The 72,089-nt window shown below is 46.0% G+C and overlaps 1 protein-coding gene across 2 annotated transcripts; it reads right to left on the reverse strand.

Moving 5' to 3' along the window:
• Window positions 1–2,417: 2,417 nt before the first annotated feature.
• LOC130298404 (uncharacterized) lies at window positions 2,418–41,722 on the reverse strand. 2 transcript variants are annotated; one of them, XM_056551323.1, is made up of 2 exons: window positions 38,528–41,722; window positions 2,418–3,132 (listed from the first exon to the last, which is right to left on the reverse strand). In XM_056551323.1, exons 1-2 carry the CDS (start codon window positions 38,650–38,652, stop codon window positions 2,532–2,534), a joined length of 726 nt encoding a protein of 241 aa, XP_056407298.1. In that variant the 5' UTR covers window positions 38,653–41,722; the 3' UTR covers window positions 2,418–2,531. The 2 variants fall into 2 exon arrangements, 1 of the variants encoding a protein (XP_056407298.1); XR_008849782.1 differs by lacking the exon at window positions 2,418–3,132 and adding an exon at window positions 37,989–38,441.
• Window positions 41,723–72,089: the final 30,367 nt, after the last annotated feature.

Below are 72,089 nucleotides of genomic sequence, written 5' to 3' on the forward strand. Positions count from 1 at the left end.
CTATACTGTACCTAATGTGGGGAACTATACTGCACCTAATGTGGGGGCACTATACTGCACCTAATGAGGGGGGGGGGACTATATACTGCACCTAATGTGGGGAGAACTATACTGCACCTAATGTGGGGGAACTATACTGTACCTAATATGGGGAGAACTATACTGCACCTGAAGTGGGGGAACTATACAGCCAACCTAATGTGGGGGAACTATACTGCACCTAATGTGGGGGACTGTACTGCACCCAATGTGGGGGACTATACTGCACCTAATGTGGGGGACTGTACTGCACCCAATGTGGGGGACTATACTGCACCTAATGTGGGGAGAACTATACTGCAACTAATGTGAAGAGCTATACTGCACCTAATGTGGGGGAACTATACTGCACCTAATGTGGGGAGAACTATACTGCACCTAATGTGGGGAGAACTATACTGCACCTAATGTGGGGAGAACTATACTGCACCTAATGTGGGGAGAACTATACTGCACCTAATGTGGGGAGAACTATACTGCACCTAATGTGGGGAGAACTATACTGCACCTAATGTGGGGGAACTATACTGTATCTAATGTGGGGAGAACTATACTGCACGTGAAGTGGGGGAACTATACTGCACCTAATGTGGGGAGAACTATACTGCACCTAATGTGGGGAACTATACTGCACCTAATGTGGAGAGCTATACTGCACCTAATGTGGGGAGAACTATACTGCACCTAATGTGGGGGAACTATACTGCACCTAATGTGGGGAGAACTATACTGCACCTAATGTGGGGTGAACTATACTGCACCTAATGTGGCGGACTATACTGCACCTAATGTGGGGGAACTATACTGTACCTAATGTGGTTAGAACTATACTGCACCTAAAGTGGGGGAACTATACAGCACCTGAAGTGGGGGAACTATACTGCACCTTATGTGGGGGACTATACTGCACCTAATGTGGGGGACTATACTGCACCTAATGTGGGGGACTATACTGCACCTAATGTGGGGGACTATACTGCACCTAATGTGGGGGAACTATACTGTACCTAATGTGGGGAGAACTATACTGCACCTGAAGTGGGGGAACTATACTGCACCTAATGTGGGGAGAACTATACTGCACCTAATGAGGGGGACTATACTGCACCTAATGTGGGGGAACTATACTGCACCTAATGTGGGGGAACTATACTGCACACCTAATGTGGGGGAGCTATACTCTTTACCTAATGTGGGGGGAACTATACAAAAATATAAAATTGTACTATTTTGATCCCTATAACTCTTATTTTTCTGTATATGGGGATGTGAGGGTCATTTTTTGCACTGTGATTTGTAGTTTTTATCGGTACCATTTTTGTTTTGATGGGACTTTTCAATAGCTTTTTAGATATTTTTTTTATAGTATTTGAAGTGACCAAAATTGTTCAAATCTAGTTAGTGCACTACTATGACTTTTGGGGCCCCACTTTTGATTTTGCCTAAGGCCACGCTAAGCCTAAAACCAGCCCTGATTATAAGGGAGTGTTGTGCCATTTTACTTTTTGAATTTGTGGTGGACTATGATCAGGTCTTGGTCGCTGACACCACTTTATTGAAAAATTTGGCAAAGTACTGGTGTATTCGTTCTGTGATATATATATATATGTATAGCCACGCAAAGTGATACGCCTGTGCTCGGTGGCTGTTTGCCGGCACAATGACACAATGCTGTGGGGCTGGTATACAGTAATTTCCAGGGCTGGATTTCATCCCCAGTCCGGCCCTGTCCCAAGGATAGGGGATAAGTTTCAGATTGCGGGGGTCCGACCGCTGGGGGGCCCCGTGATCTCCTGTACGGGGCCCTGGCTCGCTGGCCAGATAGCGCAGGTTGACCGCCAGATGAAGGGGCAGCCGACACGCCCCCTCAAAAAAAGCGCTATAGCAGAGCCAGAAATTGCCAAAGGCAGCGCTGCATCAGTCCCCCAAAAAATGTGAGTTCCTGGATTTAAATATCTATATTCAGGATGGCTGTTCGCATACTGCCAACTATTTTAAGGAGGTGAATGCAAACAGATACCTCGACTTTAACAGTTGCCATCTTAAATAATGGAAGAAGAACATTCCATTCGGTCAAATGAAAAGAATCCGAAGGAATTGTTCTTCCACACAAAAATACCTACAACAACTAGAGAACCTGGAGGATCGTTTTAAACAAAAAGGGTATCCCAAACCCCTTATACAAGGAGCACGCCAGAGAGTGGACGAATTAGAACAAAGTGCTTGCTTGAAAAATAATAAACAGGGTAATGCAGAGGGGGGTTATAATGATGAATTTGATTCTGTTTTTCTAACTAGGTATTACACTTCACACACCAATATTTTTTTATAATTTTTTTTATTTTTTTTTGTATAGGTAATATCACCAGCTCATATTATTGTGTCATGATTACTGGCACCATATGTAGTCCCCCAGTTATTCTTCTTTAGATGTTTTCCGTGTCCTGTGCAGTATCTCTCCCAGAAGTCCACTTGATGGCCCCCGTGGTGGTCTACACCCCGAAGTCATCAATTTTTACTCTAAGAGAGAGTGTGCAGCTGTTTCTGGAGACGGTCAACAATAACCTCTGCATGGTGGAATAATAGGTCACGATGTTTATCAGGATCAGTAGAAGCATCACCCACTCGATGATTATGATGGGGATTTCACGGATCTCGTCCCAGTCTTCATCATTATGGAATAATTCCTTTAATGTTTCATATCCAAAATAGAAAACTACACAGACAAAAGTCAGGCCACAGCAGGTGCATCTACTATGGTGGATGACTTTTTTTGCTCCTGGTAATTTATACATCTGGATGGACTGCCCAAGGTAGTATAAGGCTTCACATGTAATGGAAATTATCGTGCTGACAAAGTGTATCCTGGGATATTCTTCGGGGGACAATACATGCATAACAGCTGTGGAAAAACAGGAGGCCCACACAATGGCCAGCAGGATCCTCTGGATCAGGACCTGATGACCCCTGAACTCTTCAGTATGCATAACCATATACTTATAAATAAGAAAGGTTAGTACCAAAGTGCCAATGGACGTCCCTATAAATCCAATTCTGAATAATATGCTTTCGGGAAAGACATTTCCCACGTCACTGTGAAGGAAAAGAAACCAATGTTATTATGGATATTTCCTCACTCCCAACCCATGAAATAAGAATCATTTGCTTGTTTATCTTACCTGATGCTCATCAGTGGCGAGGCTGCATGGCCGAGGACGACCGTCATGATGTAGCTGGTGGCAAGCCAGGCCGCACACCAAAACGCCAACAGGAGGGGGACGAACCCCAGTCCTTTTAGCTCCATTTCAGACAAGTAGAAAAAGAAGACGCTAATCTCACTATTCTCACTAATCGCACTGGAACAGACTGAAGGCTCGGGCGGCTGTCAGTGGGATGTCAGGCCTCCAGCTGTCTATGACATCACATGTGACATGTCAGAATGACTGCTTGTTTCTTTGAGCTGCCATGATTTAGTATCTGCTATAGACAGAACCTGATGTTTTTACTATGGACCTTACAGACCTCAGAACCCAAGTAATTAGTGCAGGGGCTCCATTTTGATCATCTCATATTTCACATTATTTGAGTTCCAGGGCTCAGATACATTTGCACCCTCTATAGCAGTGGTCTTCAAGCTGTGAACCCCCAACCGCTGCAGAACCACAACTCCCAGCATGCCCAGACAGCAACTTTGCATAAGGAAATAGTCTAATTAAACTTTTCTTATATATAGAATCCCTGAAATCTCCAATCTCTCCTTTTATTGCTTTATGATCTGTGTTACTTATTTGTAAAAAACAATGTTTGTGATTGTCTTCCCCCCACACACTTATGGGCTATCTCTTCAAACGACTTTATTTGACCTAAAGCGTATAATTGATTTACATAAATAAGCCCCTTTTCATCCAAAAGAGTGAATCTTTAATTTTAAGGAACTCTTTAAGTGCTTTATTCGACCATAATGAAGTAAAGTCAAAACTCCATGTGATTTAAAAAATAAATTTAAGTTCCCCCCATACTTAATTATCTAGATATGCATGGGTGTAGTGAGTATCCCAGCTTCCAAAATCTCAAAAATATCCTTCATTTTTCAGAGGCTTTTTCAAAAATGAAAGAAGCGATCTGATTGGTTGCTATGGGCAACTCAGAAACTTTCCCTCTGGGCAGGTTTTGATAAATCTCCCTCTATGGGGGAGATTCATTAAGACCAGTGTAGAGGAAGAGTTGTGCAGTTGCCCATAGCAACCAGATTGCTTCTTTCATTTTTCACAATGCCTTTGCAAAATGAAAGAAGCGATCTGATTGGTTGCTATGGGCAACTCAGCATATTTTCCTGGAAAAGTTTCTGAGTTGCCCATAGCAACCAATCAGATTACTTCCTTCATTTTTCAGAGACTTTTTCAAAAATGAAAGAAGCGATCTGATTGGTTGCTATGGGCAACTCAGCAGCTTTCCCCATAGACCACAATGGGCCTACTGGTTTCAATGGGCAAAAAATCAGAGTTAATGCACTAGACACAGTTCTCTATACCATTAACCCCTTCCCGACCTATGACATACCTGTACGTCATGGGTGGCAAGGTGTTCCCGACCCATGACATACAGGTACGTCATGAACATTTTTGCCGCTACTCGCGGCATCCCGCAGCGCCCGGTAAGATGGTGGCTATCACTGATAGCCAGCCATCTTACCATGCGACCACGGGGGGTTTCATCCCCCCCCCCCCCCCCCCCCAGCGATCGCTGCTATCAGCTGGTCAACTCTGACTAGCTAATAGCAGCGTTTCGCTATCAGAATATTTAGCAGCGCGGTGTGTAAGTCCCGATCACGGGGATCGGGACACACACCGCTCTGCTAAGTGTCCCTTACCCATCCCCCGGCATCACTTACCCGACCATGCGGTGTCCCGAGTGGTCCCGTTGCGAGCGACGTCCTCCAGGCGGTCCCGGCGGCGCTGCGTCCCGGAGGTGAGTTTCCGGCAGCAGTGCGGCATCTTCATTGGCAGCAGTGAGATCGCCGTAAAGCGATCTCACTGCTGCCTCTGGGAGTTTCAAAACGGCAACTCCCAGCATGCCCAGACAGCCTTTGGCTTTCTGGGCATGCTGGGAGTTGTAGTTTTGTAACATCTGGAGGTCCACAGTTTGGAGACCACTGTATAATGGTCTCCAATCTGTGCTGTTCCAGATGTTGCAAAACTACAACTCCCAGCATGCTCAGTCTGTTCAGGCATGCTGGGAGTTGTAGTTCTCTAACATCTGGAAGAGCATAGATTGGAGACCATTATACAGTGGTCTCCAAACTGTGGACCTCCAGATATTGCAAAACTACAACTCCCAGCATGCCCAGACTGCCCAAGCATGCTGGAAGTTGTAGTTCGGCAACATCTGATCCTTCAGATATTGCCGAACTACAACTTCCAGCATGCTTGGGCAGTCTGGGCATGCTGGGAGTTGTAGTTTTGCAACAACTGGAGGCACACTAGTTGGGAAACATTGTCCGTTTGCTACCTCAGTGCCTCCAGCTGTTTCAATTGTTGCAAAACTATAACTCCCAGCATGCACTGACAGACCATGCATGCTGGGAGTTGTAGTTTTTCAACAGCTGGAGGCACACTGGTTTGGAAACGCTAAGTTTGGTTGCAAAACACTTGAAAGTTTATTACTTAACTTAGTGTTTCCAAACCAGTGTGCCTCCAGCTGTTGCAAAACTACAACTCCCAGCATGCACGGACAGCCAAAGGGCATGCTCGGAGTTTGCAACAGCTGGATGTTTGCCCCCTCCCCCCAATGTGAATGTACAGGGTACACTCACATGGGCGGAGGTTTACAGTGAGTGCTGCAAGTTTGAGATGGCGCAAAATTTGCGCTGCAGCTCAAACTCCCAGCGGCAAACTTGCTGTGAACCTCTGCCCATGTGACTGTACCCTAAAAACACTACACTAACACTAACCTAAAATAAAAAGTAAAAAACACTACATATACACATTATCCCTACACAGCCCCCAAAAAAATGAAAAACGTCTGGTACGCTACTGTTTCCAAAACGGAGCCTCCAGCTGTTGCAAAATAATAACTCCCAGTATTGCCGGACAGCCATTGACTGTCCAGGCATGCTGGGAGTTTTGCAACAGCTGGAGGCACCCTGTTTGGGAATCATTGGCATAGAATACCCCTATGTCCACCCCTATGCAAATCCCTAATTCAGGCCTCAAATGCGCATGGCGCTCTCTCACTTTGGAGCCCTGTTGTATTTCAGGGCAACAGTTTTGGGACACATATGGGGTATTGCCGTACTCGGGAGAAATTGCCTTACAAATTTTGGGGGGCTTTTTCTTCTTTAACCCCTTATGAAAAGGTGAAGTTGGGGTCTACACCAGCATGTTAGTGTAAAAAAATAATTTTTTTACTCTGACATGCTGGTGTTGCCCTATACTTTTCATTTTCACAAGAGGTAAAAGGGGAAAAAAGATCCTCTAAATTTGTAATGCAATTTCTCCCGAGTATGGAGATACCCCATATGTGGGCGCAAAGTGCTCTGGGGGCGCACAACAAGGCTCAGAAGGGAGAGTGCACCATGTACATTTGAGGCGATTTGCACAGGGGTGGCTGATTGTTACAGCAGTTCTCGGAATCAGAATGATAAGTAAAAGCATTCCAGAGTTATTAATGTTTAAAGTGACAGTGGTCAGATTTTCAAAAAATGCCCAGGACCTGAAGGTGAAAATGGGCTGGGTCATGAAGGGGTTAAAGGGGTACTCCGGTGAAAACCTTTTTTTTCTTTTAAATCAACTGGCTCCGGAAAGTTAAACAGATTTGTAAATGACTTCTATTAAAAAATCGTAATCTTTCCTGTACTTATTAGCTGCTGAATACTACAGAGGAAATTATTTTCTTTTTGGAATGCTCTCTGATGACATCACGAGCACAGTGCTCTCTGCTGACGTTATTATAATAATAATAATGTCTTTATTTATTGTTGTCCTTAGTGGGATTTGAACCCTCTCCAGCTCCACTATATCTTTCTTGTACACTGGTGCTCAGTACTGTACACAGTACTCTATGTGAGGACTGACTAGTGATTTGTACAGCGGTAGCATTATTTCCTTGTCGTCGGCATCTATGCCCCTATTGATGTACCCCATGATTTTATTAGCCTTGGCAGCAGCTGCCCGACACTGGTCACTACAGCTAAGTTTACTGTTACCTAAGGCTCCTAAGTCCTTTTCCATGTCAGTCGTCCTAAGTGTTCTTCCATTTAATACATAATCCCAGCTCGGATTTTTGCATTACCTTACATTTATCAGTGTTGAACCTCATCTGCCACTTCCCAGCCCAAACCTCCAACCTATCCAGATCCATTTGTAACAGTGCACTGTCCTCTATAGTGTTTACCACTTTACAGAGTTTGGTGTCATCTGCAAAGATTGCTACTTTACTATTCAACCCCTCTGCAAGGTCATTCATGAATATATTAAATAGGACAGGACCCAAGACGGACCCCTGTGGTACCCCACTAGTAACAGTCACCCAATCAGAATAAGTACCATTAATAAACACCCTCTGTTTCCTATCATTGAGCCAGTTACTTACCCACTTGCGCACATTCTCACCCAGCCCAAACCTTCTCATTTTATGCACCAACCTTTTATGTGGAACCGTATCAAATGCTTTGGAAAAATCCAGATATACGACATCCAGCGATTGCCCCTGGTCCAGTCTTGTGCTCACCTCCTCATAAAAGCTGATCAGGTTAGTTTGACAGGATCAATCCCTCATAAATCCATGCTGATACAGGGTCATACATTTATTTTTATCAAGATATTCCAAAATAGCATCTCTTAGGAAACCCTCAAACAATTTACCGAGGTTAAACTAACAGGTCTATAATTCCCGGGGTCACCTTTTGACCCCTTCTTAAATATTGGCACCACATTTGCCATGCGCCAGTCCTGGGGAACAGTCCCTGTCACTATAGAGTCCCTGAATATTAAAAATTGGGGTCTGTCTATTACATTACTTTTTTTTTATATTTTTTTTATTTTAATATTAAACAATTACAAAAATACATTGTACAAATCCGATAAAACAACATCACCAATCGGAAGAAAAGCAAAAGCCATAGAAGCCAAATCCATACTTGTTTACATCCAAGAGTATGTCTAATCAAATTTGCCCATCTTACCAATAGCTCCCAGCAGTATAAACTCTATCGTACGAGGTACCTTCACAGGGATTTTACTTTCTACCTCTTTTATTACAGATTCCCAGAAAACAGATATCTTCTCACACGACCAAAAACTATGTAAAAATTCCGCCTCTTCCAAACCACATTTAACACACTGTGAAGTGATTCTCACCCCTATCCTATGTAAATGAAGCGCGGAATAGTGGGTCTTGTGTAATATCTTAAATTGTGTAATTTTATGTTCCATATTACGAGAAACCTTGCTTATATTTTGGGCCATAATGTCCCAATCTTCCTCAGACACAGTACCCACTATTCCGGACCATTTGTCTTTAATTCTGTCGATCCCCCTTACTCCAATAATCTTATTTAATTTCTTATACAAAATTGATATTCCTTTTTTTTTTTAAAGTGCTCTATTTGAGTTAGTGCTTCTATGAAATTGTGTTTCTGTGCTACATATATCTCCTTATCTATCGTGTTATGGACTGCATGACTAACTTGCCAATAGTACAGCCAATCGTTATCACTAATATCATACCCCCTTTTTATGTGCTCAAATGAAAAGAGTTGTCCTTTATCAAATAATTGTTCCAGTCGTTTTATACCCTTACTATCCCAAAAAGTTGACTCACACTTCACCAATTCTTTAAATTTATTGTTACCCCATAGGGGTGTGAACCCAAAACTATTTCCTACATGTAATTCTCCCTTTAATCTTTCCCATACTTTCCTATATTTATACAATAACATCGTGTTATTTGACCCACTCTCCTCATAATCATCTCATTCCAACACCTCATATATGTTCACTTTCTCCTTATCTACTACAATCTTCTCCAGATATCTAAAATTTCTCCAATTCACGATTCGTACCAACTGCGCGGCCATGTAATAAACAAAGAAATTGGGCATATCCAATCCCCCCCTATCTCCAGGGGCCATAAAATATCTGTACTTCAGACGAACCCTTTTTCTTCCCCATAACAATCTACCCAGTATCACTTCTATCTTCCGGAACCAGCATTTGCCGATCCACACTGGCGAGGTAGCAAGAAAAAAAAGGATCTGTGGGAGGACCACCATTTTTATTATCGCCATCCTTTCTGACATAGAGAAGGGCATTTTAATCCATACTTCTACTCTCTTCGCTAAACTATTCAAAAGGGGCAGTATATTGTTAATCACAAACCTATCATTCGTGGCTGCTATTTTTACTCCCAGATAATGGAGACATTCATTTTTTTTTAACACGGATAGTCTTCCCACCGTCTCCCCCATATCTTCATCCAGGGGGAGCATAGTAGATTTACTCCAATTTATGTCCAACCCAGATAGAGGGGCAAATGCCTCGAACATCTTAATGATACGATGTATTTTTTCTTGTGGGTTAGTTACAAAAAGGAGGATATCATCTACAAATAACAAGATCTTACTCTTCTCTCCATTTACTCCAAATCCCTCATAAACATCATTATCTCTTATCCAAGCCGCTAAGGGTTCAATATAAATTAAAAATAAAAAGGGTGAGAGGGGGCAGCCCTGCCTTGTTCCTCTACTTAGTTTGAATGGGTAGGAGGGGGTTCCATCTACCACCACACTCGCCTCGGGGTTAGTGTATAGTAGCTGAATATAACTCAAAAACCTCGGGCCCACCCTAACCCTTTTCAAAACTTCCCAGAGGTATTCCCACTCCACCCTGTCAAAAGCTTTAGTAGCATCCAATGACAGAATGGAGCGGGGGCCACGGGATCCACTCTGGATTGCTTCATACACCTGGTGGATATTGTCATGAACCGTTCTTCCTGACCTAAACCCTCCCTGGTCACCGCCCACCACTACCTCCACTACTTTATCCAATCTCCTTGCCAGTGCTTTCGCTATTATCTTTATATCTGTATTAAGCAAGGAGATATGAGCCCAAATCCAAGGGATCCTTATCTTTTTTCCTAATGAGTCTAATATTAGCCTCACACATAGATTTAGGGAGAACCCCCCCCCCCCCCCTCCAGGATTCATTAATGATACCCAGCAGTTTTGGAAGCAGCAGGATTGAGTATATTCTATATATCTAGAAAGGAATGCCGTCAGACCCAGGGGATGTATTCCCTTGGATTGATGCCAATGCCTCCTCCAATTCCTGGAGGGAGATTGGGTCATCCAGGGAGTCCCTGACATCCTCTGTCAAACTCGGAATATTAATTCCCCTCAAGAATTCCGCTACCTCCGCCCTATTAATATAGCTGCCCATATAGAGATTGGAGAAAAAAGAGCCAACCATTTGGGCTATTTCTTCTCTATCTGTGGTTATGCTGTCATCCTCCCTCCTCAGAGCCATAATACCACGTTCGTCGCCTTGATTTTTAAGTAATCTTGACAGTGTCTTATTTGGTTTCCCTTTCTCAAAGAAATTAAATTGCCCACTGAAGAATAGTTTATTTTGTGCCTTTTTAAGTAGATATTCTTTATATTCCTCTTGAGCTGCCTTCAGTTCTAACAGCTGTTCCCCCCACTATCCTCTTCTATCCCTGCTTCTAATGTTGCCACTTTACTATTCAGTACTGATTCTTCCTGTGAGAATTCCTTTTTTTTTTTAATTGATTCGCCCTATATATAGACCCCTCAAGTATGCCTTCATAGTATCCCATACCACCTGAGGGTTTGCGGACTTATGATTAATCTCCCAGAATGCCTCTATTTCCTGTCTAAACCAGTCCTGGTCGCCCACTAATTCAATCCAGTGGGGGTTGAGCCGAAAGCCCAACCTTTTCCCACCCATTACCTTACCTCCAATTTCCACCACCACTGGGCAATGGTCCGATAGGGTTTTAGCTTTATACTGCACCCTGCTGGTCCAGGTCATTGCATTCTTATCACACAGGCATAAGTCAATTCGGGAAGCGGTGTTATATGAGGTACTAAAACATGAGTACTGTCTTACTCCTGGGTTTAGTTTCCGCCACCCATCAACCCAATTCATCTCTCCACAGTATCTCGCCAATGCTGTTTCGTTCCCCCCTACATTCCTACCTAATTTGTATCTGTCCATACTAGGGTCTATTACATTGTTCAAATCTCCAACTATCCATAATGCCGAATGTGTCTTACTTTCGCTATAGCTCACGAGGTCCCTCAGAACATCCACTCTAAAAGATGGAGGAATATAAACAAAAGCCAAGATGACTGCCCTATCTTCCCATATTCCATAAAGAAATACATATCGACCATACTTATCTACCTTTGCATTCTTAGTCTCGAATGGTACCCTCCTGTGAACATATACTGATACTCCCATGGAGTAGGAAGAGAGTCTGGAGTGGTATTCTTCTTTGGCCCACTTCCTTGGAAGTATCTGCTCATCTCTTGACCTATGGGTCTCAACTAAACATATGATCGCAGGAAGGCACCTCCGAATATAATCGAAGACTGCACACTTTTTAATTCTATCCGACATACCTCGTATGTTCCAGGCTAATAATTTAAGCATAGATATATTTGCCTAAGAGAAAAAAGAAAAGAGAGAAGAAGAAGAGAGAGAAAAAAAAAAAACAAAACACTCTTTTGATCATCCCGTGCCATCCCTCCCTCCTTTCCCTTATCCTTCCCCCCCCCCCGCACCCCCCCTCTCCCCATAATGCACCGTACTTCTACTATGCACTCCTATCCTAGTGACACCCCAGAGAACCCCCCAACCCCTCCCCCCTCCCCCCCGAGACGTAACATTATTACTCAACTAATACTTCCAACCCCTAATGCCACAGTAGTGCCTTATATTAGATGCCTTATTTATCCATCCAATCTGAGACTTCTTGTGGGGTTCCAAATATTGTTACCTTTCCCTTATGCTCAACCCGGAGTCTCGTTGGAAACAGCAGAGAGAAGGGCACCCCTGCGTTCTTTAGCCGCCTTTTTATCTCCCGAAAGGATGCCCTTTTCCTCTGGGTCTCCCAAGAGAAATCCGGATATAGAAAAATATTCTGTCCATTATACTGTAGGTCCCTCATCTCTCTTGCCCTCCTAAGGATAGTATCCCTGTCCTGGGAGGTATATAACTTAATTAGGATTGTCCTAGGGGGACCCCCCGGAGGGGGAATACGCCTTGGCACTGATGAGCTCGTTCAATCCCAAACATTGGAGTAAGATGCCCTTCCCCTATCCCCTCCTTCAACCACCTACTAAGAAACTGTATGGCAGAGTCCCCCCCCCCCTCCACCCCCTCAGGAAACCCCACCATCCCATCAGGAAACCCCACCATCCTTATATTACAACGTCTGGATCTATCCTCAAGGTCAGTGAGCTTATCTTTAACAGATGTCCTCTCCTTTTTCAAGTCATTAACCTCCTCCTCCAAAACCGTAATCCTATTTTCTGTTTTAGGGGCTTCTTCCTCCAGTCTGGAAATCCTCTCTCTCATTTTAGTCATATCGTGTCTTATCAGAGATACCTCGGTAGATACCACACCTAATTGTTTATTTATCTCCTCAATTGCACAATTAGATTTTTTCACCCCTCCCAAGATCTCCTCCAACATCTGTGTTCCCACAGGGGGCACAGACTGCCCTTCCTCAGTTTCTTCCACCGCCAAGACCGAGTACCTAGAGCCTGTTTTACTAGGGGAGAGATCCTTCTGGGTTCTAGTTTTTATACCCACAGCTGGAGACTTCCATATTTTATCCAATTTACCCATAGCCCCCTTATCTTTTTGTGGCGAGCTACCCCCTGATCTTCTGGGGTTCACCTTAGGGGCCATTTCACCCACTATTTCTCTTCACTTTATATTTGTGGGGTGTATGTATCACTATGGGGATATCACGGACCAACTTAGCAACTTTATACACCATAGGCCCCTCCCACTCGAGAATTTAAATCCCGTTATTTACAGCATACAAAAGTAAGAATTCACAGTCCCATATGGCTCTGGGGAGCGCTTAAAACCTAGGGTATCACACCCTGATCCAGAAATATCCACCACCAAATATAGCATACTAATATGCAACTACGGAATCATTAGCGTATTCACGCTCCCCCTGGTAGACAGTGCAATCACCCCCCAGAGTCACTGATCTTATTGGGTCCAGGGAGGGGTCCAATTTCATGAGAGAGGAATTCTGCTAAGACCAAGTTGTTCAATTTAGTCCATGAGTCCCGGTTTCTCCAAATCGCTAGGAGGAGTGACCAGGCAGAGAGTCAGGCATCCAATATTGTCCATTCCACATGGGGCCAGTGCAAGAGGCTGCTTCTGTTCAGAATATTGCCGGGGTATTAATCAATGGTTTCACCGGCTTCTGCACTGTTAGATATTCATCACATGTAAAGTCTGATCGTTTTACTCAGCTCCACTCTCCATCCACAAGAAAGGGTCTGGGCCAGTCTATTCAAATCCCAGCAAGGAGTAGCGGAGTTCCACACATGCCCCTCAACACCTCCGCGTCTGTCTATTACATTACTTAATTCCTTTAGAACATGGGGGTGAATGCCATCTGGACCTGGTGATTTGTCTATTTTGATTTTTTGTAGGTGGCACTGTACTTCTTCCTGGGTTAGACAGGTGACCTGTACTGGGGAGCTTACCTTATCACACTGTATTTCACCTGGCATTTCATTTTCCTCAGTGAATACAGTGGAGAAGAATTTTAGTATATTTGCTTTTTCCTGATCCCCGTTTATAATTTCTTCCTCATCATTTTTTAAAGGGCCAACACTTTCATTTTTGACCTTTTTGCTATTTATATAATTAAAGAACATTTTGGTGTTAGTCATACTCTCTTTGGCAATGAGTCTTTCTGTCTCTATTTTTGCGGCTTTTATCTGTTTTTTACATATTTCACATTTTTCTCTATAGCTTTTTAATGCTTCTTCACTGCTGTCCTGTTTTAGTAACTGAAATGCTTTATTTTAGTCATTTATTGCCCCCTTAACATTTTTATTCATCCATATTGGTTTTCTTTTATTTCTGACCCTTTTATTCCTATAAAGTATATACATCTTACAGTGAAAATTTAAGATATTTTTAAAAGTCTCCCATTTAGTGTCAGTATTGTTATTTTTGAGGACATTATCCCATTTTATATTGTTATGGGCTTCTCTGAGTTGATCGAACTTTGCTTTTCGAAAGTTCATTGTTTTTGTGGCCCCTCGAGAGATTCCCTTATTGAAGAACAAGTTATAATGTATTACATTATGATCACTATTTCCTCGGTGTCCATCTACTTGCACATTAATTACTCTGCCAGTTTCAGTACGTTGGTAAATATTAAGTCTAGTAGGGCGCCCCCTCTGGTCAGGCCCTGCACCATTTGGGACAGATAATGGTCTTTAGCTATAGTCAGAAATCTGTTTCCTTTAAAGTCGAAGTCTGCCCAGTTCTCCATGAACCCAAACCCCTCCTTTCTACACCAGCTTCTGAGCCACTTGTTTACCTCCCTTATCTCCCGCAGCCTCTCTGGTACGGCTCGTGGTACAGGTAATATTTCAGAAAATACTACCTTGGAGGTCCTTGCCTTAAGCTTGCAGCCTAAGTCCCTGAAATCATTTTTAAGGACACTCCATCTACCTCTTACTTTGTCATTGGTGCCAATATGTACCATGACTGCTGGGTCTTCTCCAGCCCCACCCAGCAACCTGTCAACCCGATCCGCGATGTGCCGAACTCGAGCGCCAGGAAGACAACACACTGTTCGGCTATCCCGGTCTTTGTGACAGATCACCCTGTCTGTCCCCCTAATAATTGAGTCCCCCACTACCAGTACCTGTCTGGCCTGCCCTGCTCTCCTCCCTCCCTCCTTACTGGAGCAGACACCCCCCTGGCGGTCAGAGGCAGAGTCCTGCTGCAGTACCGCTAGCTCTGAAATGACATCCCCCTCATCTGCCAACTGGGCAAACTTGTTGGGGTGTGCCAGTTCAGGACTAGCCTCCCTGACACTTTTCCCTCTACCCCGTTTTCTAACTGTAACCCAGCTAACTGCCTGACTGTCCTGCCCCTCCGTCCCACTATCCATCCCCACCTCGACCCCAGAGAGTACCTGCTCAGTGAGCAGGAGACTATTCTGCGGGTTGTCAATGCATCTCAGTGTTGCCAGTTGCTCCTCTAGATCCAGGATCTGGGCTTCTAAATGAGCAACTCGCACACATCTCGCACAACAATATGCACCCTCAAACTGTTGTTCAAGGATTGCATACATTGCGCAAGATGCACACTGGACTGCCTTTTCCAACATGGAGGTCATACTAGATTTGGGGATTGCAAAAATTAACAGAAAAGAAAAAAAAATCAAATATTTCAATTTAAACTTCCTGAATTTAAAGTCCCTTAATTTTAAGTCCCCTCACTTTTATACTCACTCACTTGTATGCTTCACACTCTTGTATACAGACAAACAATCGCTAGCTCAACATAGTGTATTTGCTTTATATTTATCACAACCACAACCACCTCTCTTCCACTGCCTGGAAGTGAAACTTTTTTTTTTTTTTTTTTCATTTACACATCCAAATTTAACGAAAAGTCGTAAAAGACCTGTGGGGTGTTAAGGCTCACTGGACCCCTTGGTACGTGGCTTGAGGGGTGTAGTTTCCAAAATGGTATGCCATGTGGGGGTTTTCTGCTCTTCTGGCACCATAGGGGCTTCCAAAATGTGACATGCCCCCCAAAAACCATTTCAGCAAAAATTCACTCTCCAAAATCCCATTGTTGCTCCTTCCCTTCTGAGCCCTCTACTGCACCAGCCGAACACTTTACATACACATATGAGGTATTTCCTTACTCTAGAGAAATTGGGTTACAAATTTTGGGGGGCTTTTTCTCCTATTACCCCTTGTAAAAATTCAAAAACTGGGTCTACAAGAACATGCGAGTGTAAAAAATGGAGATTTTGAATTTCCTCCTTCACTTTGCTGCTATTCCTGTGAAACACCTAAAGGGTTAACACACTTACCCAAATGTCATTTTGGATACTTTGAGGGGTGCAGTTTTTATAATGTGGTCATTTGTGGGGTATTTCTAGTATGAAGGCCCTTCAAATCCACTTCAAAACTGAACTGGTCCCTGAAAAATTCCAATTTAGAAAATGTTGTGAAAAATTGGAAAAGTGCTGCTGAACTTTGAAGCCCTCTGATATCTTCTAAAAGTTAAAACCTGTCAACTTTATGATGAAAATATAAAGTAGACATATTGTATCTGTGAATCAATATATTATTTATTTGGAATGTCTGTTTTTGTTACAAGCAGAGAGCTTCAAAGTTAGAAAAATGCTAAATTTTCAATTTTTTCATCAAATTTTTGAATTTTTCACCAAGAAATGATGCAAGCCTCGACAAAAATTTACCACTAACATGAAGTAGAATATGTCACGAAAAAACAATGTCAGAATCAGAATGAAAAGTAAAAGTATCCCAGAGTTATTAATGCTTAAAATGACAATGGTCAGATGTGCAAAAATGGCTGGGTCCTTAAGGTGAAAATGGGCTGGTTCCTTAAGGGGTTAAACCCCACTGACATTTGACAGATCTTTGGAACAGTGGGCTGTGCAAATGAAAAATTTTCATTTTTCTTTTGGCAGACCACTGCTCAAAAAAATCTATCAGACACCTGTGAGATGTAAATGCTCACTGCACTTCTTATTAGGGGTGTAGTTTCCAAAATGGGGTCACATGTGGGGGGGGGGGGGTTCACTGTTCTGGCACCATGGAGGCCTAAATGCACATGGCCTTCAATTTCAGCCAGATTCTCTCTCCAAAAGCCCAATGGTGCTCCTTCTCTTCTGAGCCCTGTAGTTCACCCGCAGAGCACTTTACATCCACATGTGGGGTATTTTCTGACTCAGAAGAGATGGGGTTACAAATTTTGCTGGGCTTTTTTTCCTATTACCCCTTGTGAAAATGATAAAATTGGGGTAACAATAGCATTTTAGGGAAAAAAATATAAATTTTTTTATTTTCACCTCCAACTTTAACAAAAATTTGTCAAACACCTGTGGGATGTTAAGGCTCACTATACCCCTTGTTACTTTACGTGAGGGGTGTAGTTTTCTAAATGGGGGTCACATATGGGTGTTTTTTATGTTTATGTCAGAACTGCTGTAACTACCAGCCACCCCTGTGCAAATCACCAATTTAGGCCTCAAATGTATATGGTACACTCTGTTTACACTAACATGCTGGTGTAGACCCAAAATTTACCTTTTCTTAAGGGGTAAAAGAAGAGAAAAAAAATTTGTAACCAAAAACTGTTGCCTTGAAATATGAGAGGGCTCCAAAGTGAAAGAGCACCATGTGCATTTGAGGCCTAAATTAGGGATTTGCATCCACCACCAAATTACCCTACAGCAGTGCTTTCCAAATAGGGTGTCTCCAGCTGTTGCACTACTTCCTGTTCAGGGTGTGGTTGTGTGATCGTCAGCTCCAGGAGAACCAGAGAACCAGAGAGCAGCAGGATTTTCACCAGCCCTCCCCCCCCCCCCCCCCCCAGGTTTGTGGCAGCCTTCGGGGAAGGGTTTCCCTGCATGAACCCCAACGTCCCCATCTCCCTTACCAGGCCGGCGGGAGGTGGAGGTGACATTGCAACGGCCAACTCCCAGGATGGGGTACGGAGATCCTCCAGGATCCGCAGAAATGCAGAACCAACTCCACCGTCCATATCTGGAAGCAGCAAGGCTGCAAGGAAGGCTACAAGCAAGGCTGCAGGTAAAGACCTGCATGAAGGTGAGGAGTTGAGGAGAAACATGGGGAGGCAAGGTACCTCTGAACCCCAGCAATGGGGGGCATTGGGTCCCAGGGAGTCTTTGGCCAATTTTGGGTCCCGAATCCAAGCAAAAATGGCGGAGTATGAGTGTCTTGGCAAAATGCTTCGTGGGCTAAGAGAGGACTTAAAATTTGCCCGTTACCAGGCTGATTACACCTCAAAAAATCGAAGGCCAGTGTATTCGGCTAAAGTGCGCACCCTGAAAAAAGAGGTTGAGGAGGTAGAAAGGGTGAGGATGGAGATCATGGAAGGGGCTGGTATCTTCAGAGAAAAACTCTGCAATGAAAGTCGGTTCAGAGGCCAGCAGAACCCAGAAAGAGAGGAGGAGGTCAGTCACAGCGAAAGCAGTGCAGAGGAGGATGGTGTGGAGGTGGATGGTGGAGGAGAAAGAGAGAACAGTGCTGAGGAGGACAGTGTGGAGGAAGATGGTGGTGGAGAAAGAGAGGACAGTGCTGAGGAAGGTGCTAAAGAGAAGCAAGATGGTGGTGCAGAGGAGAGTGAAATGGAGGAGGACACAACCCAGAGTTCATACATAAATCCTGCTCAGGTAGCCCTGCCTGTAACGTCAGATGACAGCAGTGACGACAGCGGCAGCAGCAATGGGTTAATTGGTGGTGGATTGCTGAAGGCGATTGTGCTCCAAGAGTCACCTACCCATTTTGAGAACTTATCATTTGGAAATGACTTAGGCCCAGATACTGAGGTGAAGGGCAAGAGGAAGAGGAGAAATAAAAGGAAAAAAGGAGAGGTCACCAGACTTGTTTATTCTTCTCTCCAGCAGTCTGGGCCATCTGAAAAGGTGGTTCAGGCTGGTGGGCCCCCCAGTCTGCCCGACCCCGCTTTTGCTGTAAAGCGGGGCCAGAATGGGGGGTACATGGTGGATAAGGTTTCTAAGATGGCTGCAGACGCCAAGGAGCCGCCTGTCCAGTCGGTAGGGAAGGGCAGGACAGGCTTAAGGTGGGCGACTCCAATGCTGCAGGACCACCCCAGGTGGGCAGGGGGCGTGTCCTAGTGCCGGAGCTTGGTGATGTTGCTGTCTGCTCGGGGGGCGGTCCCCCGAGCGATCTGGGCGTAGCAGGGCACTCCTCTGTGAGGGGGGGGAGTGTCCATGCGTCTGGATTGGTAGAAAAGCCCGGGCGGTCGGGTAAGGTGGCTCCTGAAGGTTGCACTGACGCTGTGGGGAATCCCTCCACGTCGGCTGCTGTAGGAGGGGTGGGGGTGCGTCCGGAGGGACAGATCCCACCCAGTGTGAAGCAGTTCTCACTGGGAACATCATCGGCGTTGAAGGAAGTGTCATCACTGGAACTGGAAGTAACATCGCCAGAACCGAAAAAGCGGTCATCGGGGGCGGGACCAGCAGCACAAACCCCCGTGGCATACGCAAATAACCCGGCCAGCTCAGGAAAGTTTAGCCAGGATAATAGTGTGAAAGGGAAGAGTGCAAAAGAGAGTGAAAATTTTGGTGATGGTATGTTGCATGAAAATGTTAGCAGTGTGCAAGAGTGGGGCATTAGAGGTGTACTAAAGAGGGGTGCTAGCGGTGTGCAAGAGAGGGGTGCTAGCGGTGTGCAAGAGAGGGGTGCTAGCGGTGTGCAAGAGAGAGGTGCTAGCGGTGTGCAAGAGAGGGGTGCTAGCGGTGTGCGAGAGAGGGGTGCTAGCGGTGTGCAAGAAAGGGATGCTAGCGGTGTGCGAGAGAGGGGTGCTAGAGGTGTACAAGAGAGGGATGCTATCGGTGTGCAAGAGAAGAGTGCTGGAGGCAGGCAAAGGGATGTCACTGGATCAGTAAAGAGTACTGAGGAAGTAGGGGCTGGTTCGGCTGCCCCCCTGGTGGTGACTGCTAGAAGCTATGCCAGCGTCGCTGCCGGGGAATCAAGAGGGTCTCCGTCTCCATCTGGTTCTGGGGGTCACTTGCAGCGGCGCCTCCTGGAGGCTCTGCGTAAGGGTGATAGGTCAATTGAGGTAGAAGGGAGGGGTTCGGTTGACCTGTCTTTTTGGATAGAGAGGCATGGTCTGGGTGCCTTCCAAGAACAGAATGGGGAGGTGATGTGGTCCCTCCCGACTCCCGGGCAGGATAGTAACCGTAGGAATGTGGCCCGTCTGATTTGGAGGGGTAAAGATGCGTGTGTTACGCCGAGCGCTCCGGGTCCCCGCTCCTCCCCGGAGCGCTCGCTACACTCTCGTCACTGCAGCGCTCCGGTCAGATCCACTGACCCGGGGCGCTGCGATACCGCCTCCAGCCGGGATGCGATTCGCGATGCGGGTGGCGCCCGCTCGCGATGCGCACCCCGGCTCCCGTACCTGACTCGCTCTCCGTCGGTCCTGTCCCGGCGCGCGCGGCCCCGCTCCCTAGGGCGCGCGCGCGCCGGGTCTTTGCGATTTAAAGGGCCACTTCGCCGCTGATTGGCGCAGTGGTTCTAATTAGTGTGTTCACCTGTGCACTCCTTATTTATACCTCACTTCCCCTGCACTCCCTCGCCGGATCTTGTTGCCATTGTGCCAGTGAAAGCGTTTCCTTGTGTGTTCCTAGCCTGTGTTCCAGACCTCCTGCCGTTGCCCCTGACTACGATCCTTGCTGCCTGCCCCGACCTTCTGCTACGTCCGACCTTGCTTCTGTCTACTCCCTTGTACCGCGCCTATCTTCAGCAGTCAGAGAGGTTGAGCCGTTGCTAGTGGATACGACCTGGTCACTACCGCCGCAGCAAGACCATCCCGCTTTGCGGCGGGCTCTGGTGAAAACCAGTAGTGACTTAGAACCGATCCACTAGCACGGTCCACGCCAATCCCTCTCTGGCACAGAGGATCCACTACCTGCCAGCCGGCATCGTGACAGTAGATCCGGCCATGGATCCCGCTGAAGTTCCTCTGCCAGTTGTCGCCGACCTCACCACGGTGGTCGCCCAGCAGTCACAACAGATAGCGCAACAAGGCCAACAGCTGTCTCAACTGACCGTGATGCTACAGCAGCTACTACCACAGCTTCAGCAATCATCTCCTCCGCCAGCTCCTGCACCTCCTCCGCAGCGAGTGGCCGCTTCTGGTCTACGACTATCCTTGCCGGATAAATTTGATGGGGACTCTAAATTCTGCCGTGGCTTTCTTTCCCAATGTTCCCTGCACTTGGAGATGATGTCGGACCAGTTTCCTACTGAAAGGTCTAAGGTGGCTTTCGTAGTCAGCCTTCTGTCTGGAAAAGCTCTGTCATGGGCCACACCGCTCTGGGACCGCAATGACCCCGTCACTGCCTCTATACACTCCTTCTTCTCGGAAATTCGAAGTGTCTTTGAGGAACCTGCCCGAGCCTCTTCTGCTGAGACTGCCCTGTTGAACCTGGTCCAGGGTAATTCTTCCGTTGGCGAGTACGCCGTACAATTCCGTACTCTTGCTTCAGAATTATCCTGGAATAATGAGGCCCTCTGCGCGACCTTTAAAAAAGGCCTATCCAGCAACATTAAAGATGTTCTGGCCGCACGAGAAATCCCTGCTAACCTACATGAACTCATTCATCTAGCCACTCGCATTGACATGCATTTTTCCGAAAGGCGTCAGGAGCTCCGCCAGGATATGGACTTTGTTCGCACGAGGCGTTTTTTCTCCCCGGCTCCTCTCTCCTCTGGTCCCCTGCAATCCGTTCCTGTGCCTCCCGCCGTGGAGGCTATGCAGGTCGACCGGTCTCGCCTGACACCTCAAGAGAGGACACGACGCCGCATGGAGAATCTCTGCCTGTACTGTGCCAGTACCGAACACTTCCTGAAGGATTGTCCTATCCGTCCTCCCCGCCTGGAAAGACGTACGCTGACTCCGCACAAAGGTGAGACAGTCCTTGATGTCTACTCTGCTTCTCCACGTCTTACTGTGCCTATGCGGATATCTGCCTCTGCCTTCTCCTTCTCTACTATGGCCTTCTTGGATTCCGGATCTGCAGGAAATTTTATTTTGGCCTCTCTCGTCAACAGGTTCAACATCCCGGTGACCAGTGTCGCCAGACCCCTCTACATCAATTGTGTAAACAATGAAAGATTGGACTGTACCATACGTTTCCGCACGGAGCCCCTTCTAATGTGCATCGGACCTCATCACGAGAAGATTGAATTTTTGGTCCTCCCCAATTGCACTTCCGAAATTCTCCTTGGACTACCCTGGCTTCAACTCCATTCCCCAACCCTGGATTGGTCCACTGGGGAGATCAAGAGTTGGGGGCCCTCTTGTTTCAAGGACTGCCTAAAACCGGTTCCCAGTACCCCTTGCCGTGACTCTGTGGTTCCCCCTGTAACCGGTCTCCCTAAGGCCTATATGGACTTTGCGGATGTTTTTTGCAAAAAACAAGCTGAGACTCTACCTCCTCACAGGCCTTATGATTGTCCTATTGACCTCCTCCCGGGCACTACTCCACCCCGGGGCAGAATTTATCCTCTGTCCGCCCCAGAGACTCTTGCTATGTCTGAGTACATCCAGGAAAATTTAAAAAAGGGCTTTATCCGTAAATCCTCCTCTCCTGCCGGAGCCGGATTTTTCTTTGTGTCCAAAAAAGATGGCTCTCTACGTCCTTGCATTGACTACCGCGGTCTTAATAAAATCACGGTAAAGAACCGCTACCCCCTACCCCTCATCTCTGAACTCTTTGATCGCCTCCAAGGTGCCCACATCTTTACCAAACTGGACTTAAGAGGTGCTTATAATCTCATCCGCATCAGAGAGGGGGATGAATGGAAAACGGCATTTAACACTAGAGATGGACACTTTGAGTATCTGGTCATGCCCTTTGGCCTGTGCAACGCCCCTGCCGTCTTCCAAGACTTTGTTAATGAAATTTTTCGTGATCTCTTATACTCCTGTGTTGTTGTATATCTGGACGATATCCTGATTTTTTCTGCCAATCTAGAAGAACACCGCCAGCATGTCCGTATGGTTCTTCAGAGACTTCGTGACAATCAACTTTATGCCAAGATAGAGAAATGTCTGTTTGAATGCCAATCTCTTCCTTTCCTAGGATACTTGGTCTCTGGCCAGGGACTACAAATGGATCCAGACAAACTCTCTGCCGTCTTAGATTGGCCACGCCCCTCCGGACTCCGTGCTATCCAACGTTTTTTGGGGTTCGCCAATTATTACAGGCAATTTATTCCACATTTTTCTACCGGTGTGGCTCCTATCGTGGCTTTAACCAAAAAAAATGCCAATCCCAAGTCTTGGCCTCCTCAAGCGGAAGACGCCTTTAAACGGCTCAAGTCTGCCTTTTCTTCGGCTCCCGTGCTCTCCAGACCTGACCCATCTAAACCCTTCCTATTGGAGGTTGATGCCTCCTCTGTAGGAGCTGGAGCGGTCCTTCTACAAAAAAATTCTTCCGGGCATGCTGTTACTTGTGGTTTTTTTTCTAGGACCTTCTCTCCAGCGGAGAGGAACTACTCCATCGGGGATCGAGAGCTTCTAGCCATTAAATTAGCACTTGAGGAATGGAGGCATCTGCTGGAGGGATCAAGATTTCCAGTTATTATTTACACCGATCACAAGAACCTCTCCTATCTCCAGTCTGCCCAACGGCTGAATCCTCGCCAGGCCAGGTGGTCTCTGTTCTTTGCCCGATTTAATTTTGAAATTCACTTTCGGCCTGCCGATAAGAACATTAGGGCCGATGCTCTCTCTCGTTCCTCGGATGCTTCGGAAGTTGAACTCTCTCCGCAACACATCATTCCTCCTGACTGCCTGATTTCCACTTCTCCAGCCTCCATCAGGCAAACTCCTCCAGGAAAGACCTTCGTCTCTCCACGCCAACGCCTCGGAATCCTCAAATGGGGTCACTCCTCCCATCTCGCAGGTCATGCAGGCATCAAGAAATCTGTGCAACTCATCTCTCGCTTCTATTGGTGGCCGACTCTGGAGACGGATGTCGTGGACTTTGTGCGAGCCTGCACTGTCTGTGCCCGGGATAAGACTCCTCGCCAGAAGCCCGCTGGTTTTCTTCATCCTCTGCCTGTCCCCGAACAGCCTTGGTCTCTGATTGGTATGGATTTTATTACAGACTTACCCCCATCCCGTGGCAACACTGTTGTTTGGGTGGTCGTTGATCGATTCTCCAAAATGGCACATTTCATCCCTCTTCCTGGTCTTCCTTCAGCGCCTCAGTTGGCTAAACAATTTTTTGTACACATTTTTCGTCTTCACGGGTTGCCCACGCAGATCGTCTCGGATAGAGGCGCCCAATTCGTGTCAAAATTCTGGAGGGCTCTCTGTAAACAACTCAAGATTAAATTAAACTTTTCTTCTGCATATCATCCTCAATCCAATGGACAAGTAGAAAGAATTAACCAGGTCTTGGGTGATTATTTACGACATTTTGTTTCCTCCCGCCAGGATGATTGGGCAGATCTTCTACCATGGGCCGAATTCTCGTATAACTTCAGAGTCTCTGAATCTTCCTCCAAATCCCCATTTTTCGTGGTGTACATTGTGCCAGTGAAAGCGTTTCCTTGTGTGTTCCTAGCCTGTGTTCCAGACCTCCTGCCGTTGCCCCTGACTACGATCCTTGCTGCCTGCCCCGACCTTCTGCTACGTCCGACCTTGCTTCTGTCTACTCCCTTGTACCGCGCCTATCTTCAGCAGTCAGAGAGGTTGAGCCGTTGCTAGTGGATACGACCTGGTCACTACCGCCGCAGCAAGACCATCCCGCTTTGCGGCGGGCTCTGGTGAAAACCAGTAGTGACTTAGAACCGATCCACTAGCACGGTCCACGCCAATCCCTCTCTGGCACAGAGGATCCACTACCTGCCAGCCGGCATCGTGACAGCGTGCCCGCCCCGGGCAAGGGTGGTTGAGCTCCTCCTTCAGATGGAGTTCAGGGCGAGTGACATCTTTGCCCTGATTCACCCCTATGGTTCTTCTGAGTTCGACATCAGCTTTGTTCGGCCAGAGGGTCTTGAACTTTTCAGGTCGAATTACGAGATGGTGAAGAACGAGCCCGGCTGGCGGGATTTCGCTGTAAAAGCGATATCCCGGCAGAACCAAACCAAGAGAGTGACCGTTTTGACCCGTAACGAGTCGCTGTCTTGCTACGACATCATGACCTGGCTCGGTCGTTATGGGGATGTGACGGACATGCCCAAGAAAAATCTTGATGAGCACGGGATCTGGTCTGGGGCCTGGACGTTTTCCGTCAAACTTAGGCGTTCAGGGAGCACAGTTGCCCACATCCCATCGGCAGCCTTACTCGGACGTGACAGAATCCAAGTCTTCTACCAGGGGCAGCCTAAAGTCTGCCACAGGTGTGGTAGTCCTACCCATTTTAGCGCAGCCTGCACTGTGCAAGTTTGCGCTTTTTGTGGTGGGGCTGGTCATTTGGCTGCATCCTGTGGGCAGATCCGGTGTCATCTGTGTGTTGTCCTAGGACACCCTTTCAAGCGTTGCCCCAGCGCCTTTTCCCGTTTGGTGGCCGCTCCAGTTGGGGAGAGCTTTAGGGTTGCCCCGGCTGGGGAGGGTACGGGCATGGGTGAAGGAGCAAAAGGGTTAATGAAGAGCAAGAAGGGGCCTGCCAAACTAAGGCGAGAGGAAAACCGCAGAAGGAGCAGGGAGCTGGAGAGTTCTCAGGTGGCGGGGGTAGCTCCTGGCCCTGCTCCTGTCACTAGCCCAGATGTTGCTGAGACCCTGGGGGATGGTGTGTTGGATGAGGAGATTAGGAGGATTCGCGAAGAGGAAGGCAAAGAGGCTGATCTTTTCTGATTCCTCCCACTATAAAAGTGTGGATGAGGAGGGGAGGGAAAGGCCGAAAAAAGACAAGGGCAAAAAAGTTGTAAAGGGGAAGTCTCAGTCCTCTATTTCAGGTGCTAAAGGCCAGGTCCTAAAAGGAAGCTTACCTGCCCCCCTTCTGATTGACCTATCGAACAGGTACCTTGTCCTTGATACCATCTCCTCCCCCTCATTGGAGGGGGGTGGCGAGGATGGGGTGCCTGAGGGATTGGAGCCTCTAGGGGGAACTGGGTCCTGTCCTGTTGAGGCATCTTCCTCGGAGGGCAGGGCTAACTCAGGGCCAGATGGAGATGGGAGCCAGATGGACCAGTCTGAGTCAAAAAAGAGATCTAAAGAAAGTAATAATGCTCCTTCTTCTTCAGGGGATGAGGCGGTGAAGAAGAAGGGCAAGAAAAAATAATGGGTAAGGCCGTCTAACTCAATTACCCAGGATGGCAGCACTCACCCCATTGACGCTGGCATCTATTAATTGTGCCAGTATAAAGTCTGATACGGCTAGATTCGCAGCCTTTGATTTTCTCGGCCGTGTTGAAGCCGACATTTTCTTTTTACAGGAGACCAGGTTGTCAGATCTAGCCTCTCTGGTGAAAGCCAGAAGAGAGTGGAGGCGCGGCCCCTCCCACTGGTCTCTTGTGGCTGAGCCGTATAGTGGGGTGGCGGTCCTTTTTACCGCTCCGGTCGAATGCAGACGGGTCATTGAGTTAGAAATGGGGAGGTGCCTGATCTTAGATGTCTTCATGAAGGGACAAGAGCTCCGGCTCATTAACATCTACACCCCACAAACAAAGTGGGGCCGTAAGGATCTCTTTATGAGGATTAAGCCCTTTCTTTTTACTAGCCGGCAAGTGATCTTTGGAGGGGACTTCAATAATGTCACGAGGTCCCAAGATAGGAGAGGTTCCAATGATCGGCTGGCTTATGACTGTGTGGCCCTTAGTAATATAGTCAGGGAAGCTCGCCTAGAGGATGCCCACATCCGGAGCCCCTCAGGCCACGCGGGTTTCACCTTTCATCGAGGTAGCAGCAGGTCTAGGATAGACAGGTTTTATTTAAAGGAGGAAGCCGTCTCTTCCGCAGTGTCCGTGGTTGAGGTGGAGTTCTCCGACCACTGTATGATTTTGTTTTCCCTGAATGTTTCAGAGACCCCCCGGATGGGAAAAGGTTATTGGAAGCTGAATTTGTCCCTCCTGGAGGAAACAGAGATAAGACAGTCCTTTGAGGATTTTCTTCAAAGTCAGGTACCTTTACTGGACTTTTGTAGTAGTAAGTCTGAGTGGTGGGAGATATTCAAGAAGCAGGTTGCGGGGTTCTTCCGCCAGCTCTCGAGCCTCAGGTCCCTAAACAGGTATCGCCTGTATCAGGGACTGAGGAGGAAACTCGAGCTTCTCGTCTCGACTGGAGGTAGCCGAGAGGATATCTCCAGAGTGAAGTCCTTGCTGATGAGGTGTCAGTACGATAGGCAAGCATCTTTGGTTTTTGAGAGGGATTACGGGAAGTACCGCTCGCCCGACCCTTACAGGAACTGCAAGATGTCAGTGAGTAGTAAAGTAGTCTCAGGACTGATTGATAGTACGGGATCTCTGAATCGGTCCAGATCAGGGATCCTGGAGGTCGTCAGATCCTTCTACTCGCACCTACAGACAGGAAGCTTCTGGCCAAGATACTGTTTAATCGGCTGGTGAAGTTTGCACCCCGGCTCCTTTCGGGGGCTCAGCACTGCTCTGTTCCAGGCCGAAGCACCTTAAGTGCTGTCCTCAGTGTCAGGGAGGCAGTGGAGCGGAGTAGTGCGGGTCTCTGGAAGGGGTACTTACTTTTCCTTGGATCAGGCCAAAGCATTTGATCGAGTGAACCATGACTACCTCTGGTCCGTCCTCCTGAGATATGGCTTACCGTGTACTTTTTTTTTTTAAAACTTTATTTATAAATTTTCATATAACAAGAACAACAGTAAGGTCCTCAATGTATGATGTATAAAACAAGGAATGAGAGACCACCAATACAGTCATAATCATAATACACATATCATAATACACAAATCAGAGTGAGATACATCGTGCATATACGAGTAGCTAATCCATGACCCTAATTGAGGTCGAACATCTGTCCGTCCACTGGGACAGGGTAGCTATACGGCTATTAGAAGCCCCACACCTCTTCGCTATCAATCCCTCCAACACGAGGTTACTATGCACCTCCGCCAGAATGGCAGGAAGACCCGGCACCCCAGTCGACTTCCACCTCCGAGCAATGTGAGCCCTCACAACTATCAGAATATGATATAAAACGGTCATATAATGCGGGGGAACTTGTTCTAGGGACAGAAATAGTAGTGCACTCTCTGGGCCCCATGGGAAGGGGCAATCCACTAGGTTGTCCAATAACTTCTTAATTTCGGTCCAAAGAGGTGCAATTAACGGGCAAGTCCACCACACGTGTAGTAAGGTACCACTTTCTCGGTTACATCGCCAACATACTGGGGAGGTGGTAGGGTATATTTTAGCCAGACGAACCGGCGTGTAGTACCATCGGTATAGGAGTTTCCTAGAAGCCTCGAAATGATTAACACATTTAGAATATTTTTTGTGCAAGTCAAAGACAAAGCTCCACTGCTCAGCCGTGAATCTGCGTGCCAGGTCCTCCTCCCATCTGGACTTAAACGTAGTGTCCACTTCCCCCTCCTCCTCAGTCAAAGCTACATAAGCAAGGGAGATACCCCTAGTAGAGGAGTCCCTGCACAGAAAATGATGTTCATACGCAGTGCGAGGTCGAGAGCTATCCCAAGTGAGGGATCTCAAAAAATGTCTAAGCCTCAAATATTTGTAAAAGTCTTTCTGCGATATAGAGAATATGCGTACAATATCAGTGAAAGGCATTAACCCATTAGCATCGCTAATCAATGCCACCGTGAGGATACCCGCATCTATCCAGGGCTTAAAATCTATATCTAGAATATAGTCTCCTATAGCAGCTAAAGGGATATCCTTCACTCTAGGTGGACAAAGACTTTTAATTCGCGCCACCTTACTCCACAACCTGATAGCAGCCGCAATAGTAGAGAAAGGAGAAGAGGGAGCAAAGGTAGGGTTAAAGCGCAATGCCCAAAGAAAGTTATTAAAATTAGAGACATTGAGGACAGCAGCTTCAATATCTACCCACAGGGGGGGAGCGTCCTGCCACCACCATTTTTTAAGCTGATCGAGTAGAACAGCGTGATAGTACATTTTAAGGTTCGGCACCCCCATACCCCCCTCATGTACAGGGCGATACAATATATTCGCACCAACCCTAGGATGCTTACCATCCCAAATAAATCGTAAGAGCATTCTCTGTAGTTGTGAGAGGAAGGAGGCAGGTACTATCATCGGCAGGCATCTAAAAAAATATAAAATTTTAGGGAGCAGCATCATCTTAGCAGTGGCAACACGTCCCGCCCAAGAGACAGGGAGCCTAGAGAAGTGATCAATTTCTTTGGTAAGCAGGGACTTCATAACAGCAAAATTAGAAGCAATTGTCTTATCAGGTAACGCAGTAAGGACTATGCCTAGGTAAGGAATCTGGTCAGTGACCCATTGGAAGGGATATTTAGCTTGTAGTACTCGCTGTTGCTCAGTGGGTATCTGCAATGGCAAGATACACGACTTTGTGGGGTTAATCTTATAAAAGCTAACCCGACTAAAGGCATCAATAATATCCATAACTGGGCCTAAAGAGCTCAGGGGGTTGGAGAGACTAATGATAACATCGTCGGCGAATAAGCCAATCCTGTGGTCTACTTTACCTATTTGAATGCCCGCAATGTTTGGGGAGTCCCTGATGGATTGAGCAAGCGGTTCCATAACTAAGGTAAATATAAGGGGGGATAGTGGGCACCCCTGTCTAGTCCCATTGCTAAGTGAGAAACTATTAGAAAGGGTACCCATCGTGTAAATTCTAGCAGATGGGAGCGTATATAGTGCCATAATGGCGGATTCCAAAGAGTGGGGAAAACCAAACTTACGCAGCACACTTCGCAAATATCCCCAGTGCACTCGATCGAACGCCTTCTCCGCATCAAGGGATAGCAAGAGAGAAGGCGTCCGATCGGAATGCGCCTTTGTGATGATGTCGAGAAAGCGTCTCGTACCATCCACCGTTTGACGACCCTTGACGAAGCCAACCTGGTCCCTGTGAATTAGGTCCGGCAGAACCCTATTCAACCTGGCAGCAAGAGCCAGAGCATACAGTTTAATATCACTATTTAGGAGAGAGATTGGTCTGTAATTTAGGGTAGAGTCCAATGGCTTACCAGGTTTAGGTATGGTAATGACCAGAGCATCCAACATCTCCTTAGGGGGCACACCGTTCTCCTTAATACTGTTAAAGGCTCTGGTCAAAAAAGGAGCTACAGAGGGGCCAAATCGCTTATAAAATTCATTTGTAATACCATCAGGGCCAGGTGACTTCGAGGGCTTGAGGGAACGCACACATTCAAGAATTTCTTCTGTGGAGAAGGGAGAACAAAGATCAGATGCTTGGTCCGCGGACAGAGAGGGGAGGGACATAGAGGACAGAAAAGAAGAGATAGCTGCTTCATCAGGCTGTGGAGTAGCAATATCATGTTGAAGATTGTACAATTTACTATAAAAATCTGCAAAACAATTGGCTATACTTTGAGGGTCAGTAACTATAGAACCATCAGATTTAGTAAGGAAGGGGATTCTCCCCTTATCCTGACGTTTTTTAAGTTGTTTAGCCAGTATAGAGCCAGATCTATTACCCTGCCAATACCATGTCATTTTAAGCCTTCTCAGTGCTATCTCATAGCTGTGTAAGGAGAGGGAGTGTAGGGTAGCACTAACCTGAGAAATTTCTCCTACTAGTGATGGAGAGTACGAGGTCTTATTACGCCTATGCAAGTCCGCAAGGCGCTGTTGGAGTTCTAGTGTTTTGGTCTGGCGGAGCTTCCTGTCATAGGCAGTTTGGCTAATAAAGTGGCCCCTAATTGTAGCCTTAAACGCACACCAAAGCATGGGGTCTGTAACATCACCAGTATCATTAATGCGGAAGTAGGCATCAACCGCCAACTTGGTCGCTTCAGAGTATTCAGGATTATGGAGTATCAGTGGGTTAAGTCTCCAAATATAGGTCGGGCGGGTGCTATGCGATTCTTTAATGGTTATACTTATGGGGGAATGGTCCGACCATTCTATGGGCATAATTTGGGCCTCTGAAACCAATGATAGGAGAGAGTGGGAGGTAAGGGCGTAATCTATTCTGGTGTATATCTTATGTACATGAGAAAAGAAGGTGAAGTCCCTTTCCGTGGGGTGGGATATACGCCAAACATCATATAGGTCATTTTGGGACACACTAGTGAAGAAACCTGTGGGTTCTTTTTTCAAACTGGGCGAAGTAGAATCTACACTAGGCCACATGGTCATATTAAAATCTCCTAGCAGTAGGCAGTGTCCCTTTCTCAAGGACTCCAATTTGCGCAAGAATGCCCTGAGGAAGGTACACTGTTTCGCATTAGGCGCATATAAGGAGCCTAAGGTATATTGAACATTGTTTAGTAAGCACACAATAATTATAAAACGACCTCTATCGTCTATCACGGAGTGCTGGACAGTAACCGTCAGGGTGTTCTTAAATGCAATCGCCACTCCTCCCTTTTTGTGAACAGCATGCGCTTGATAGATATGTGGATATCTCTTATTTTGGAGTCTATGGGCATCTAGGGCTAATAAATGGGATTCTTGTATACAGAGGACATCTGCCGCCAGGCGTCTAGCCTCCTTCCACACCAGAGACCTTTTATACGGAGAGTTAAGACCCCGCACATTCATAGACACAACCTTAATAACCATAGTTAAAGTATACATGAACGCAAAGCAGAACCATTAGCACAGTAAACTGAAAGGGAGTAGGTACTCCCGTCGAAGATGATACAACTACACTTAGCAGCTCGCAAGAGGAGCCTCTCATATCCATTATTAGAGAAAGTGAGTGATGGAGGACCAACAGGACAGAAAACAAGTAAACAGAACAAACAACAAAGAACAAATAAATTGAGCAAGCAGTAGTAAAGACCATGTGGTAGGTCTTAATGGGGGTAGGAAAGTACATTCGACTGCAGTTAGGCCGAATGTTTAAGCATTCAGGAAAAGTATCCAGAGCACTAAGAGGATAAGTAACCCCAAAGATGGGGAGGGATACCCCAGTCGCAAGCCAGTGAGACAAGTCGGACAGGCCTGTCCAAAGGCAGAGGAACAGTTCATGTCTTGATTTTCTTCTTGCGGTGGGAGACAACCTTCCATTCTTCAGCTATCTTTGCAGCATGTGGTATGTCCAGGGACCTCTGAGCAGTTGAATCAACAGGCAAGTTCCATTCCGCACACAGTTGCAGAAGGGTCTCCGGGGAAGAGACCACATGTTTGGACCCCTTATTGGTGATAATCAATTTCACAGGGAATCCCCATTTATAAGGGATCCCTTTTTCTCTGAGAGCTTTAGTCCCTGCACTGAACTCACGTCTCCCGGCTAGAGTGGCAGCAGAAAGATCCGTGAAAAGTTGGAGTCCCGAATACCCCTCTGGTAGGGAGGGTGAGGAGCGCGCCACCAACATTAATTGCTCCTTAATATGGTAAAAGTGAAGGCGCAGAATCACATCCCTCGGTGTAGCAGCAGGTAGGGTTTTGGGCTTAGGAAGCCTGTGGACTCTGTCCATCAGCAGATCTAGGGTGGAGGCCTGAGGCAACAACAATGCAAAATAATTCGTTAGGAAGGTGTTGAGGTCCTCCGTTTTCACAGACTCCGGCACCCCTCTCACCCTTAGATTGTTTCGGCGAGACCTGTCCTCCATATCAGCTATCTTAAGTTGAAGAGCGGCAACCTCATCCTCCAGGCCATTAGCTAAGTCCACTACTTCATTATGAGAAGAGGTGAGTTCCGCCATCTTGTTCTCAATGTGCGATGTGCGGTGCCCAAGAGAGGAGATCTCATGCTGTATATTGGACACGGCTGCCTTAATGTCACCCTGAATGGAGGTGTGTAACTCAGCAAGAAGCCCCCTCATAATAGGTTCAGTTAGGGGCGCCGACGGAGAGCTCCCATCAGGGCCTCCCGGGCCTCTAGTATGCAGTGTCCCCGCACCCAGTGGCTTGGAGGAGATCGGGGAAAACGTTACCTGCGGGTCCTGCTGCACCGAGGGTGACCAGCCTGTCAGGAGAATTGGAGGAGTTGAAGGAGAAGCCTCCAGGGCGCAGCCCGTCTGGGAGGATGAAGACGCTGGTGAGGCACTTCCAGTAGCCGGAGACGCTGACCCGCACTGAGCCGCGCCATCTTGTGAGGCCTCTGCAGCAGGAAAGAACGCCGTGAGCTTCAGTGGGCTCTTTTTCCCTCGCCTCCGGGTCATCATCAGGTGCCCCGATAGTTCAGGTACCGGTGGGCACAATTGCTGTAGCGATATGCTCAGGATCAATGCTGTGTAGCCGCTGTTAGGCCTGGGCTGCAGCGGAGCACAAGGTTTATGCGACCGCCGCCATGCACTGCAGGACACGCCCCCCCGGCTTACCGTGTACTTTTGTTAATTGGCTTAAGATCTTGTATGCAGGGGCAGAGAGTTTCCCGCTGGTGAACGGGTGGTCTGGCCGCTCTTTGAGGTGGGGTCTGGAGTCCGTCAGGGTTGTCCTTTGAGCCCGCTCTTATATGTATTTGCGATCGATCCCTTCCTTAGGAGGGTGAGTTGCGGACCATTGGCGGGAGTCAGGATGATTCTGGCGGAGCCGGGTGTCGCCCAGAGAGTGGTGGCGTACGCTGATGATGTCACCATTTTCCTCTCCTCGAGAGAGGAGGCCGATGTGGTGATGTCGGAAGTGGACCGCTACTCGGAGGCATCCGGGTCTAAGATCAACCAGGATAAGTGTGAGTCTCTGGCTGGGAGGGGGAGACCCCACGTTTGATCTCCCGGACACCCTTCCAGGGCCCCAAGACTCAGCAAAAGTTTTGGGCATCACATTCGGCCAGGATGATTATCCCACCAAAAACTGGGATGGTAAGCTCCAGGATGCCACTCAGAGGGTGGACCAATGGAAGGGTTGGTCTATGACCCTCAGGGAAAGGGTACACCTGATCAAATCGTACCTGCTCCCCTTGTTTATCTATCTGGGCAGCGTATGTATTTTACCAGAGGCTTACTACACTAGGGTCTACAGCCTGTTTTTCCAACTGTTATGGGGGAACAGGTTGAACCTAGTCAAGAGGGAGGTTACGTACCGCACGAAGAGACTAGGGGGTTTATCTATGGTAAACCCTGTGGTGTTCTTAACGAACACCTTCTTGAAAGCCAACATTGCAAACCTCTGGTCAGAGAGGGCTCCTCCGTGGGTACTCTCCTGCAGGGAATGGTTTCGGCCTTTCTTCCAGGAATGGGAGACAGGAGGGCAAGTGAAGGACCTCCGTACACCACATGGATATCTTCCGGCTTACGCTACCCCGACTCTGAAGGCGATACGTCGGTGGGGTCTGGGAGTGTGGGAGATCAGGACCCAGTCAAGGCAGTTCCTTGACAAACGGGTTCTGTTGACCCACTTCCAGAAGCCTCTGGCGCTCAGGGACTGCCCAGGTCGGGATCTGACGGTGGGATTGCATCTTTTAAATATGAAAAGGATCCCCCAGAAGTTTTGGGACTTGGCCTGGCGCTGCTTTCAGGGGAAGCTATATGTGAGGGACAACCTGAAGTACAGGAACTCTGATGACCGGGGATGTCCCCGAGAAGAGTATGGGGACACGCTGGAAAGCATGGACCACTTCCTGCTTCATTGTCCCTTTAATATAGGGGTTTACAACAGGGTGGGTGCTTCCATCGGCTGGAGTCAACTTGCCGGCCTTTCCTATCCGGAGTGGGCTTATGGGGCATTCAGGAACCTGGGTGGCCGTGATCGGGGCACTTTATTCTTAGTTAGCTTAGTGGTTAGGTACTACACGTGGAATGCACGGTGCTTAGTATCGACCCAACAGAAAGTCCTCTCCGAGGTGGAGGCATGTAGGAACATCACTGGTGACCTCGGGAAGATCAGGTCTTTGGAGTATGGCAGTCTTGGTACCAGTAGGGCTTCTCTCCTGTGGAGAGGGTTTTCTTTTGATGTACCTTAATTTTGGTTAGGGACAGTATATAGATGTTAGGGTGAGTATAGGGTCAGTTTTATGAAGGGATAGCGATAGGGTTAGAAGTAAGGTTCATAGGGTAAGCATTTTGAAACTTAGTTTTATCAGGATTGCCATCCTTCTTCCTGGTGGTGGGCTATGCATGTCACTCTAGCTTTTTGTTTTGTTTTCTGTAATTTGAATGTAAAGGGCTTGCAGGCAACCAATCTTGGGCCTGGTGGGGGTTTGAAGTACTGTATTACTTTGTTTTTCATATTATTTCTGTGGTTGTAGTGAATTAGTACATTGTTGAGTTAGTTAATAATAGTGGGGGGGGGGATTAATTTTAAGTTGGGTGGGGGTTGTTGGGGGGAGGGGGTGATGCTTTGGGTCTGACTTGGGTCAGTTTATGGACAATGACTGTTTCAGTAAAAAAAAAATAAAAAAACACTGTGATACACGAACTCTGACCATGTCCAGTGGGAGTGGTGTGGGTGATGGGAGAGTTCATAGTGTAGGTTATTTTTCTTTAGGTTTTATTCTTGTTTACATGTATTTCATAAGTATAAATAGTTTTATGTATTTTTGTATAGTGTTATACCTCATTGTTGGGTAAAGGCAGTCGGACCAGCTTTTAGTTGATATTATTGTGTTTATTTTTTCCCCCTTATGGTAATGTATCCATGCATGTGTGTGTTACTATAGTTTAAAGAGAAGGGAAAGGAGAAAGGGGAAAAAATAAATAAATAAATGAAATTTCCAAGTTGGAATTATTTTTAGTTATGGCAATAAGCCCTCTTTTTATTATAATTTTTTTTATTTTTTTTTACTTTATTTTATTTTTTTATTTTTTTCGTTGTTATGATCTAATATGTATTGTGAGTATTGGTTGTTGTCTGTGTGTAAAATTAATGGTATTTCCAAGATGGAATTATTTTATTTATTTCCTTATTATTTTTATGGCAGTTAGCCCTATTTATTTTTGTTTAATGCATTTTGTGTATGGTATGTGGGGATAAGTTTCCTATTCGGATGTTTTCAGTTAAAACTTAATTAAGGAAAGCTATATTTATGTTTTGTTGGTAATTAATGTGTGTGTGTATGTGTGTTTGGAAGGATAATAGGTAAGAATTAGTAGTATCAGGCATTATTTGGTAGTTGAGTTAAGCTGGGCTGGTTGGTTAGGTAGGTCCTTTTATTCTGTAACAAAGAGTTTATATTTGTTACTTTTTCATCCTTATGTTTCAGCTGATTAAGCATTGTATTTGTGTTTTGTAAAAGTTTTATATTTTTCTAATAAAAAGAGTTCCAGCTGTAGCAAAACTCCCAGCATGCCAGGACAGTCAATGGCTATGCCGATGTGCTGGCCCCTGTATTCTCTGTGCAGTGATGACAACAGGGTGCCGCAACCGAGATCACGGGGGTCCTTTGGAGAGGGGATAAGATGTCTTGGTGCGTAGTACCCCTTTAAGAGGGAAAAACATGATATATATTTAACCCCAAACCAAATGTACCTTATTTTTATTTTCTACCTAATGTACATAAAGACCGAAAAAAAAAACACCTGGTCGTCCGATAGTTGCCAGATGTTTATCTGAATATATAGACCATCAGTTACAGAAATGTGCGGTGTCTTTACCAGCATACCTCAGAGATAAATGGGCGTTTATTAACCCTATTGAAAGATATCATACGGGAAGAGGACTATATGTGGGCAACGCTAGATATTGCTTCATTATATAGTAACATCCCACATGACAGAGGAGTGGAAGCTGTGTGATCTTTTTTAGTGGAAGATCCCTTGATGCCCATACATCAGAGGAACTTCATTTTGGAGGCCATTAAAGGAGTAGTGCAGTGTTGAAAAACATCCCCTATCCCAAGGATAGGGGATACATTTCAGATTGTGGGGTGTCCGACTGCTGGGGGGCCCCGTGATCTCCTGTACGGGGCCCTGGCTCGCTGGCCAGATAGCGCGTGTTGACTAGTGTTGAGCAGCATAGGCCATATTCGAATTCGCGATATTTCGCGTATATATGGACAAATATTCGTCATATATTCGCTAAATTCGCATATTCGTAATATTCGCGTAATATTTTTGCATATGCGAAAATTTGCATAAATGAAAATGTGCATAAGCAAATTTTCCCATATGCGAAAATTCATACGCCAGTCTCACACAGTAGTATTAGAGCCTTCTTTACACCACACAAGCTGGAAGCAGAGAGGGATGATCACTGTGATGTGTATTGTGAAAAAAAAAAAAACAATATTCGTAATTTCGAATATATAGTGCTATATTGGCGAATATTCGCGAATTCGCGCATTGCGAATATTTGCGAGCAACACTAGTGTTGACCACCAGACGAAGGGGCAGCCGACACGCCCCCTCAAAAAAAGCGCTATGGCAGAGCCAGAGATATCCAAAGGCAGCGCTGCATCAGTCCCCCCAAAAAATGTGAGTTCCTGGATTTAAATATCTATATTCAGGATGGCTGTTCGCATACTGCCAACTATTTTAAGGAGGTGGATGCAAACAGATACCTCGACTTTAACAGTTGCCATCTTAAATAATGGAAGAAGAACATTCCATTAGGTCAAATGAAAAGAATCCGAAGGAATTGTTCTTCCACACAAAAATACCTACAACAACTAGAGAACCTGGAGGATCGTTTTAAACAAAAAGGGTATCCCAAACCCCTTATACAAGGAGCACGCCAGAGAGTGGACGAATTAGAACAAAGTGCTTGCTTGAAAAATAATAAACAGGGTAATGCAGAGGGGGGTTATAATGATGAATTTGATTCTGTTTTTCTAACTAGGTATTACACTTCACACACCAATATTTTTTTATTATTTTTTTTATTTTTTTTTGTATAGGTAATATCACCAGCTCATATTATTGTGTCATGATTACTGGCACCATATGTAGTCCCCCAGTTATTCTTCTTTAGATGTTTTCCGTGTCCTGTGCAGTATCTCTCCCAGAAGTCCACTTGATGGCCCCCGTGGTGGTCTACACCCCGAAGTCATCAATTTTTACTCTAAGAGAGAGTGTGCAGCTGTTTCTGGAAACGGTCAACAATAACCTCTGCATGGTGGAATAATAGGTCACGATGTTTATCAGGATCAGTAGAAGCATCACCCACTCGATGATTATGATGGGGATTTCACGGATCTCGTCCCAGTCTTCATCATTATGGAATAATTCCTTTAATGTTTCATATCCAAAATAGAAAACTACACAGACAAAAGTCAGGCCACAGCAGGTGCATCTACTATGGTGGATGACTTTTTTTTGCTCCTGGTAATTTATACATCTGGATGGACTGCCCAAGGTAGTATAAGGCTTCACATGTAATGGAAATTATCGTGCTGACAAAGTGTATCCTGGGATATTCTTCGGGGGACAATACATGCATAACAGCTGTGGAAAAACAGGAGGCCCACACAATGGCCAGCAGGATCCTCTGGATCAGGACCTGATGACCCCTGAACTCTTCAGTATGCATAACCATATACTTATAAATAAGAAAGGTTAGTACCAAAGTGCCAATGGACATCCCTATGAATCCAATTCTGAATAATATGCTTTCGGGAAAGACATTTCCCACGTCACTGTGAAGGAAAAGAAACCAATGTTATTATGGATATTTCCTCACTCCCAACCCATGAAATAAGAATCATGTGCTTGTTTATCTTACCTGATGCTCATCAGTGGCGAGGCTGCATGGCCGAGGACGACCGTCATGATGTAGCTGGTGGCAAGCCAGACCGCACACCAAAACGCCAACAGGAGGGGGACGAACCCCAGTCCTTTTAGCTCCATTTCAGACAAGTAGAAGAAGAAGACGCTAATCTCACTAATCGCACTGGAACTGACTGAAGGCTCGGGCGGCTGTCAGTGGAATGTCAGGCCTCCAGCTGTCTATGACATCACATGTGACATGTCAGAATGACTGCTTGTTTCTTTGAGCTGCCATGATTTAGTATCTGCTATAGACAGAACCTGATGTTTTTACTATGGACCTTACAGACCTCAGAACCCAAGTAATTAGTGCAGGGGCTCCATTTTGATCATCTCATATTTCACATTATTTGAGTTCCAGGGCTCAGATACATTTGCACCCTCTATAGCAGTGGTCTTCAAGCTGTGAACCCCCAACCGCTGCAGAACCACAACTCCCAGCATGCCGAGACAGCAACTTCGCATAAGGAAATAGTCTAATTAAACTTTTCTTATATATAGAATCCCTGAAATCTCCAATCTCTCCTTTTATTGGTTTATGATCTGTGTTACTTATTTGTTAAAAACAATGTTTCTGATTGTCTTCCCCCCACACACTTATGGGCTATCTCTTCAAACGACTTTATTTGACCTAAAGCGTATAATTGATTGAGAGTGAATCTTTAATTTTAAGGAATTCTTTAAGTGCTTTATTTGACCATAATGAAGTAAAGTCAAATCTCCATGTGATTTTAAACATTTTTTAAGTTCCTCCCATACTTAATTATCTAGATATGCATGGGTGTAGTTAGTATCCCAGCTTCCAAAATCTCAAAAATATCCTTATAACGACCCATTAGGGTATGTTCACACTACAGTGTGTGAATGGAATCTCCGCTCGCTGAATTCAGTGAGCGAAGATTCAGACTGGCAGCCGGCGGTGGCGGTAGGACCGGGCGGCACTGAGCCGTCACTATTGACAGCTATGCAGTGCTCGCGGACTTCCGTGCAAAGAATGAACATGTTCTTTCTTTGGGCGGAACAATTTCAGTGGCGCTGAAATTCCGCAGTGTGAACGGCTCTCGCGGAAACCCATTCACATTAATGTTAAGTTCACACCGCGGAATTCGGCTCTCGGAGTTCCGCCCGTGGAATTCGGCTTGCGGAATTCCGCCCGTGGATTTCCGCGGGAATTCCGTAGTGTGAACATACCCTTAGAGAGAAAAAATAGGACTACATTTTCCCTCCTTCTCATAATAGTCTGCAATTTTAGTGCTAAAAAGTACCTAAAAAAAAAAAAAGTGCCCAACCCCCATCGTGCTCAGCTAACGTTAAAGAAACATATTTCATTCTCGTGCTTTCCTGCCCCAAAGTAGTGAATTTAATAAAGAAATAAGAGCTTGGAACCATTTTTCTGATATCCATACAGTATAGAAACATAGAATGTGTCGGCAGATAAGAACCAATTGGCCCATCTAGTCTGCCCAATAATCTGAATCCTATCAATAGTCCCTGGCCCTATCTTATATGAAGGATAGCCTTATGCCTATCCCATGCATGTTTAAACTCCTTCACTGTATTTGCAGCGACTAGTGTTGCTCACGAATATTCGCAATTCAAATTTTAATCGCGAATATAGCATATTCGCGAATTTGCGAATATTGCAAATATAGCACTATATATTCATAATTACGAATATTCGCTTTTTTTGCGCATATGTGAAAATTTTTGCGCATATGCGCAAATTTGCGAATATTGAGCCCTCCCTTCATTAATGGTATAGAGAACTGTGACTAGTGCATCAACTCTGATTTTTTGCCCAATAAAACCAATAGGCTAATTGTGGTCTATGGGGATCTCACTGCATGTAAGATAAGCAGGACCGTCTCGGCAGTACAGTGGGATGGGAAACAGTCACTGGTTCGAGTCCCAGGGTGGACAGTGTTACAGTGTTGTGGTTAAACTTTACTTTCCTGGAAAAGCTGCTGAGTTGCCCATAGCAACCAATCAAATTGCTTCTTTCATTTTTCAGAGGCCTATTCAAAAATGAAAGAAGCGATCTGATTGGTTGCTAAGTATATAGTAAACATTCATATATGTGGTCAATATATAGTATACATTCATATATATGGGGGTCAGTATATAGTATACATTCATATGTGTGGTCAGTATATAGTATACATTCATATATGGGGGTCAGTATATAGTATACATTCATATATATGGGGGTCAGTATATAGTATACATTCATATATATGGGGGTCAGTATATAGTATACATTCATATGTGTGGTCAGTATATAGTAAACATTCATATATATGGGGGTCAGTATATAGTATACATTCATATATATGGGGGTCAGTATATAGTATACATTCATATATATGGGGTCAGTATAAAGTATACATTCATATATATGGGGGTCAGTATATAGTATACATTCATATATGGGGGTTAGTATATAGTATACATTCATATATATGGGGTCAGTATATAGTATACATTCATATATATGTGGTCAGTATATAGTATACATTCACATATATAGGGGTCAGTATATAATATACATTCATATATGGGGGTCAGTATATAGTATACATTCATATATACGGGGGTCAGTATATAGTATACATTCATATATATGTGGTCAGTATATAATATACATTCATATATGGGGGTCAGTATATAGTATACATTCATATATACGGGGGTCAGTATATAGTATACATTCATATATATGGGGGTCAGTATACAGTATACATTCATATATATGGGGTTTCAGTATATAATATACATTCATATATATGGGGTCAGTATATAGTATACATTCATATATATGGGGGTCAGTATATAATATACATTCATATATGGGGGTCAGTATATAGTATACATTCATATATACGGGGGTCAGTATATAGTATACATTCATATATATGTGGTCAGTATATAGTATACATTCATATATATGGGGGTCAGTATATAGCAGTGATTCCCAACCGCGGTGCCGCGGCACACGTGTGTGCCGTTCAGCACTGCCCGTGGTGCCGCTGGATTTTGCCGTGATTTTTTTTATTTTTTACTATTATTTTTTTTTAAATGTCCCGCCCCGGCCTGACGGCGCAGGGGGGAAGGGAAGTCTGCGTGCGCACTGCGCACACAGCGTCCCCCTCTATCTCCTGCGTTTCCTGTGTTCCCCTCCGTCCCCTGCGTCTGCCGCGTGACCCGTGTTCCCCTCCTTCCCCATCTGTTCCCTGTGTCCCCCGCATCCCCCTCCTTCACTCTCCGTCTCCTGTGTCCCCCTCCGTCCCCCTCTCCCTTGCGGCGCAGTGAGCCGGATATGGTGCCCTGGGGCGGAACGAGCTGCACCAGCGCCGTACTCCCGTGCCTCCTGTGGAACTGCAAGCTGTGCGGGCCGGCTTGCTTAAGGTACCGTACCCTTTCCACCCCTCTGTTCACCTTCTCAACCCTGTCTAAATCCCCCCACCGTCACCCAGGTCCACACTCTACCCCTCCCCCCCGACCCCGTCACTCATGTCCACCCCCCCTGTCAGCCACGTCTGCCTTGTTTACCTCCCTGTCCATCTCTATCACCCATGTCCACCCCCCCTGTCAGCCATATCTGCCTTGTTTACCTCCCTGTCCATCTCTATCACCCATGTAATCCCTCCCTGTCACCCATGTAATCCCTCCATGTCACCCATGTAATCCCCCCTGTTATCCATGTCCACCCTCCCTGTCACCCATGTCCACCCTCCAGTCACCCATGTGCACCCCCCCAGTCACCCATGTCCACCCCCCAAGTCACCCATGTCCACCCCCCCAGTCACCCATGTCCACCCCCCCAGTCACCCATTTCCACCCTCCCTGTCACCCATGTCCACCCTCCCTGTCACCCATGTCCACCCTCCCAGTCACCCATGTCCACCCCCCCAGTCACCCATGTCCACCCCCCCAGTCACCCATGTCCACCCCCCCGTCACCCATGTAATCCCTCCCTGTCACCCATGTAATCCCTCCCTGTCACCCATGTAATCCCCCCGTCACCCATGTCCACCCCCTCAGTCACCCATGTCCACCCCCTCAGTCACCCATGTAATCCCTCCCTGTCACCCATGTAATCCCTCCCTGTCACCCATATAATCCCTCCCTGTCACCCATGTAATCCCTCCCTGTCACCCATGTCCACCCCCCTGTCACCCATGTCCACCCCCCCTGTCACCCATATCCACCCCCCCTGTCACCCATGTCCACCCCCCCTGTCACCCATGTCCACCCTCCCTGTCACCCATGTCCACCCTCCCTGTCACCCATGTCCACCCTCCCCCGTCACCCATGTAATCCCTCCCCCGTCACCCATGTAATCCCTCCCCCGTCACCCATGTAATCCCTCCCCCGTCACCCATGTAATCCCTCCCCCGTCACCCATGTAATCCCTCCCCCGTCACCCATGTAATCCCCCCCGTCACCCATGTCCACCCCGTCACCCATGTCCACCCCGTCACCCATGTCCACCCCCACTCTGTCACCCATGTCCACCCTCCTGTTCACCCATCTGTCCCTTTGTTACCCCAGTCCACCCTTCTCTGTCACTCCTGTCCCTCTTTTACCCCCTTGTCCACCCCTCTGACCCCCTGTCTCCCCTCTCCACCCTCCTGTCACCCATGTCCACCCCCTGTCCACCCCTCTGTCACCCCTATGCCCCCGTCACCCATGTTCACTCTTCTACACCCATCTATCACCCTTGTACACCTCTCTACACCCCTCTGACACCCATTTACACTTCTCTACAACCCTCTGTCACCCATGTACACCCATCTGTCACCCATGTACACTCCTCTGTACCCCTCTGCCACCCATGTACACTCCTCTACACACCTGTCACCCATGTACACCCCTCTGTCACCCATGTCCACCCCCCCTGTCACCCATGTCCACCCCCTCAGTCACCCATGTCCACCCCTCAGTCACCCATGTAATCCCTCCCTGTCACCCATGTAATCCCTCCCTGTCACCCATGTAATCCCTCCCTGTCACCCATGTAATCCCTCCCTGTCACCCATGTAATCCCTCCCTGTCACCCATGTCCAACGCCCCTGTCACCCATGTCCACCCTCCCTGTCACCCATGTCCACCCTCCCTGTCACCCATGTCCACCCTCCCTGTCACCCATGTCCACCCTCCCTGTCACCCATGTACACTCCTCTATACCCCTCTGTCACCCATGTACACTCCTCTACACCCCTCTGTCACCCATGTACACTCCTCTACACCCCTCTGTCACTCATGTACACTCCTCTACACCCCTCTGTCACCCATGTACACTCATAGGCGTGCGCACAGGGTGTGCCGGGTGTGGAGCAAAAGGGGCAGCTGCACCGGGCCCTGTAATTCCTGGGGGCCCAAAAGCAGCTCTCCCCTTTTGCCCCATAAAGCTGATAAAGGCTGGCGGGCCAGGCGTCAGGGGCCCGGCCAAAATGTTAGTAGGAGTGGGCGGGGGGGCGGGTTTGCGCCGCACGCTACCTTTTTATGTTCGCCGCCGCCGTCACTCATTCCCAGGCAGCCAGTACCGCAATGGCTGTCTGGGAGATGGTCACGTGACGTGACGTGTGGTGCAACGTCACGGGCGGCATCATAGAGAAGAGCGGAGCATAGAGAGTCTCCCGCTCCTCTCAGTCCCCACACGGCCGCTTCCAGGATCAAGGCCGCAGCAAGGGACCCACCGCCGGGGGTATCCTCCCCTCACTTGCATAATCTGATAATCCCCTCCCCCGTACGTATCCTGTACTGATCCTGAGTTATATCCTGTATTATTCTAAAGAGCTGTACTCACTATTCTGCTGGTGAGGTCACTATGTACATATATTACATTACTTATCCTGTACTGATCCTGAGTTATATCCTGTATTATTCTAAAGAGCTGTACTCACTATTCTGCTGGTGAGGTCACTGTGTACATACATTACTTATCCTGTACTGATCCTGAGTTATATCCTGTAAATCTTTTATTAGAAAAATACAAATCATAACAAAACATAAACCAGCACAACTTTGCCATAACGGAAAACAACAACATGAAATAACATAAACCCAAACTTTACATTTAAATAAAAGAACAAAAATCCTGCCTAACCGGCCAGCCCAGCTTTCCTACTAGAACTAGAAATATTATAACTACACCTTTCATAGCCAAACAACACACTCATAAGAAACATAAATATAGCACTATTTCGCTTTAACTCAAAACACCCAAACTCGGGAAAAATCATACATTACAAATAGAAAACACAACAAGCACTCACACTGCACACCATGTTTTTTTTTTTAAATAATAATAATAATTATAATAATAATAATAACAACACTATACCACACTCACACATGCACACATATATATCCATATATTAACTACATTTAACCAAGAAACCAAAAATAAATAAATAAATAAATTAAATTCAACTCAAAATACCCAAACTCGGGAAAATATCACAGAAAACACAATACACACATGCTTACACACATCTTTACTACATACTACATATATAAACCAAAGAAAATAAATCCACAACGGGATACTAAAGAAACATTACTACAAAAACAAAACTGGTTCGACTGCCATGTCTATCTCTACTATAAATACTATATACTTAAAAAAAAAAAAAAAAAAAATTTTTTTTTATAATAATATAACATTATACATACTATATACATAACTAACTATATACACTACTATGTACAATACTATACACAAACTATATACACCTATAAATAAACAGAAAACACACCTACAAATATAAAAGAACATTCTACACTAAACTGACCCTTCACCCACACCACCCGCCCTCCTGTACATGGGTCAGAGTTTTTTCCATACAGTTCATAGTCCTCAATGTCCAGTCCACAACTGACCCATGCCAGGTCCACCAAAAGAAAAGACCACCACCACCCACAAATATACCCTCCCAACCTAGAACTCCTCCCAACCAACTTAACCATAACCAGCTTTAACATACATAAGCAAACAATACAACCCACTTTAGGCCCAAGTTCGGTGCCTGTAAGCCCTTCATAACCATAGCATCTGAAAACAAAACAAAAAGCTAGGGTGCACATGCATTAGCCCACCACCAGGAAGAAGGAAGGCAATCCTGATACATACAAAATGTATATTCTTTCCCTAACTGCACCCTACCTCTCACCCTACCATTATCCCTAAAGATAAACTGACCCTAGTTGACTCCAGCCGATGGAAGCGCCCACCCGGTTGTAGACCCTTATATTAAAGGGACAATGAAGCAGGAAATGGTCCATGCTTTCCAGCATGTCCCCGCACTCTTCTCGGGGACATCCCCGGTCATCAGATCTCCTGCACTTCAAATTGTCCCTCACATATAGCTTCCCCTGAAAGCAGCGCCAGGCCAAGTCCCAAAACTTCTGGGGGATCCTTTTCATATTTAAGAGATACAACCCCACCCTCAGATCCCGACCTGTGCAGTCCCTGAGCGCCAGAGGCTTCTGGAAGTGGGTCAACAGAACCCGTTTGTCAAGGAACTGCCTTGACTGGGTCCTGATCTCCCACACTCCCAGACCCCACCGACGTATCGCCTTCAGAGTCGGGGTAGCGTAAGCCGGAAGATAACCATGGGGCGTACGGAGGTCCTTCACTTGCCCTCCTGTCTCCCATTCCTGGAAGAAAGGCCGAAACCATTCCCTGCAGGAGAGTACCCACGGAGGAGCCCTCTCTGACCAGAGGTTTGAAATGTTAGCTTTCAAGAAGGTGTTTGTTAAGAACACCACAGGGTTTACCATAGATAAACCCCCTAGTCTCCTTGTGCGGTACGGAACCTCTCTCTTGACTAGGTTCATCCTGTTCCCCCATAACAGTTGGAAAAACAGGCTGTAGATCCTAGTGTAGTAGGCATCTGGCAAGATACATACACTGCCAAGATAGATAAACAAGGGGAGCAGGATACGATTTGATCAGGTGTACCCTTTCCCTGAGGGTCATAGACCAACCCTTCCACTGATCCACCCTATGAGTGGCATCCTGTAGCTTACCATCCCAGTTTTTGGTGGGATAATCATCCTGGCCGAATGTGATGCCCTGAATTTTTGCTGAGTCTTGGGGCCCTGGGAGGGTGTCCGGGAGATCAAAAGTGGGATCTCCCCCTCCCAGCCAGAGACTTTCACACTTATCCCGGTTGATCTTAGACCCGGATGCCTCCGAGTAGCGTTCCACCTCCGGCATCACCACATCGACCTCCTCTCTCGAGGACACGAAAATGGTGACATCATCAGCGTACGCCACCACTCTCTGGGCGACATCCAGTTCCGCCAGACTCATCCCGACTCCCGCCAACGGCCCACAATCTACCCTCCGGACGTAGGGATCAATTGCGAACACGTATAAAAGCGGGCTCAAAGGACAACCCTGACGGACTCCGGACCCCACCTCAAAAGAGCGGCCAGACCACCCGTTCACCAGCGGGAAACTCTCTGCCCCTGCATATAAGGTCTTAAGCCAATTAATAAAAGCACACGGTAAGCCATATCTCAGGAGGACGGACCAGAGGTACTCGTGGTTCACCCGATCAAATGCTTTGGCCTGATCCAGGGACAGCAAGTACCCCTTCCAGAGACCTGCACTACTCCGCTCCACTGCCTCCCGGACACCGAGAACAGCACTTAAGGTGCTTTGGCCTGGAACAGAGCAGTGCTGGGCCCCCGAAAGGAGCCGGGGTGCAAACTTCACCAGCCGATTAAACAGTATCTCTGCCAGAAGCTTCCTGTCCGTATTGAGAAGAGCTATGGGCCTCCAATTCTCAATATGGCTGGGATCTTTACCCTTTGAGAGAAGAATCAGGGCTGACCTCCTCATTGACTTCGGCAGAGTGCCCGAGGAGAGACACTCATTGAATACCTCAGTCAAGAGGGGAGCTAAAGACTCCTTAAAGGTCTTGTACCACTCGGATGTTAAGCCATCCGGACCTGGTGACTTTTTGGGGGCAAGCCCCTCAATCGCCAGTCTCACTTCCTCTTCCCTGATTTTTTTTGCCAAAACATCAAGAGAGGGGTCTACCCCTGGCTCAGGAATGGTTTCAGCCAGGAAAGCCGACATCCCGTCTCGATCTAGATCCTTCCTTCCCAAGAGATGCGAGTAGAAGGATCTGACGACCTCCAAGATCCCTGATCTGGACCGATTCAGAGATCCTGTACTATCAATCAGTCCTGAAATGACTTTACTACTCACTGACATCTTACAGTTTCTGTAAGGGTCGGGCGAGCGGTACTTCCCGAAATCCCTCTCAAAAAACAAAGATGCGTGCCTATCGTACTGACACCTCATCAGCAAGGACTTCACTCTGGAGATATCCTCCCGGCTACCTCCAGTCGAGACGAGAAGCTCGAGTTTCCTCCTCAGTCCCTGATACAGGCGATACCTATTCAGGGACCTGAGGCTCGAGAGCTGGCGGAAGAACCCCGCAACCCGCTTCTTGAATATCTCCCACCACTCTGACTTACTACTACATAGGCCCAGTAAAGGTACCTGACTCTGAAGAAAATCCTCAAAGGACTGTCTTACCTCTGCTTCCTCCAGGAGGGACGAATTCAGCTTCCAATAACCTTTACCCATCCGAGGGGTCTCTGAAACATTCAGGGAAAACAAAATCATACAGTGATCGGAGAACTCCACCTCAACCACGGACACTGCAGAAGAGACAGCTTCCTCCTTCAAATAAAACCTGTCTATTCTAGACCTGCAGCTACCTCGATGATAGGTGAAACCCGCGTGGCCTGAGGGGCTCCGGATGTGGGCGTCCTCTAGGCGAGCTACCCTAACTATGCTATTGAGAGCTATGCTATCATAAGCCAACCGATCATTGGAGCCTCTCCTATCTTGGGACCTTTTGACAGTATTGAAATCCCCTCCAAAGATCACCTGTCGGCTTGTAAAAAGAAAGGGCTTAATCCTCATAAAGAGATCTTTGCGGCCCCACTTGGTTTGTGGGGCGTAGATGTTAATAAGCCGGAGCTCTTGCCCCTTCATGAGGACATCTAAGATCAGGCACCTCCCCATTTCTAACTCAACCCGTCTGCATTCAACAGGAGCGGTAAAAAGGACCGCCACCCCACTATACGGCTCAGCCGCAAGAGACCAGTGGGAGGGGCCACGCCTCCACTCTCTCCTGGCTTTTACCAGAGAGGCAAGATCTGACAACCTGGTCTCCTGCAGATACAAAATATCGGCTTCAACACGGCCGAGAAAATCAAAGGCTGCGAATCTAGCCGTATCAGACTTTATACTGGCACAGTTAATAGATGCCAGTGTCAATGGGGTGAGTGCCGCCATCATGGGTGATTGAGATAGACGGCCCTAACCCCCTCATTTTTGTTTCTTCTTTACCCCCTCATCCCCAGATGAGGAGGCTTCCTTGTCTTTGGACCGTTTTTTTGATTCTGACTGGTCCATTTTATAATCCCCATCTCCGCCTGGCTCCGATTTGGCCCCATCCCCTGCGGAAATTGCCCCATCAGGACAGGGCCCAGTTCCCCCTGGAGGCTCCCCCACTTCAGGCACCCCATCCCTGACCCCCCCCCCTTCAAGGAGGGGGAGGAGATGTCTTCAAGGACAGAGTACCGGTTAGACAGATCAATCAGAGGGGGGGCAGGTAAGCTTCCGCTTGGGACCTGGTCCGCAGCACGGGGACTAGAGGGCTCCGACCTCTTCTTTCTCCCTTTACTGCCCTTCTTTTTTGGCCTCTCTTCACCCTCCTCATCCACACTTTCACAGTGGGAGGAATCGGAAAGATCGGCCTTGCTGCCCTCTTCTTTACAGATTCTCCCCATTTCCTCTTCCAGCACATTCTCCCCCAGGGTCTCAGCAGTTTCAGGACTAACCTCAGGAGCAGGGCCAGAAGCTACCCCTGCCACATGGGAACTCTCCAGTTCCCTGCTCCTTCTCCGATTAGCCTCCCGCCTCAGCCTGGCGGGACTTTTCCTCTTCACTGACCCTGTTGCACCTTCACCCGCACCCGTGCCCTCCCCAGCTGAGGCAACGTTACTGCTCTCCCCAGCCAAGGTGACCGTCGCACGGGCAAAGGCGCTAGGACAACGGCTGAAAGGGTGTCCTAAGACACCACACAGATGACACCTGATCTGCCTACAGGATGCGGCAAGATGACCTACCCCACCGCACAGTGCACAGACCTGCACGGTACAGGCTGCGCTAAAGTGAGTGGGGCTGCCACACCTGTGACAGACCTTGGGCTGCCCCTGGTAGAAAACTTGGATTCTGTCTCTCCCAAGAAAAGCAGCTGATGGGATGTGGGCAACAGTGCTCCCCGAACGCTTCAGTTTGACGGAAAACGTCCAGGCCCCAGACCAGATCCCATGTTCGTCATAGTTCTTTTTTGGCATGTCCGTCACATCCCCATATCGGCTAAGCCAGGTCATAATGTCATAGCAAGATAGTGACTCGTTACGTGTCAAAACGGTCACTTTCTTGGCCAGATTCTGACGGGATATCGCCTTTACGGCGAAATCACGCCAGCCGGGCTCGCTTTTCACCACCTCATAATTCGACCAGAAAAGTTCCAGACCCTCTGGCCGAACAAAGCTGATGTCAAACTCGGAAGTACCATAGGGGTGGATCAGGGCAAAGATGTCACTTGCCCTGAATTCCATCCGGAGGAGGAGCTCAACCACCTTACCCCGAGGCGGACGCGCATCTTCGCCCCTCCACACTAAACGGACCACATTCCTACGGCCACTTTCCTGGCCGGATGTCGGGAGGGACCAGACCACCTCCCCGTTTTGTTCTCGGAAGGCGCCTAAGCCATGTCTTTCTATCCAAAAAGACAGGTCAACCTCACCCCTCCCCTCTACATGGATTGACCTGTCTCCCCTACGTAGAGCCTCCAGGAGGCGCTGTTGCAAGTGACCCCCAGAGCCAGACGGAGATGGGGATCCCCCTGATCCCCCGGCAGTGACGCTGGCATAGCTTCTCTGAGAAGCAGCCACTACCGGGGGGGCAGTCGAACCAGGAACTGACCCAGAGGCCAAACCTGGACCCTTATTCTTAACAGCCATAACACCTCTCTCTGTCATTCCACTACCACTCCTCACCTGTATTTCACTAGCACCCCTCTCTTGGACTACACTTGCACCCCTCTCTTGCACTCCTCTTGCACACTACTTGCACCCCTCTCTTGCACACTACTTGCACCCCCCTCATCAACACTGCTACCACAACTCCTCCCATGCACACCACTATAACTCACATTCTGCACATTACCATTTTTATTCACATTTTTCCTTTCACTTTCACTCTTGCGTTCACTCTCCCTTGGAGTGTTACAGACTGGGCTGGCTGGGTCTTTTGCTTCATGTTTAAGGGTTGCCGGTTTCAGGATTGGTGCTGCATAGTTCTTTCTTCCTGTGTCTTTGGGTGCAGACACAGGCTCCGCCTCTGAAATGGGTGGCCACTCCCCCTCACAAAAAGACTGTCCCTCCGGACTAACTCCCGCTACAGCTGATGTGCAGGGAACCTCCCACTTTATAGCGGAGTGCCCCCTGGCGCCAGAACCAGTATCAACCACGCCACCTAGGGGACCGCCCCCTGAACCAACAAGGTCCAGCGCCCGGACACTCCCCCCCCCCCCCTCACAGGAGAGTGCCCTGCGGTGCCAGGACCTGTACCGCCCACTTCAACCAGGGGACCGCCCCCCGAACGGGTGAATCTGCCGCCATTTTCCGGTGCCTGGACACCCTCCCCCCTCACAGGAGGGTGCCCTTTTTTTTCTATAGCACCCGCGGCCATTTTGGGTGCGCTACTGTATCCCCCATGCTGGCCCCGCTCCACTACAGAAACGGGGTCTGGCAGATTGGGGGACCCAGCACCCTTTTCAGCCGACCCAGACTGCTGGAAGGGAGAAAAGACAAACTTAACTCCTTGTGTCTTCTTCCTCTTCTTGCCCTTTCCTTTCTTCTTCTTCTTTCCCTTCTCCTCTGGGCCCAAATCATCCCCGAAGGAAAAGTTTTCCAGACGGGTGGGGGACTCCTGCATAACAATTGCCCGCAGGAGACCCCCATCTGCCAAGCCGCTTCCATCACTGCAGTCACTGCCGTCATCATCATCATCATCCTCCTCACTGGAGGGAGGTAAGGCCACCTGAGCCGGGTTTACATAGTCCTCACTGAGGGTAAGTGGGGGGTCTGGGGTAACAGTAGTGGTGGTACACACAGGTCCAGTATCCATATCCCCCTCACTCTAATCCCCCTCCTCACCTCCCTCCATCTCTTCCTCCTCACTCTGGCAGTCATCTTGGTTACTTACTTGTCCTGAGACCTTCATGCTGGAGAAACGATCCTTGTTCACAAGTCTCTCGCTGAGTATACCACCTCCCTCCACAATGTCCGATCTCAGCCTAACAATCTCATCCACCTGTTTCTTCAGAGCTCTCACCTTGGTGGAAAATGCTGCCCTCTTGGTCTTTGCTGCATTGTTTGCTTGGTAGCTGGAGGGGCAAGCTGTGCATAACTAGCTTGCCCCCTGACTGGTGAGCAGTTAAGGGGTTAAGAAATATACAGGCAATGTTTTTTAGCCCCCTCCCCCGCCTGTAAAAACTTGTTGCTAACTATAGTGGTATGTCCCATGGGTGGGGGGGAAGGAGTGCACCAATCAGGGGTCTAATAGTTTCCCGGGCTTTCAGGGGCCCTCCCCTGGGTATTTATAGCTGTGGTGCCTCCCTTTCCCCCTCAATCTGCCCAGGACCCGGAGTTTTGACTGCTGGCTGGTATGTGTCTGCCCCTTATTTGTGGCCTGGATGGAGCAGATGGGTGAGGGCTGGCATGCTCCCTTGTGGCTGAGCTGGCCTCCCCTCCTGTTGCACCCTTGGCGGGTTCAGGAGGCTGGCGGACCTCTTATCAGTCCTGCCCTCCTTTCCCACTGTAATCCCTTTGAGCCCTGTCCCGTTCTTTTGCCCTCTCCCCTGCCTGTACTTTGATCCCTCTCTCCTGGGTGCTCCTGGAGCAGGCTCTGATTACCTACTTGCCCCGTCCGTCTCTTTTTTCCCCCCTGTTGCGGTCCCCTTCGTCTGCCTCCCCCCCCCTGTTGCGGTCCTTACCATAACCCCCCCTCCCGCCTGTTTGTCCCCTCCGCTCTGGAGGTGGCGGCCCCTGGGTGGCTGCTGCTGTTTTAACCCCCTTTAACGTTTGCGCAAATGGACGTTTATTAACGTCCATTTGCGCGTCCCCAGCTATAATCCGCGCTCACATAGTGAGCGCGCATTATAGCTGTTGGGTCCCAGTTGCTATTAGCGACCAGGACCCCTGATAATGCCGGACATCGCCGATCTGGCAGATGTCCGGCATCACCTTTTCAGACGCGGCGATCAAAGTCATCGCCGCGTCTGAAAATGTAATTGAACGCATCCCGGCTGCTCAGCGGGCTGATTGGGACCATCGCGATAAAATCGCGATGTCCCGATCAGCTGGGACGCAGCAGGAGGGTCACTCACCTGCCTCCTGCGCGTCCGCTCCTCAATTGATTGCTCCAAGCCTGAAATTCAGGCTTGAGCAATCAATCATTGATAACACCGATCATTGCCATGTTACTACATGGCAAGTGATCGGTGTCAGGTTCAGTGTGTGCAGTGTTATAGCTCCTAGGGGAGCTATAGCATTGCAAAAAAAAAAAAAAAAACTGTTGAAGTATTTGAATAGTTAAGTTAATAAAGATCTTTTAACCCTTGCAATTTTACACGTTTGATCACCCCCCTTTTCCCCATCATAAAATAAAATAAAAAATAAAAATTAATAATAAAAAAAAAAAAAGAAAAAGAAAAGAAAAGAAAAATACCATAATAGTAATGATAAAAAATTAAAATCTATAAATAAAATAATAATACATAAAATACTGTATATTACAACAACATACACGTGTGGTATCGCCACGTGCCTACATGTCCGTAGTATAAAAAAATAAATAAATTAATTAATAAATATAGTCATTTAAGGCGCTCCGTCTATGGCGTACGTGTATAATATAAAAAAAAAAAAAAAAAACATTACAAATTTATTAATTAATGAATAAAATACATAAATAAGTAATATTACTTGAATAAATAAATTTCACAGTCCAAAATAGCGTATTTTTGACCCCTTTTTATACCGTAAATATGAAAAACAGCGATCTCAAACTCTGATCGAAACGACAATGGTACTGCGGACAGCTTCAGATCACAACGCCAACTATATGAGCACTCATACCGTCCCCACTCCATTGCCCGGCTCCTTACCCCCACCACACTAGCACTCCCCCCCTGCCCACTGCTGCTGCTGCCCCTCCCCCTTTTTCCTCGTGCTCTTCCAGTGCTCCCCATGGTTCTTGCATCCATTGCGCCCCCCCCACGCCTCCCCATCACCTCTCTGCCCCGAGTTCCCAACCCCCCCCCTTCCCCCACTGCTGCCACTGCTGTCCTCCTTCCTCCTGCCTCTCCAATGCCCCCCGTGGAGGGGTAGGGAGTGCTCCCCTGATTTCGTGTTGCTCTTCCCCCCTCTGGGGCCGGATGGGGGCATAGACGTATTTGTCGCCGCTCTCGCTCTGGTCCTGGGGGGCGGCACAGGCGGTGTTTTTTGGGCCTTCTGTTCACCTGCGGGGAGTAGGTGTTTCGGTTCTTCCCGCAGGGTTCTCCCTCGGAGTCCTCTACTGCTGTTTTCCCGGCGTGGTTTCCGGCGCCGTTCCGTGCGGCGGCCGAGTGCCCGCGACCCGGCGGTCTCCAGCGTGCCTTGTCCCACGCCTGCGGCGGTGGTGAAGTGGTTCCTCCCTCTGTTGTGCTTCTCCATTTTCTGGAATTGGTGAGTCTTCTGATGTGGGGCTTTGCCCCTTCCCTGGTTTGTGTGCTTATTGCTACGTCTGTGTAGTGTTCGTCCTTTTGTTCCCGTGTGTTTGTTGAGTTTGGGTCTCGGATATGGGTGTATATCTGTGTTGGTCTCTGGTTGTGAGTTGGGTACGTCTCTTCTTGACGGGGTGCTTTGGTAGGGTATCATTTTCTGCGGTGCGCGCTTGGGTGTGTGGTCTTTTGGCCTTACGCTCTAGGTGGCCGGGGTTTTGCTGACTTAGCTCCCGTAGGCATGTTCCTTTTCCTGAATCGGTGGCTGCCACCCAGTCACGGTTTTGTTTCTTTGGGTTTTCTCCCCCTTTGTTTGGTTTATCTCTCCATCTTAAGTTGTAGTCTCTCTCCGCTGCTCCATTGTCCTAGTATATTTGTCTGCTGTTTTTTCCTGTTTCGCCCAATCTCATGTAGGCATGGGACTCCTGTATGTCGTGCTGGGTGCTTTGGCTGATGTGGCGGAGGGTAGGTTTCGCTTGAGTCTCTGGGGGTAGGTTTTGCTTGTGTCTCCGTTTGTCTTGCCTGTGTGGTTTCTTCTGTTCGTGGTGGTATTCCGGAGGGTGATTCTCCTGTGCTCTACACTTGTTGGGGTGTGGTTTGTTGCTGCAAGGCTGACATGCAAATTTGTGAAGCGTCCATATTTTGTGCTCGCTTCGGCAGCATGTATGTTAAAATTGGAACGATTTTGAGGAGATTAGCATGTCTTCCGCATGCCTTGTTGGCCTTGGTTTGCTGCTTTCCTATGGTCAGGGAGTAATTGCGTTTTCTCTGTTTTGGTTTCTTCAGGGCTCGCTATGTGCCCCGGTTCCGGTCCTTGCTGGTTTACTGAATGTTCCACGTGGAATGTGGTTCAGGGCGGAGTTTTTTCCTGCAGGTTGTCTCTGGCCGCCGAGGGTGTGTGGTATCTGTGCCCCCGCATATGTGCCCCTGGTGCACTAAGGGCTGACGTTCCGGTTGGTTGGGTTTTTTTCAGGCGTGATGCAGTGGACAGGCCTGCTTTCAGTCCCCCGTTGCAGCTCATGGAGAGCTCGCTCTGTTCCCGGGTGTGGCTGGTTTGGTTGGTTGTTGGTGTGGTGTTTTGGTTTTCCAGTGGTGCTGCAGGGTGGTTTACTACTGGGTGTCTTGGTAGTCAGTGGGTTTCTGCCATGCTTGGGTTTTTTGTTTGCGCTTTTTCCTTTGGTGTTGGTTGTGGGACTTTGGGTGCTTGCTTCGGCAGTTCATGTTCTAGGATTGTAACGGTACTGTGTGGGTTGGCGTGGCCCCTGTGCTTGATTGCGCTATAATTTGGTGATGCTTTTCTTTTTTGGGTGTGATTTGAGTGATCGGGGGCGTTTTGTCGGTCTGACATTTGGGGCGTTGTCACTGTTATTATTTCTTTCTTTCGGCTTTCTTCCTGCGCTCGGCTTGTTGCACCTAGTGCTTCGCTGTTTGGAGATAAGGTTTATTTTGCGGCTGTACTCCCTGGGGTCGGTATTGGGTGTTGACGCTTTGTCCCGTTCTCTGGCAGTGGTTCCGGAGGTTGCTCCCTCGGGTGGAGTCGGAAGGTTTGCTCATGTGGCTGTGGAATGGGAGACCACCTCGGGTTCGGGTCCCGGGGTAGGACTGAGTGATACAGTTGTGGTTAAATTTTCGGCCTGTGGGTCATCGTGGAGATTGGTGTATTTCTTGGTCCGCTTTAGTGGCTCCTGCGACTTGGTCGCACTCACGGTGAGGCGCTTGCGAGTAGTTGGGGTTGGTGTGGAGGCCGGGATGTCTACAGTCAAGGAGGGTCCCGAAGGTTCCAAGTGTGTCTGTGGATAGGGGTTTTGTTTTTTGTACCTACAAGGTTCTGCTGTTTGACTTCCTATTTCGTTTTGATAGGCTGTGATAAAATAAGTTAACTGCTGTGTCTCCTATCCAAGGACGTTCGAGATTTGGGCTGTATTCTGCATGTATCCAATTAACATTCTTAGTATGTGACGCTGGGTATCTTCACCTGTTCATGTGAATCACCTACTACTCAGTGCAAAAAAAAAAAAAAAAAAGGGTGCTTTCCCACTGTGCTGCGATCCAGTGGGGTGAGGTTGCCGCATGACGGGGGGTGATTTTTCTTTTCTGCTTTGCGGTTGGTGGGATGTTGGTGTATACCTAGGGGCTGGGCCCGTGAGCGGGTGGCCTTGCTGTCGGCGACCATTTTTTCCTATCAGTTTTTGGGTCGCTTGGTGGCGGCTGTGGGTCGGATTTTTGGTTGTCGCTTTTGCGTCGTTTTTTCTGATCCGAGGTTTTGCGCTGGCTTTTTTCGGGGCTAGGTGGATGGGGCACTTTCTTTCTCCTCGTCTCCTTCCATGACACTTGGGTGTCTGATGTGTTTTTTGGGTGCCTATTTTGTGCGTTTTCAGGTCCGTCGGTCCGAGATTGCTTAGGCGATCTGGGACACACAGCTTGTGCTGCATGAGGGTCCACGAATGACTGTTTTTTCCTGTTGTCGTCCTATTGTTGATTGGACTGCGGTGGGGGCCTCCCCCCCCCCACCTCTTTTTCTTTTATGCTCCCCGCCCTCGATTGTCTGTTTTGGGTTTTGGCTTCTCTTTGTAGGAGGGGGTGTTGTGAGTTTGGGATTCGCTCTCTTTTTGTGTCGGTGTCGGCGGAGAGGGCTCAGTTTCCGGAGAGGGTAGCGCAGCGCGTGGGGCGCGGGCGATCTGCTTGTTGCGTTGCTATTTTCGCCCAGTTTGATGTTTCCCACATGTGTTTTTGTTTTGCGAGCGGCTTTCCGCAAGGTGGTGCGAGTGCTGCGGCACTCTTCGGTGTATGGGCGAGTCTGAGAAATGAGTTCACACAAGAGTTAGTGAATACAAAAAAAATAAAAATTACAAAAAATAAAATAAAATGCAAAAACATAGGACCTGGCGGCAGGTACCTCGGATTTCCTGGAGAGGTTATGTGTTGGGAGAATTTCCTGGAGAGGAAATGTGTTGGGCGACTTTCCTGGAGAGGAAATGTGTTGGGTGTGTTCGGGGGGCTGAGTTGGCCCCAGGTGTTGGCTATCCAGTATCTCTTGGGTGGACGGTGAAAGTGGGGTCAACCCGGGGTAGACCTCCACACAGGACAGTGTGGCAGCACCTCTTGGGTTGGCAAGAAGCCAATCGGTGTCTTTGTTACAGTTAAATTGTTATTTATATAAGTAATTTTATAAATAAAGCTGTGGCCGATCCCCACCCACGGAAAAGTTGAATTGTTGTTGTGTCAGTTATTATTTAATTAATTATTGTAGTAAGGGGGAGGGGTAGTTATAGCCAGCTCGGAGCTAATTGGGTCTCAACAGTCTGGAGGGGCAAGCTGTGCATAACTAGCTTGCCCCCTGACTGGTGAGCAGTTAAGGGGTTAAGAAATATACAGGCAATGTTTTTTAGCCCCCTCCCCCGCCTGTAAAAACTTGTTGCTAACTATAGTGGTATGTCCCATGGGTGGGGGGGAAGGAGTGCACCAATCAGGGGTCTAATAGTTTCCCGGGCTTTCAAAGGCCCTCCCCTGGGTATTTATAGCTGTGGTGCCTCCCTTCCCCCCTCAATCTGCCCAGGACCCGGAGTTTTGCCCTCCCTCCCTCCCTTTTTGTATCTCTGTTTATTGTAAGTCACAGCTTGGCGGTAAGAAGACGGTGAAAGCGGGGTCAACCCGGGGTAGACCTCCACACAGGATAGTGTGGCAGCACCTCTCGGGTTGGCAAGAAGCCAATCGGTGTCTTTGTTACAGTTAAATTGTTATTTATATAAGTAATTTTATAAATAAAGCTGTGGCCGATCCCCACCCACGGAAAAGTTGAATTGTTGTTGTGTCAGTTATTATTTAATTAATTATTGTAGTAAGGGGGAGGGGTAGTTATAGCCTGCTCGGAGCTAATTGGGTCTCAACAGTCTTGCAAACTTCAGCTCCTCTCTGAGGCCTCTTAGTTGTTTTCCGAGCTGTTCATACTGAGCCATCTTGGCCTGGATTTTGGACCCAAAGCTGGCCAGGGATTCTTTGGGCCCCTTTACCCCCCATTGCTGGGGTTCTGAGGAAACAGGCTGGATATGGGGATATGATAAACGTATATAAGTATATTAATGGCCCATACAAAAAATATGGAGAAAAACTGTTCCAGGTTAAACCCCCCCAAAGGACGAGGGGGCACTCCCTCCGTCTGGAAAAGAAAAGGTTTAGTCTAAAGGGGCGGCACGCCTTCTTTACCGTGAGGACTGTGAATTTATGGAACGGTCTACCTCAGGAACTGGTCACAGCAGGAACAATTAACAGCTTTAAAACAGGGTTAGATACATTCCTGGAACAAAATAACATTAAAGCTTATGCAGAATTATAAAACTACATCCCTTTCCCTTATCCCCTTACATCCTTCCCTTCAATCCCCTGGTTGGACTTGATGGACGTATGTCTTTTTTCAACCATACTAACTATGTAACTTTGTAACTATGTAACTATGATGCAGACTTTCCACTCCGCTGCCTGGATGAGCTTCTGCTGGAAGCTTTGCAGCTCCCAGCTGAGGTCGGGGGAGGGGGCCCCACATGGCTGTGGACCCTGGTGGATCTCCTCACCCCATCCTGACTACTGGCTGTTGCATTTTCCTTTGCACACCCCGCCAGCCGAGAACGGGGGGGGGGGGGGGGGGGGTGCAAGATGAAGCCCCAGCTTAACGGGGCTCCATAGCAGGAAAACCTACCCAGGTGTCTGCCACACACCTGGGGAGGGGTGGAAGAAAATCACTGCTTCTCTGGGAAACTCTGGAGCTCAGCAGAACACACCTTCTCTCCAGAGCTGTACTCACTATTCTGCTGGTGAGGTCACTGTGTACATACATTACATTACTGATCCTGTACTGATCCCGAGTGTGTGTGGGATGGGGGTGGGGGACCGGGGGGCCCCCCAAAAAAATTGCTTGCCCAGGGTCCAATCAAAATTAAAGACAGCCCTGTCCATTATACATACACTGTACAGCAATCATACATCCATTATACATACACTGTGTCTGTGACTGTACAACAATCATACATCCAATCCATTATTAATGGATTGGATGTATGATTGCTGTACAGTCACAGTGTATGTATAATGGAGGTATGATTGCTGTACAGTGTATGTATAATAGAGGTATGCTTGCTGTACAGTGTATGTATAATAGAGGTATGATTGCTATACAGTGTATGTATAATGGAGGTATGCTTGCTGTACAGTGTATGTATAATGGAGGTATGCTTGCTGTACAGTGTATGTATAATGGAGGTATGCTTGCTGTATAGTGTATGTATAATGGATGTATGATTGCTGTACAGTCACAGTGTATGTATAATGGATGTATGATTGCTGTACAGTTTATGTATAATGGAGGTATGCTTGCTGTACAGTGTATGCATGATGGATGTATGATTGCTATACAGTCACAGTGTATGTATAATGGATGTATGATTGCTGTACAGTGTATGTATAATGGATGTATGATTGCTGCACAATGTATAATGGAGGTATGCTTGCTGTACAGTGTATGTATAATGGAGGTATGATTGCTGTACAGTGTATGTATAATGGATGTATGATTGCTGTACAGTGTATGTATAATGGATGTATGATTGCTGTACAGTGTATGTATAATGGATGTATGATTGCTGTACAGTGTATGTATAATGAATGTATGATTGCTGTACAGTGTATGTATAATGGATGTATGATTGCTGTACAGTGTATGTATAATGAATGTATGATTGCTGTACAGTGTATGTATAATGGAGGTATGCTTGCTGTACAGTGTATGTATAATGGATGTATGATTGCTGTACAGTGTATGTATAATGAATGTATGATTGCTGTACAGTGTATGTATAATGGATGTATGATTGCTGTACAGTGTATGTATAATGAATGTATGATTGCTGTACAGTGTATGTATAATGGAGGTATGCTTGCTGTACAGTGTATGTATAATGGATGTATGATTGCTGTACAGTGTATGTATAATGAATGTATGATTGCTGTACAGTGTATGTATAATGGATGTATTATTGCTGTACAGTGTATGTATAATGAATGTATGATTGCTGTACAGTGTATGTATAATGGAGGTATGCTTGCTGTACAGTGTATGTATAATGGATGTATGATTGCTGTACAGTGTATGTATAATGGATGTATGATTGCTGTACGATGTATGTATAATGGATGTATGATTGCTGTACAGTGTATGTATAATGAATGTATGATTGCTGTACAGTGTATGTATAATGGAGGTATGCTTGCTGTACAGTGTATGTATAATGGATGTATGATTGCTGTACAGTGTATGTATAATGGAGGTATGCTTGCTGTACAGTGTATGTATAATGGAGGCATGCTTGCTGTACAGTGTATGTATAATGAATGTATGATTGCTGTACAGTGTATGTATACTGAATGTATGATTGCTGTACAGTGTATGTATGATGGAGGTATGCTTGCTGTACAGTGTATGTATAATGGATGTATGATTGCTGTACAGACACAGTGTATGTATAATGGATGTAGGATTGCTGTACAGTGTATGTATAATGAATGTATGATTGCTGTACAGTGTATGTATAATGGATGTATGATTGCTGTACAGTCACTGTGTATGTATTATGAATGTATGCTTGCTGTACAGTGTATGTATAATGGATGTATGATTGCTGTACAGTGTATGTATAATGGATGTATGATTGCTGTACAGTGTATGAATAATGGATTTATGATTGCTGTACAGTGTATGTATAATGGATGTATGATTGCTGTACACTGTATGTATAATGGAGGTATGCTTGCTGTACAGTGTATGTATAATGGAGGTATGATTGTTGTACAGTGTATGTATAATGGATTTATGATTGCTGTACAGTGTATGTATAATGGATGTATGATTGCTGTACAGTGTATGTATAATGGATGTATGATTGCTGTACAGTGTATGTATAATGAATGTATGATTGCTGTACAGTGTATGTATAATGGATGTATGATTGCTGTACAGTGTATGTATAATGAATGTATGATTGCTGTACAGTGTATGTATAATGGAGGTATGCTTGCTGTACAGTGTATGTATAATGGATGTATGATTGCTGTACAGTGTATGCATTATGGATGTATGATTGCTGTACAGTGTTTGTATAATGGATGTATGATTGCTGTACAGTGTATGTATAATGAATGTATGATTGCTGTACAGTGTATGTATAATAGAGGTACGATTGCTGTACAGTGTATGTATAATGAATGTATGATTGCTGTACAGTGTATGTATAATGGATGTATGATTGCTGTACAGTGTATGTATAATGGAGGTATGCTTGCTGTACAGTGTATGTATAATGGATGTATGATTGCTGTACAGTGTATGTATAATGGAGGTATGCTTGCTGTACAGTGTATGTATAATGGAGGTATGCTTGCTGTACAGTGTATGTATAATGGATGTATGATTGCTGTACAGTGTATGTATACTGAATGTATGATTGCTGTACAGTGTATGTATAATGGAGGTATGCTTGCTGTACAGTGTATGTATAATGGATGTATGATTGCTGTACAGTGTATGTATAATGGATGTATGATTGCTGTACAGTGTATGTATAATGAATGTGTGATTGCTGTACAGTGTATGTATAATGGAGGTATGATTGCTGTACAGTGTATGTATAATGGATGTATGATTGCTGTACAGTGTATGTATAATGGATGTATGATTGCTGTACAGTGTATGTATAATGGAGGTATGATTGCTGTACAGTGTATGTATAATGAATGTATGATTTCTGTACAGTGTATGTATAATGGAGGTATAATTGCTGTACAGTGTATGTATAATGGAGGTATGATTGCTGTACAGTGTATGTATAATGGAGGTATGCTTGCTGTACAGTGTATGTATAATGGATGTATGATTGCTGTACAGTGTATGTATACTGAATGTATGATTGCTGTACAGTGTATGTATAATGGAGGTATGCTTGCTGTACAGTGTATGTATAATGTATGTATGATTGCTGTACAGTGTATGTATAATGAATGTATGATTGCTGTACAGTGTATGTATAATGAATGTATGATTGCTGTACAGTGTATGTATAATGGAGGTATGATTGCTGTACAGTGTATGTATAATGAATGTATGATTGCTGTACAGTGTATGTATAATGGAGGTATGGTTGCTGTACAGTGTATGTATAATGGATGTATGATTGCTGTACAGTGTATGTATAATGGATGTATGATTGCTGTACAGTGTATGTATAATGGAGGTATGATTGCTGTACAGTGTATGTATAATGAATGTATGATTTCTGTACAGTGTATGTATAATGGAGGTATGATTGCTGTACAGTGTATGTATAATGGAGGTATGATTGCTGTACAGTGTATGTATAATGGAGGTATGCTTGCTGTACAGTCACAGTGTATGTATAATGGATGTATGATTGCTGTACAGTCACAGTGTATTTATAATGGATGTATGATTGCTGTACAGTGTATGTATAATGGAGGTATGCTTGCTGTACAGTGTATGTATAATGGATGTATGATTGCTGTACAGTCACAGTTTATGTATAATGGAGGTATGCTTGCTGTACAGTGTATGTATAATGGAGGTATTCTTGCTGTACAGTCACAGTTTAATGGAGGTATGATTGCTGTACAGTGTATGTATAATGGAGGTATGATTGCTGTACAGTGTATGTATAATGGAGGTATGATTGCTGTACAGTGTATGTATAATCGAGGTATGCTTGCTGGACAGTGTATGTATAATGGATGTATGATTGCTGTACAGTCACAGTGTATGTATAATGGAGGTATGCTTGCTGTACAGTGTATGTATAATGGATGTATGATTGCTGTACAGTGTATGTATAATGGATGTATGATTGCTGTACAGTGTATGTATAATGGATGTATGATTGCTGTACAGACACAGTGAATGTATAATGGATGTATGATTGCTGTACAGTGTATGTATAATGAATGTATGATTGCTGTACAGTGTATGTATAATGGATATATGATTGCTGTACAGTCACAGTGTATGTATAATGAATGTATGCTTGCTGTACAGTGTATGTATAATGGATGTATGATTGCTGTACAGTGTATGTATAATGAATGTATGATTGCTGTACAGTGTATGTATAATGGAGGTATGCTTGCTGTACAGTGTATGTATAATGGATGTATGATTGCTGTACAGTGTATGTATAATGGATGTATGATTGCTGTACAGTGTATGTATAATGAATGTATGATTGCTGTACAGTGTATGTATAATAGAGGTATGATTGCTGTACAGTGTATGTATAATGAATGTATGATTGCTGTACAGTGTATGTATAATGGAGGTATGCTTGCTGTACAGTGTATGTATAATAGAGGTACGATTGCTGTACAGTGTATGTATAATGGATGTATGATTGCTGTACAGTGTATGTATAATGGATGTATGATTGCTGTACAGACACAGTGAATGTATAATGGATGTATGATTGCTGTACAGTGTATGTATAATGAATGTATGATTGCTGTACAGTGTATGTATAATGGATGTATGATTGCTGTACAGTGTATGTATAATGGAGGTATGCTTGCTGTACAGTGTATGTATAATGGAGGTATGATTGCTGTACAGTGTATGTATAATGGAGGTATGCTTGCTGTACAGTGTATGTATAATGGAGGTATGCTTGCTGTACAGTGTATGTATAATGGATGTATGATTGCTGTACAGTGTATGTATACTGAATGTATGATTGCTGTACAGTGTATGTATAATGGAGGTATGCTTGCTGTACAGTGTATGTATAATGGATGTATGATTGCTGTACAGTGTATGTATAATGGATGTATGATTGCTGTACAGTGTATGTATAATGAATGTGTGATTGCTGTACAGTGTATGTATAATGGAGGTATGATTGCTGTACAGTGTATGTATAATGGATGTATGATTGCTGTACAGTGTATGTATAATGGATGTATGATTGCTGTACAGTGTATGTATAATGGAGGTATGATTGCTGTACAGTGTATGTATAATGAATGTATGATTTCTGTACAGTGTATGTATAATGGAGGTATGATTGCTGTACAGTGTATGTATAATGGAGGTATGATTGCTGTACAGTGTATGTATAATGGAGGTATGCTTGCTGTACAGTGTATGTATAATGGATGTATGATTGCTGTACAGTGTATGTATACTGAATGTATGATTGCTGTACAGTGTATGTATAATGGAGGTATGCTTGCTGTACAGTGTATGTATAATGTATGTATGATTGCTGTACAGTGTATGTATAATGAATGTATGATTGCTGTACAGTGTATGTATAATGGAGGTATGATTGCTGTACAGTGTATGTATAATGAATGTATGATTTCTGTACAGTGTATGTATAATGGAGGTATGATTGCTGTACAGTGTATGTATAATGGAGGTATGATTGCTGTACAGTGTATGTATAATGGAGGTATGCTTGCTGTACAGTCACAGTGTATGTATAATGGATGTATGATTGCTGTACAGTCACAGTGTATTTATAATGGATGTATGATTGCTGTACAGTGTATGTATAATGGAGGTATGCTTGCTGTACAGTGTATGTATAATGGATGTATGATTGCTGTACAGTCACAGTTTATGTATAATGGAGGTATGCTTGCTGTACAGTGTATGTATAATGGAGGTATTCTTGCTGTACAGTCACAGTTTAATGGAGGTATGATTGCTGTACAGTGTATGTATAATGGAGGTATGATTGCTGTACAGTGTATGTATAATGGAGGTATGATTGCTGTACAGTGTATGTATAATCGAGGTATGCTTGCTGGACAGTGTATGTATAATGGATGTATGATTGCTGTACAGTGTATGTATAATGGATGTATGATTGCTGTACAGTCACAGTGTATGTATAATGAATGTATGATTGCTGTACAGTGTATGTATAATGGAGGTATGGTTGCTGTACAGTGTATGTACAGTGTATGTATAATGGATGTATGATTGCTGTACAGTGTATGCATAATGGATGTATGATTGCTGTACAGTGTATGTATAATGGAGGTATGATAGCTGTACAGTGTATGTATAATGAATGTATGATTTCTGTACAGTGTATGTATAATGGAGGCATGATTGCTGTACAGTGTATGTATAATGGAGGTATGATTGCTGTACAGTGTATGTATAATGGAGGTATGATTGCTGTACAGTGTATGTATAATGGAGGTATGATTGCTGTACAGTGTATGTATAATGGAGGTATGATTGCTGTACAGTGTATGTATAATGGAGGTATGATTGCTGTACAGTGTATGTATAATGGAGGTATGATTGCTGTACAGTGTATGTATAATGGAGGTATGATTGCTGTACAGTGTATGTATAATGAATGTATGATTTCTGTACAGTGTATGTATAATGGAGGTATGATTGCTGTACAGTATGTATAATGGAGGTATGATTGCTGTACAGTGTATGTATAATGAATATATGATTGCTGTACAGTGTATGTATAATGAATATATGATTGCTGTACAGTGTATGTATAATGGATGTATGATTGCTGTACAGTGTATGTATACTGAATGTATGATTGCTGTACAGTGTATGTATAATGGATGTATGATTGCTGTACAGTGTATGTATACTGAATGTATGATTGCTGTACAGTGTATGTATAATGGAGGTATGCTTGCTGTACAGTGTATGTATAATGGATGTATGATTGCTGTACAGTGTATGTATAATGAATGTATGATTGCTGTACAGTGTATGTATAATGGAGGTATGATTGCTGTACAGTGTATGTATAATGAATGTATGATTGCTGTACAGTGTATGTATAATGGAGGTATGATTGCTGTACAGTGTATGTATAATGGAGGTATGCTTGCTGTACAGTGTATGTATAATGGATGTATGATTTCAGTACAGTGTATGTATAATGAATGTATGATTGCTGTACAGTGTATGTATAATGGAGGTATGATTGCTGTACAGTGTGTGTATAATGAATGTATGATTGCTTTACAGTGTATGTATAATGGAGGTATGATTGCTGTACAGTGTATGTATAATGGAGGTATGATTGCTGTACAGTGTATGTATAATGGAGGTATGATTGCTGTACAGTGTATGTATAATGGAGGTATGATTGCTGTACAGTGTATGTATAATGGAGGTATGATTGCTGTACAGTGTATGTATAATGAATGTATGATTTCTGTACAGTGTATGTATAATGGAGGTATGATTGCTGTACAGTGTATGTATAATGGAGGTATGATTGCTGTACAGTGTATGTATAATGAATATATGATTGCTGTACAGTGTATGTATAATGGATATATGATTGCTGTACAGTGTATGTATACTGAATGTATGATTGCTGTACAGTGTATGTATAATGGATGTATGATTGCTGTACAGTGTATGTATACTGAATGTATGATTGCTGTACAGTGTATGTATAATGGAGGTATGCTTGCTGTACAGTGTATGTATAATGGATGTATGATTGCTGTACAGTGTATGTATAATGAATGTATGATTGCTGTACAGTGTTTGTATAATGGAGGTATGATTGCTGTACAGTGTATGTATAATGGAGGTATGATTGCTGTACAGTGTATGTATAATGAATGTATGATTTCTGTACAGTATATGTATAATGGAGGTATGATTGCTGTACAGTGTATGTATAATGAATATATGATTGCTGTACAGTGTATGTATAATGGATGTATGATTGCTGTACAGTGTATGTATACTGAATGTATGATTGCTGTACAGTGTATGTATAATGGATGTATGATTGCTGTACAGTGTATGTATACTGAATGTATGATTGCTGTACAGTGTATGTATAATGGAGGTATGCTTGCTGTACAGTGTATGTATAATGGATGTATGATTGCTGTACAGTGTATGTATAATGAATGTATGATTGCTGTACAGTGTATGTATAATGGAGGTATGATTGCTGTACAGTGTATGTATAATGAATGTATGATTGCTGTACAGTGTATGTATAATGGAGGTATGATTGCTGTACAGTGTATGTATAATGGAGGTATGCTTGCTGTACAGTGTATGTATAATGGATGTATGATTTCAGTACAGTGTATGTATAATGAATGTATGATTGCTGTACAGTGTATGTATAATGGAGGTATGATTGCTGTACAGTGTGTGTATAATGAATGTATGATTGCTTTACAGTGTATGTATAATGGAGGTATGATTGCTGTACAGTGTATGTATAATGGAGGTATGATTGCTGTACAGTGTATGTATAATGGAGGTATGATTGCTGTACAGTGTATGTATAATGGAGGTATGATTGCTGTACAGTGTATGTATAATGGAGGTATGATTGCTGTACAGTGTATGTATAATGGAGGTATGATTGCTGTACAGTGTATGTATAATGGAGGTATGATTGCTGTACAGTGTATGTATAATGGAGGTATGATTGCTGTACAGTGTATGTATAATGGATGTATGATTGCTGTACAGTGTATGTATAATGGAGCCTCCAATCTAAAAAAAAAGCCTCCAATCCCCAAAAAAGTTTTAATAAAGTTTTTCATTTTGTTTGTATTGATATTTATATGAGTGTAGGTCTGTTTATGTATGTGTGCATGCAAGCAAGAGGGGCTGAAACGTCGCACTGTTTGACATGTGGAATAAATAGTTATTTTTTGGATATTTGGAGTGCCGCACCATTTTTGAAGTTATCAATTGGCTGTGATCGAGCCTGAGGAGGTGGCACCCGCCTACTGTGGTAAAGTAGTGCTGCATTTTTTTCGACATTTATATATATATATATATATATCTATATAAACACACACGCGTGTGCGGCATGAGTTTGTGCTTTAGGGTGCACACCCTAATGCAATAGACTGTGCACGCCTATGCGTACACTCCTCTACACCCCTCTGTCACCCATGTACACTCCTCTACACCCCTCTGTCACCCATGTACACTCCTCTACACCCCTCTGTCACCCATGTACACTCCTCTATACCCCTCTGTCACCCATATACACCCATCTGTCACCCATGTACACTCCTCTACACCCCTCTGTCACCCATGTACACCCATCTGTCACTCATGTACACTCCTCTACACCCCTCTGTCACCCATGTACACCCATCTGTCACCCATGTACACTCCTCTACACCCCTCTGTCACCCATGTACACCCATCTGTCACTCATGTACACTCCTCTAAACCCCTCTGTACACTCCTCTACAGGCTGAAGGTTTATATAAAAAAGATGGCTCCGGGGGGGCGGGGGCTCGGGCCCCTTACTGGTGAACTAGCTGTACCCCCTGATAGCCATGAGAGCTGCTAGTGACCTACTGCTGCTAGGGGGGGCACAAGGGGGGGCCAATCATGATGTAGGGGGGGCCGTGGCCCCCTCTGCCCCCCCCCCCCCCCTAGAGACGCCACTGAGAAGACCTGCTGTTACTACTTTGTAAGAGAGGGCACTTTGGTTTTCTTTTATTGCAATTTAAGTTGTTAGTTAATGAAAAATAATAAATATTGTTTTATATATAACTACAGTTAAGGGGAATGTTTTATCAGTTATTCTGCCTAAACATCGGGCAGCATAAAACTGGTGCAGACATCACGATCCCAGAACACCAGGAAAAACACTGAGACACTCGGTCATTCAGAGTCATCTTAGATTGAAAATCCTGCTGAAACCCCGGAAATGAGTCCCTGGGGCTGGTCCCAGCGGGGCGGGTGACGCATCTCTCCCTATGCCAATGGTCTCCAAACTGTGGACCTCCAGCTGTTGCTTAACTAAAACTCCCAGCAAAACTACAACTCCCAGCATGCCCAGACCATTTTTGGAACAACTAGCAGTCCACAGTTTGTAGTCCTAGTCCCTATACAGTTACATTCCTGGCTTCTGCACTACTACTGGAATTGTGTTCCTGGTATCTGGCACTTCCGGGTCAGGTGACGTCATATAACTAGCCATCCAATCAGAGGCTGAGGCTGGACATTGCTTCGGCCCATAACTGAATGAGCAGCTGTGTAACGTCACCTAACCCAGAAGCGCTGGACACTGGGAACTGAATTTCGTGATTCTGGCGGTAGTGCAAGAGCAAGGAAGAGAGGGTTTTTTTATACTGTCTTCCCCAAGCGTTAATACCACATTTCTGCCACAACATAGCTTTCTTATGGAGGCCTGGCAAATCAAATGTCAGGCTTCCCTGTCCCTTCCCTGCTGCCGGCGGCTGCCACAATGACACAATGCTGTGGGGCTGGTATGATCATTTTTTCAGGGTTGGTTTTTAGCCCCAGTTCTGCCCTGGGTGGAGAGAGATATATCTAGCTAAGGCTGCATTCACACCACAATTGTTACAAACCGGATCTGGCTGGGAGATGTGAAAACCAGGCGCTCCCGTATCTCAGCCGGACCCGGACCACATCTCGTTTGAAGGAGCCGACCGGAGTCAGATAATGACTCCAGTCGGCTCAGTTTTGCCCCGTATCCAGATTTGTGACCGTACTTAAAACTGTAGTATACCACGGTTTTAAGTCTGGTCACAAAACCGGATATGGGGCAAAAATAAGCCGACCGGAGTCACTATTTGACTCCGGTCGGCTCATTCAAATGAGATGAGATGGGGGCCGGGTCCGGCTGAGATACGGGAGTGCCTGGTTTTCACATATCCCTATCGGATCCGGTCCCGTATGTAACAATCGTGGGGTGAATACAGCCTAATGTGGAATGGAGGTAGAAGTGGGAAGAAGCCTGCCTACCTACCTAATATATTAAGGCTGAACATTTACTTAGCTAAGAAGGGGAGAGGGAAGGGGGGCACCTTTGTAGTGTTGGTATCTATCTGTATATGATCACTGTATGGAGTTAACCTTGGTCTTTGCCTAGTGGATTTTTTTCAGTAGCAGTGCGGGGATATTAGTCATTCTGCGGTGATACTGGTCATGATGTGGCGATATTACTTGTCCCTTGTATACTGATATTGATAATTTCAATGTCAGTTCACAGGATTTGGTCAGTAACAGTATGACGGTAATATGTATGGGCATAATATTCCTCCTTGTATACTGGTAATATTGGTTTCAGTATACAGGATTTGGCTAGTAACAGTATGATGGTAATATGTATGGGGATAATATTCCTCCTTGTATACTGGTATTATTGGTAATATTACTCTCAACATACAGGATTTGGTCAGTAACAGTATCATGGTAATATGTATGGTGATAATTTTTCTCCTTGTATACTGGCATTATTGTTAATATTGCTATCAATATACCGGATTTTCACATATAGCCTTTTTAAAACATTGCTGCCATTTTTCATTATAAGCAGGGCCGGTGTTATGGCGGGGCAAACCAGGCAATTGCCTAGGGCCCCCATCCCCCAGGGGTCCTGCCGTCTGCTCAGTAGGGGGGGGGGGGGGCAACTGTTTTAAAGTGGCCGCAGCGTTGGCTTCTTGTTAAAGATTAGCAGGGGGGCAACTTTAAAACAGTGATCAGCTCCGGGCCCCGTGCCCGCAGGGGGGCCCCGTCACATTCGGGACATCCCTGTGTCCCGAAAAATCTTTTCAGGCCACAAGGATGCCCCGTTTACTTCATAGCGGCCCCGCGTTAACTTTAAAAACGCTGGGGCCGTTGGGAGGAAGCGCACGCAGTGACGGCACTGACGTCACGTGCGTGCGCCCATAGCAACAGTACAGCAGAGCGCAGCAGTGAGGAGGACGTGCGGGTATGGTAAGTGACCTGCGGTCATCTTCAGTGTTCCGACCGCTGCTCCCGGGATGGCCCATAGGCCATAGCAGTAGATCGTGACCGGGATGGCCCATAGGCCATAGCAGTAGATCGTGATCCAGGAGCGGTGGTCGGAATACTCAAGTGGGGCAGTAAACAGGCATACAGCCTCCAGCCATACATTGTATATGGCTGAAGGCTGTATGTCTGTAGGGGAACATTAGTTGCACTATAATTCCACCACATTTGGTGCAGTATAGTTCCCCCACATTAAGTGCAGTCACTTAATGTGGGGATCTATACTGCACCAAATGTGGTGGAATTATAGTGCACCTAATGTGGGGGAACTATACTGCACCTTATGTGGGGGAACTATACTGCACCTAATGTGGGGAATTATACTGCACCTAATGTGAGGGAACTATACTGCACCTAATGTGGGGGAACTATACTGCACCTAATGTGGGGGAACTACTGTATACTGCACCTAATGTGGGGAAACTACTGTACTTCACCTAATGTGGGGAACTACTGTATACTGCACCTAATGTGGGGAACTACTGTATACTGCACCTAATGTGGGAGGACTACTGTATACTGCACCTAATGTGGGGCAACTACTGTATACTGCACCTAATGTGGGGCAACTACTGTATACTGCACCTAATGTGGGGAAACTACTGTACTTCACCTAATGTGGGGAACTACTGTATACTGCACCTAATGTGGGGGGACTACTGTATACTGCACCTAATGTGGGGGGGGACTACTGTATACTGCACCTAATGTGGGGGGGGACTACTGTATACTGCACCTAATGTGGGGGGACTACTGTATACTGCACCTAATGTGGGGGGACTACT

This window comes from Hyla sarda, assembly GCF_029499605.1.
Source record: "Hyla sarda isolate aHylSar1 chromosome 2 unlocalized genomic scaffold, aHylSar1.hap1 SUPER_2_unloc_8, whole genome shotgun sequence".
Taxonomy (NCBI): Eukaryota; Metazoa; Chordata; class Amphibia; order Anura; family Hylidae; genus Hyla; species Hyla sarda.

Excerpts from the sequence above, each read along its gene's own strand:
- LOC130298404 (XM_056551323.1), bottom strand. The coding sequence starts at position 38,652 with ATGGAGCTAAAAGGACTGGGGTTCGTCCCCCTCCTGTTGGCGTTTTGG. Across the intron at positions 3,133-38,527 it reads TCGCCACTGATGAGCATCAG|TGACGTGGGAAATGTCTTTC; the intron begins GTAAGATAAACA and ends TTTCCTTCACAG.